The sequence below is a fragment of the Chlorocebus sabaeus genome, chromosome 1 (genome assembly GCF_047675955.1).
Source record: "Chlorocebus sabaeus isolate Y175 chromosome 1, mChlSab1.0.hap1, whole genome shotgun sequence".
Lineage (NCBI taxonomy): Eukaryota > Metazoa > Chordata > Mammalia > Primates > Cercopithecidae > Chlorocebus > Chlorocebus sabaeus.
The window spans coordinates 2,058,779-2,119,726 of NC_132904.1; the positions used below are offsets into that span (position 1 = coordinate 2,058,779).

Here is a 60,948-nt window from a genome sequence, read left to right on the forward strand (position 1 = left end):
TGGAAATGACCCCAGCATGCATCGACCACAAAAAAGACGAGCCCACTGTGGTCTGTCCATACAATGGAACATTACTGGGCCGTGAGAGGAATGACGGACAGACGCAGGCTGCAGCATGGACCGGCCTCGCCAACGCTGCGCTCGGTAGAAGAGGCCAGGCACACAATGCCACATGGTGATGGACTTTCTTTATATGAAATGTCCAGAATAGGCAAATCCAGAGAGACAAAAGTAGATGGGTGGCCGCCCAGGGTGGGGGGTGATAGAGACGGGGAGTGGCTGCTCAGTGACAGGGTTTCCGCCTGGGGGATGCTTGGGCTCTGGAGCTAGACGGAGGTGAGGGTCGCACAACACTGAGATCGTGCTGGATACACTGGGTTGTGCACTGAAAATAGCTAATTCTGTGTATGTGAGCTTCAACTCATTTAAAAAATGACAGCCCACTGAGATAGACACACAGACGGTGGGTCCCTGAGCGTGGGGAACCCAGAGAGGCTAGGGGCCGAGGCCGAGCCACAGACCCCAAGCGGGCAGCCTGGCTCACTCCCAGCTCTGTCTGGGGCTGGCCGTGGCCTTGGTGGTCTCTCTGTGCCTTGATCTCCAGGCCTGTGGCCCTGTACCTCCCACTGCGCCTTCCCAGCTCCTGTTGAGCGTGGCCACAGGAGGGGCCCTCCATGGGAGCTGCTGTGGCCACACATACACCTCTCCGAGCACCTTTGTCCAGTCCATCCAGTCTTTCCCCTAATGTCCTGAAGACCTACTGTGCGGTAGAAGCCAGCCCTACTGTGGGGACGCAGGAGTGGGCAGCCTGCCCTGGCTCCTGCTACCATGGAGTACATAGCCCCAGGGGCAACAGGCAAACCCCAGGAGACCCCCACCCGCGGCCTAGAGAGGGGCGCAGCAGGGTGTGCAGCAGGGGCCAGCTCTGTCCCAACCTCCTCCAACCTCCCGGCCAACTGGCCCGCAGGCTACGCCGGGTGCCCTCATTGGCCCCTGGGCTTTTTCTGTTTTGTAACTGGTAGTCTTTTTTTTTTTTTTTTTTTTTTTAAGAACACACTTTAAGGGTTACAGAAAATTGAGCAGAAAGCACTGAAAGTTCCCTGATGCCCTACCCCCTGCCCAGCCCTCCCCAGTGCCCGCAGTCTCGGCTGTTACTGGCCTCTTGCATTGCTGTGAGCCAGTTCAGGAACCCATCAGACATTTTTTAAAGTTGCATACTTTTTACTGGGGCAAAAAACACATCACATCAATGTACTGTCCTAAATGGACACTGTTTTTCAATGCACAGTTCAGGGGCATTAGGGACACTCACACTGGTGCGCAGCCCTCACGGCCATCCATCTCCAGAACCCTCTCATCTTCCCAAGATGAGACTCTGTCCCCATTCAATGCGAACTCCCTGCGCCTCCCCCAGCCCCTGATCCCCGCTGTTCTACTTCCCATCTCTGTGGATTTGATGACTCCAGGAGCCTCGCCTGAGTGGCAGCACACAGCGTCCGTCCTTCCGTGCCTCAGGGCCACCCCGTGGCGGCAAGGGTCCGGATCCCCCACTGCATGGGGAGATCGCACTTTGCTTATCCGTGCTGATGCTTTTTAAAAAACATTTCTGTTTATTTAATTGACAAATAAAAATGCATATATTTATCCTGCACAACGCGTTGTTTTGAAATACATCAATACTTCATTATTATGCAAAGGCTATAGTTTACATGAGGCTTGGAGCTTGGTGGTGTAAGTTCTCTGGGTTTGGACACATACTACCCTGTATCCACTGTTACAGCACCCCACAGAGGGGTTCCGCGGCCCCGAAATCCTCCATACTCCACCTGTTTTTTCCTCCCTCCTCCCTATCCCCTGGCAGCCATTGACCTTTGTCTCCATGGTTTTGCTATTTCCAGAATGTCCTAGGGGTGGAACCCTACAGGATCCTACAATCCTTTGCAGCCTGGCCCCTTCCACTTAGCATGTCGCGTTGGCGGTTTCTTCCTGTCTTTTTGTGGCCTGTAACTCATTTCTTCCATGGGCTTTTAGACAGGCTCAGTTCTCTCCCATCTTAAACACTCATCCCTTGAGTCCACAGGCTGCCCTACAGCTCGTGCCAACCTCTTTACTTCACCTTAAATGTCTCCAAAGAGAGAAGGCCTGTCCACTGCCTTTCCCTGTCACCTCGTGCCGCCTCTCTTCTAACCACAGTCCAGGTCAGTCAGTTCCCGCACCGCCAAGGGGCCCAGTGCTTTGGCCTCCAGTCCTGGAGACCTCCTCCTGCCTTCCCTGCCCCCCATCTATTTCTTCCCCTCTCTGCTGCTCCTCCCCAGGTCCTTGGGAGACGGCCTCTTCCACTGGGCCCAGAGCTGCTATAGATGGCCTCCTCTTGTCTTCCTGCCACAGTTCCCGGCTACATGCAGGCCACAGTCCATCTCCCACTGGGCCACCTCCTCTCCCCTATGCTCCAGCCCAGAAGCCAGCTGCCCTCTGTCTGTCACTCTCAGACGACAGACAGCAGCACAGGCCCAGCTGCCCCAGGCCTGAGCCCCGGGGCTCCTCACCGCCTGGGCCTCCTTGCCAGGCCAGATCTTGATGCTGGGTACCACTGTCCTGCCACCTGCCCTGCCAGCTGCTGCTCCTTCCTGCCCCACATTCTGTCCTTCAGGCACGCCATCAGGAGGGCAGCGACATCTCTGTGGTCTCCCTTTACCCGCCCCCCCACTCTGCCACTCTGCCTCTGCACATCCTCCTCTGGGGAGTCAGAGTGACCTCTGCAAACATGAGCGTCAATGGGCACTTCTCCGTGCTTAGAGGCCCCCAGGGCTGCCCGTCAGCCTTTGGTAAAGTCACAGACAGAACCCACACAGAGCCTTTGTGCTTGGCCTGGGCCGGTCCACCTGCCTCCCCAGGCTTTGGGTGGTGCCCACCCACCCCAGCCTCTTCAGGTCCACGCCTGACTAGCTGCAGGGACTTTGCACACCTGCATTTCACCCAAATTAACTCTACTGGACCCTCTCCTGCAAGGAAGGCTCTGCAGCCTCCCCAGCCAGGCCACACACCCCAGTCCTCGTTCAGGGGTACACATTTGTCCCCTTCATACACAAGCCAGGCCCCACTCTGGGCACCGGGCCACAGCTGGGAACAAAACAGACCCAGTCCCAGAACCCACAGAGCCTCCACCCTAGGGGGAAGGAAGCAGAGAACAGACGCGTCACTGAGCACACGGGAGCTCGAGGTGCTAAATTCCATGGAACAGAAGCCAGGAGCAGCCAGAGAGGGAGCACGGCCACTGGGGAGTAGGTGAGGGGGGACCGGGATGGCCACTGAGGTGTAGGTGAGAGGGGCCGGGACAGGCGCTGGGGAGTAGGTGAGGGGGAACCGGGATGGCCACTGAGGTGTAGGTGGGAGGGCCGGGATGGCGCTGGGGGGTAGGTGAGGGGGGACCGGGACAGCCCCTGGGTGGTAGGTGACGGGGTAACAGGAGCAAGTCCCAGACAAGTGAGTTTTCAGAAGCCCACGAGGCCCTCAAGAGGACAGGCCAAGTGTGTGACCAGGGCTTGGGGAGACGTGAAGGTGAGGTGGCTGTCTGCAGAAGGTGCAGGAGAGCGGCTGCCCAGGAGGCCTGCCCGGGGCCTTCAGTGTCAGAGAACTCGAAGCCTGGCTTCTACTTGCCCCTCGACCCCGGGCCTTCTCCTGCCTTGACCCACAAGCTCTGTAGGGTCCCCACTCGGCCCAGATCCCCCACTATATCCCGGGGTCCCTGCTCGGCCCAGATCCCCCACTATATCCTGGGGTCCCTGCTCAGCCCAGATCCCCCACTATATCCTGGGGTCTGTGATCGGGAATGCATAAAGTAGGCGCTCAGTCAGGGCCAGCAGACTGGATAGATGCAGCTGGATCAAGAGGTGCTCTGGACAGACCCCCAGAGGCGCTGAGGATGGGGCCTCCCTGCGGGATGCACTGGGCACATGGGATGCTCAGGGTGGTCTCACCATTGTGTCCCCTTCACAGACGAGCCCGGGATGGGCAGGTCCTCACCTGAGGAAAGTAGGCACCAACCAGGTGTAACCTGGGCCAGATGGGCAGCCCCAAGGGCAGCACCCCACCTCTCAGGCCCCACTCGCAGCCAGGCCCCAGGGAGAGCAGGGTGCCAGTGGGCGGTCAGTATTGGGCTCAGGGTCTCCTGGGGTCAGGAGGGAGCTCAGAGCTGCCTCTTCCATTCTCCTTTCTCAGCTGCCAACCACCCCCCCCTCTAAACAGAAGGGAGCCCGGCATAGACACACGTGTGGCTACCCCACCCTCACACCCTCAGCAACCCTCAGGGAGACAGGTCGTACGCTGCCTATCCTTGCAATGGACTCCCTGCGCCCATTCTCCTGGAGGGCACCAGGCACACACAGGTACACATGCAAACATGCAAGGCACACACACAGACACGCACAAACCTGCACAGCCACACACAGATAAACACAAATACACACAGCCACGCACAGCACACACAGCCACACAGTCACAAAGACACGCACAGACACACAAACACAAAGACACACACAGACACACAGACATAAAGACACACACAGACACGCACAGACACACAGACACGAAGACACACACAGACACGAAGACACACACAGACAGGCACAGACACACAGAGACTTGCACAGCTACACACAGATAAACACAAATACACACAGTCACGCACAGCACACACAGCCACACAGCCACAAAGACACAGCCACACATGGGCACACAAAGGTACACACACACACAGCCACACATGGGCACACATAGCCACACCCAGAGAAACACAAAACAGCCACACACAGTACACATAGCAACACAGACATGAACAGACAAAACACAGACACACAGAGCCACACACAGATAAACACAAATACACACCGTGCACAAACAGCAGGGATGCACAGCCACACACGGGCACACACAGGTGCACAGAGATGCATAAGCACACACAGACACACAAATCAGGGGCACGCACAGGCACGCAGAGACGTGCCCATCCTCTCACAGCCACACGCACCCACAGCCACAGACACACCCATGGGGACCCAGCAACACCCGCCCGCCCAGCACAGCTGCCTGCCCACAGGGACACCACTCCCAACGCCCAGCACCGATGTCCCGGCACCAACGCCCGGCAAACATCCTCAGCGGTGCCCACCCAGGCCGGCAGGCTCAGACAGACACCGCTGTCCCAGAGAGTGTGCCTAAAGTCACGCCTGCTGGGATAAGGAGACCTACGGGTGTGGATGCACCACCTGCTGCCCACTGCCTGCTGCAGGGGGCCAGGACCTCTGAGCCTGGCTGAGTTGGGCACCCACCTCCCATGCCCAGGGGGTGCTGCAGGACTGTGGCCAGACCAAGCCTTCCCAAGGTACCTCTTGGGGTCAGAGCAGCTTCCCAGGACAGCCCCTATGCCTGGGAGGCTCTCTGTGGGCTCCCCTTGTTCCAATGCCCTATGGACCCAGCCTTGGAACCTTCACAATCCCCTGTGCAAGGAGGACACATGGTAATGAGGAAGGTGCCTGGAGCTGCCCAGCCTGCAGCATGCTGCCAGCGCCTCCCTGGGTCCCCATCCCCTGTGCCCACTGGGTCCCTATACCAGGCTCTGCTCCTCCTGGCCCCTACACCCTCGGCTCCACCTGACTCCTACACAGGCTGTGCAACCATTCCCAGCCACAGAGATCGGCTGCAAGTTCTCACGGCTGCCCCTCCTCAGTGACTCGTTCTCAGGCAAACAGAAGGCTGTGCCCCAGCCCAGGGGCAGCCCACACCAGGAGTGACCACCCAGGAATATGAAACCCAGTCCTCTTGCCTCAAAGCCCAGCCTACCATAGTACAATGTATGCCCCAGAGCTCCCTGAGGCTGTCTGCTGCTAAGACACCCTCTTGCTTGCCTGTGTTCTCAGGCTCTTCTCTTCCTAGGAGAACATCCCTCCCCTAACAAATCCCACGCATGAGAAACCCCACTACAGATTCCGCTTCAGGGGAACAGGCCTAAGACAGTTGGTGCCAGGCATGGCACTGGGAAGCTGAACCCAGGTGTGGGCTCTGTGATCAGCTCTCTCACTGACCAGGGCAAGGAGGAACCCCTCATGGGGGTGAGCAGGGGAGGAGTGGGCAGAGCCCCTGGCAGGCTAGAGCAGAACACTGTGGGAACACACACACCTGGTGCCATGTCCCCAGCACTTGAGAACTATGAGGAAGCCTTAACCAAAGAGTGGTGGAACAGGCAGCGTTTGCTGAGAGCCACCAAGGTCCTGAAGGAAGAAAACCCCAAATTCAGATCTACAAATTCACAATTCTAGACCCAGTGTGAGAGTCCTAATGAGGTCATTGGTGTGGGCTTTTGTCTTCGTCTGTTTGTGTTGCTATAAAGGAATACCTGAGACTAGGTAATTGATAAAGAAAAGAGGTTTATTTGGCTCATGGTTCTGCAAGCTGTACAGGAAGTACGGCACCTGCATCGACTGCTGGGGAGGGCCTCAGCCTGCATCCACGCATGGCAGGAGGGCAAGAGCTGGTGTGCAGAGACCACTTGGTAAGAGAGGAACCAAGAGAGAGGGAAGGTGCTGGGCTCTTCTTAACAATCAGTGCTCATGGGAACTCAAAGTGAGAACTTAGTTATTCACCCTCCTCCAGGGAGGGTATTAATCCACTCACAAGGAATCCATCCCCATGACCCCAACAGCTCGCACCAGGCCCCCACCTCCAACAATGGGCATCAAATTTCAACATGAGGTTGGGGGACAAGCATCTGAACTATAGCATTCCTCCCCAGTCCCCCCAAATTTATGTCCTTCTCACATGCAAAATACAATCATCCCATCTCAGGAGTCCCCTAAAGTTTTAGCTTGTTCCTGCATCCATTTAAAAGTCCAAAGTGCAAAGTCTCATCTAAGACTCAAAGCAAGTTTCTTTCAGGTATGAGCCTGTAAAATCAAAATCAAGTCATTTACTTCCAAGGTACAACGGTAGAACAGACATTGGGTAAACATTCCCCTTCCAAAAATGAGAAATTGACCAAAACGAAGGCAGAACAGGCCCCACACAAGCTTGAAACCCAGTAGAACAGACATTAAATCTTAAAGCTCCCAAATCTCTTTTGACTCCATGTCCCACATTCCACACTGGAAGAAAGGGTGGGCTCCCAGGACTCTGGGCAGCCCTGTTCGCATGGCTTTGCTGGGCCCAGCCCACGTGGCTGCTCTCACAGGTTGGAGTCCAATGCCTGGGACTTTTCCAGGCTGAGATTGCACACTGCCAGTGTCTCTGTAATTCTGGGGTCCCTATGGCAGCCCCATTCCCACAGTTCCACTAGAAGAATACCTCTGAAGGGCTCTATCCCTGCAGCAGGGTTCTGCCTGGGCACCCAGGCTTTCCAATACACCCTTTGAAATCTAAATGGAAGCGGCCAAGCCTCCAGTACTTTTCTGTTCTGGATTCTTGCAGACTTAACAACACATGGAAGCCAGCAAGTCCCATGCCTCTTACTCCACAGAGCAGCTGTCCAAGCAGTATCTGAGGCCGTTTGGTCCATGGCTGGATCTGGAATGGCTGGAATGTGGGAAGCAGCAGTTCCAGTGGCACCCTGGAAGCCTCCAGCACTTTTGCATTCTGGATTCCTGCAGACTTAACAACATATGGAAGCCAGCAAGTCCCATGCCTCATGCTCTGCAGAGCGGCTGCCCAAGTGGTATCTGAGGCCTTTTGGGCCATGGCTGGATCTGGGGTGGCTGGGATGTGGGAAGCAGAATCCCAAGGTGGTCCACAGGAGTGGCACCCTGGACCTGACCCTCCAAGCCACTCTGTTCTGCTAGGCTTCTGGGCCTGTGATGGGAAGGGTGGCCTCAAAGTCCTTCGAAATGCCTTCAGGGCCCTTTCCCCATTGTTGTGACTGTTAGCACTATGCCTTCTTTCAGTCATGCTAATCCCTCTAGCAAGCAGAGTCCCAAAGGACCTTGAATTCCTCTCCTGAAAATGTTCTTTGCTTCTCTACCACAGGCCAGGCTGAAAATTGTCCAAATTTTTATGCTCTACTTCCCTTTTTATTAGAAATTCTACTTTTAGGTCATTCCTTTGCTGTCGTATTGACTGTAAGTTGTTAAAAGTAGTCATGATACTCCTGGAACACTCTGCTGCTTAGAAATTTCTTCCACGAAATACTCTGGGTCATCACTCTTAAAGTTAGCCTTCCACAAAGCCTTAAAGCATGTTCACAATGCAGTTGCAACCTTTGCTAGGGGTTAACAAGGGTGATCTTCGTTCTAGTCCCCAGTAAGTTCCTCATTTCTATCAGAGACCTCACCAGCATGGCCTCTATTGCCTACATGTCGATCAGCGTTTTAGTCACAACCACTTAACCAATCTCTAAGAAGCTTAAAACTTTCCCTCATCTTTTTGTCTTCTTCTGAGCCCTCCAAACTCATTAAACCTCTGCCCATTACTCAGTTCCAAAGCCACTTCCACATTTTCAGGTATCTTTATAGCAACACCCCACTCTCAGTACCAATTTTCTCAGTCCACTTGTGTTACTATAAAGGCATACCTGAGACTGGGTAATTTATAAATAAAAGAGGTTTATTTGGTTCATGGTTCTACAGGCTGTACAGGAAGCACGGTGCCTGCATCTGCTGCTGGTGAGGACCTCAGGCTGCTTCCACTCATGGTGGAAGGTGAGGTGGAGCCGGTGTGTGCAGAGACCATATGGCAAGAGAGCAAGCCAGAGAGATGGGAGGGAGGTGCCAGCCTCTTTTTAACAACCTGCTCTTAAGGGAACTAATAAAGTGAGACCTCATTTGCCCCTCTCTACTTGGGAGGGCATTGATCCATTCATGAGGGATCTGCTCCCAAGACCCAAACACCTCCCATTAGACCTCCACTTTCAACATTGGATCAAATTTCCACATGAGGTTTGGGGTGGACAAACATCCAAATTCTAACGGCTTTAATCCAACCTGACTGATGTCCTTGTGAGAAGAGGAGATTAGGGCTCAGACACACACAGCGGGAGGACCCTGTGAGGACACAGCCAGAAAGCAGCCATCTGCCAGCCAAGGGGAGAAGCCTCAGGAGGAACCAGCCCTGTGATACCTTGATCCTGGATTCCAGCCTCCAGGACTGAAGAGGATAAACTTCTGGTTTTTAAGTCCACCAGTCTATGGTACTTAGTTATGGCAGCCATGGAAAGTGAATTCAGGCAGCAAAGAGGAAATGGCACCAGCTGGCCTAACCCACAGGGGTCTTTGAGAAGGGTAATAAAGCATCATGCTCCTAGAGGGGACAGGTGGGCAACCAACCAAGTGACCACTTAATATACAAACAAGGGGTCAAGACTGGATGACCTGAGGCTGAGATCGTTCTCTCAAATGCATTCCTGACCCGTTGACCATTTCTAGACCTCAGCCAGTTCTCAGACCCAGACTCATCAATGGAAACAGAAGCTGGGTCCCCATGAGGCAGGACCCTGAAACAGCATACCAAATGCAATCTGTGGTATGTCCTCAGTCCTTTCCCCAAGGGACTTACAGCCACTGAATCAGATCATCACAGCTGATAACTGAGGGACACAACTATCTTTGCAGGCCTGTTGCATATGGAGTCTGCATAACACTCATAACACTGGTACTAGGGGCCTCAAGTGACATCATGGGCCCCCCATTAAAGAAGCAGCATAGGGGAGTTGGGTAATAAGTGGAGCCCAGGTCTATCTCATGGGGTGGGCTATGTTCATGAACCCTTTTGAAGATTACTCCCCCAGTTCCTACACAAATAATCAACATGGACCCATAAGCAGGCAGACCCCTTCATCAGCTCCTTGACCTTTGTGGTAAGACCTATTATGGCAGGAAAGAACAAGTAGAAGTCCCTGAACCTGCCTTCACTCCAAAGCCAGAAAATCAGTCAAAACTGATGACACTCTCCAAGGCTTTTCACCCACTTCTGGCAGAGATGAAGTAACAGGAACTAGGTTTCCCCTCTCAACCAAAATAATAAAAAAAAAAGATCGAAGAAAAAAAAAAAAGAAACACTGGTTTTCAAGAAAGGATATCGGGCAAAGAAGGACAGTGATCCCCAAGAGAAGAAAAACAAAATGAGTCCTACAATTGCCTTGTCTTGCTGCCCTGAGAGAGTTTTTGACTGCAACACAGGGAGGGAAATTGAGGCAGAGCCCAGTGAATCCAAGTTGAGGAAATGGAGTTGGGGGTTTGGGGAGACCAAGGTGGCTAGAGTTTGCAAGGCAGAGAAGAGAGTGGTACAAAGAGTGAACCCTGGAGATCTCCAGATGGTTCCCCCTGAAATATTCAGCAGGATATACTCATCACAGGCCTGGGAGGGAATGACTCCAGCCTGGAAGGACCAACTAAAAGGGGTCTGGGCTGCAGGACCCAGGACCTATGCAGAGCTGGGAGAAGAACCAGTTCCCACCAGCCAGACTGGAAAATGTCATGATTCACAGGGCATTGGGTAGGGTACCAATAAAAGGGTCTTGCCCCAGCAGTGGGGAATAATTAGCCCTGGATGTAGTAATGTTCCAGGCCTGCCTGACAAGTCATAAAAGCAAGATATGAAAGGAACAAGTTGTTCCAAAGTATCTTAACTGCATCCCAGAACAAAGCTCAGCCGTGTTCATAAGAATGCAGACGTATCCAGTATCCAACATGGTAAAATTCACAACATCTGCAGCCAATAAAAAATTGTGAGATCTGCAAGGAAGCAAGAAAATACAACCCATAATGGGGAGAAAAATCAACCCATTGGACAAACCCAGAACAGACATGAATGTTAGAATTGGCAGGCAAGGACATTAAAACAGTTACTGTAACTGCATTCCCTATGTACAAAGAGCTAAACAGAGATGTGGAGAGATGTGAAAAATATAAGAATGAACCAAATTGAGCTGTCAGTATAAACATAGCAATGTCTGAGATAAAAAATACACTGGATGAGATTGCTAAAGATATACCAATAGAAAATATTCCAAATGAAATGAAAAAACAATAATTTTTTTAAAATGGGAAGAGTATCACTGAGCTATGGGACAATTTCAAGTGGCCTATATACATGGAATTAGAGGGCCTGAAGGAAAGAATAGGGAGGGACAAAAAAATTTTGAAAAAAGAATGGGTTTTTATTTTCACCCAAAACATGTAAAGAGTTCCCATCCTTCCACAAGAAAAAGCAGAACAACCTGAAAATCACTAGCTTTCTCAGACTTATCAGAGACTTGAGATTGCAGAGCAAATCACTCTCCTGAAATCAGGGAAATGGATAAGTCCAGAGAGTTGTGGCCAAGACTGGCTTACTGGGAATAGAAGCCACAGGAGACACAAACAGACACAGATGTTTAAATGGTAATTCTGATCAATTGCTGAGACAGGCTACCCTGAGAGTAAGAGATCCTGGGGGTGTGCAGTCTTGGGGGCTCCATACTTTCATGAATTTTACCTCCAGGAACCATACCAGTTTCTCACTGTGAAGAGCCCAGAAAGAGCCCAGAAGAGCCTGGTAGGAGGCAGGTAGGGGACAAGGGTGAAGAGTAATCATGGAGAAACAGGCCTAGAGTAATTTCCACAACAAAGGACTACTCTCCTGGGGAAAGATGTTTCCAGAGCCTTATCCCACCTGGGTGAAGGGCATTTCCCCAACTCCAGCCCCTTCTAGCTCTCCTGTCACCTCCAAGTTGCAAAAGCTATGCCACTAGGAAATACTTGTGAAGGTTTCAGCCAGAGGCACAGGCTCACTATAAGACATTTAATTGGAAGATTATAGAACAATATTCTCCCTAACATACCTGACTCCTTATCAGAATAATATAAACCCTCAGAGTAGAGGGCTGTTTACCTCAGTTTCTATTACCTGATAAACAAAAAATTTACAAGGCACACCAAAGGATAAGAAAAGGCACAGCTTCAAAAGACAAAACAAGTGACAGAACCAGACTCAGATATGACACAGATGTCAGAATTGAATCACATAGATAATTGAATATAATTATGATTAACACGCTAAGAGCTCTAATGAAAAAAAAAGGACAAAATATAAGAAAAGATGGGTAATCAAGCAGAGATATGAAAATCCTAAGAAAGAATCAAAAGGAACTGCTAGAAATAAAAAAACATTTTAGTAGAAACAAAGAATGCCTTCAATGGGATTATCAATAGGCTAAGCATGGCTAAGGAAAGAATTGAGGAGCTTGAAGGCAGATCAATAGACACTTTCCAAACCGAAATGCAAAGGAAAAAAGAGGAATTGGAAAAAAGAAAAAAACAGAACAGAGCAACTAAAAACTGAGGCAAATTTTAAAAATGTAACATACTTGTAGTTAGAATACCAGAAAGAGAAGAAAAAGGGAATGGAGCAGAAGAGATGTTTGCAGTTATAATGGCTTAGAACTTGGCAAAGTTAATGACAGACATCAAACCACAGATGCAAGAAACTCAGAGAACACCAAGCGGAATTTTTTAAACATTAAAAAACCATCAACTACACATAGACTTATTATATTCAATCTGAGAAGACCTAAGACAACAAGAATTCTTGAAAGACACGAAAGGAAAAATACCACATTACCTAGAGAGAAATATGGATAAGAATTACAATGACCTCTTGTCAGAAAACTTCAAGTAAGAAGACAGTAAGGTGAAATAATTTAAGTGTTGAAAGACATATACCACCAACCTAGAATTCTATATCCAGTTATATATATGTGTGTGTATATATACACATATACGTATGTATATATGTATACATACATATATGTATGTATGTGTGTATACATATATGTATACATATATATGTATATATGTGTGTATGTATATGTACATATTTACATATAATTTTTAAATTGTATAAAAATAATTTTTAAAGTCCTGAGAGGAACCAGGGCCACAAGTATGTTCAAAGTGTTGATGATAAATGTGTCCTGCAATTCACATTAATTCTCAGAGCTCTTAGGCTATCATTAAAAAAATTTTTTTTTCAGTCAGTCTCACTCCGTTGCCCAGGTTGGAGTGCAGTGGTGTGATCATAGCTCACTGCAGCCTTGACCTCCTGGACTTTGAAATCCTCCTGCTTCAGCCTCCCAAGTAGCTAGGACTATAGGTGTGCTGCACCACATCTGACAATGTTTTTATATTTTATTTCTGTAGGGACGGGGTCTCACTATGTTACCCTGGCTAGTCTTGAACTCTGGGGATGAAGTGATCCTCCTGCCTCAGCCTCCCAAAGCACTGAGATTATGGGTGTTAGTCATTGCATCCACCCTATATCCAGTGATACTGTCCTCCAAAAGTGAAGAGAAAGTAAAGACTTTTACAGACAAACAAAAATGGAAGGAATTTATCACCAGATCTGCCCTACAAGAAATGCTGGGATTACAGGTGTGAACCACCACACCCGAATGAAATGTTAAGATTTTTTTTAGACAGAGGAAAATTATAGGTCAGAAACCTGAATCTGCATAAAGAGAAAAGGAGCATCAGAGAAGGAATAAATGAAGGTAAAAGTAAGATCTTCTCTTACGCTAAATCAATCTAATGATAACTATTTGTTTAAAATAACATTAGTAAGAATGCATTGGGTTATTACAGCATATGGGTAAGTAAAATAAATGACAAGTGTTATAAGGGATGGGAGGAGGAATCGGGACTTGATATAGTTTGGTATTTGTCCCCTCCAAATTTCATGTTGAAATGTGATCCTCAATGTTGGAAGTTGGGCCTAGTGACAGGTGTTTGGGTCATGGGAGTGGATCCCTCATCAATGTCTTGGTGCCCTCCCTGCAGCAATAAGTTATGTGAAAGCTGGTTGCTTAAAAGGGTCTAGCACTTCTCTTGAATCCTCTCTTGCCATGTGACATGCCTGCTCCCTCTTTGCCTTCTGCCATGGGTAAAACTTTCCCGAGGCCTCACCAGAAGCAGATGATGACATCATGCTTCTTATACAGCCTGCAGAACTATTAAACCTCTTTTCTTTATCCATTACCCAGTTTCAGGCATTCCTTTATAACAATGCAAAATGGACTAACACAGGACTAATCTGTTATAGGGTATCTGTGCTACTGACGAAGTGAAATGGTGTTATTTGGAGATGGGCTTAGGTTAATTTAAAATGTATATTGTAAATGCTAAGGTAATCACTGTTTATCTGTTTATCAACAGAAAAAAAACAGACAACCTCCAGAATGGGGGAGATATTCTTAAACTATGTATCTAGCAAAAGTCTAATATCCAGAATCTATAAGGAACTTAATTCCACATGCAAAAAACAAATAACCCCATTAAAAAATGGGCAAAAGTCATGAACAAACACTTCTCAAAAGAAGACATACAAATGGCCAACAAACATGAAAAAATGCTCACCATCACTAATTACCAGAGAAATGTAAATCAAAACCATAATGAGATACCATCTCACATCAGTCAGAATGGCTATTTTTAAAAAGTCAAAAAATAACAGATAATGGCAAGGCTGCAAAGAAAAGAGAACACTTATATACTGTTGATGAAAATGTAAATTAGTTCAGCCACTATGGAAAGCAGTTTGAAGATTTCTTAAATAACTGAAAACAGAACCACCATCCCAGGCAACAATCCCGTTACTGGTTGTATACCCCAAGGAAAACAAATCATTCTACCAAAAAGACACATGCATTCATATGTTCATTATAGCACTATTCACAACAGCAAAGGCATAGAATCAACTTAAGTGCCCATCAATGGTAGATTAGATAAAGAAAATGTGGTACATATACACTATGGAATACTACACAGCCATAAAAAAGAACAAAATCATGTCCTCTGCAGCATGGACCCAACTGGAGGCCATTATCCTAAGTGAATTAATAGAAAACCAAATACTGCATGTTCTCACTTATAAGTGGTAGCTAAGCATTGGGTACACATGGACATAAAGATGGGAACAACAGACACTGAGGACTACCAGAGAAGGGAGAGAAGGAGGGGGGTAAGGCCTTAAAAACTACCTATTGGATGTTATGCTCACTACATGGGTGATGAGACCATTTGAACCTCAGGTTCATGCAACATATCCATGTAACAAACCTGCACAGGCAACCCCTACATCTAAAACAAAATTGAAATTATGGTTAAAACGCACTATATAATGATAAAGGAACCAGACTTCCAAGAAGATACAACAATCCTTAATGTGTTTGTACCTAACAACAGAGCACCAATATACATGCAGCAAAAGCTGATAGACCTGCAAGGAGAAATAGACAAATTTACTGTTACAGTTGGAGACTTCAAGACCCCACTGCCAGTAACTGACAGGTCAAGAAGGCAGAAAATAGGCCGGGCGCGGTGGCTCAAGCCTGTAATCCCAGCACTTTGGGAGGCCGAGACGGGCGGATCACAAGGTCAGGAGATCAAGACCATCCTGGCCAACACGGTGAAACCCCGTCTCTACTAAAAAATACAAAATAGCCGGGCGTGGTGGCGGCGCCTGTAGTCCCAGCTACTCGGGAGGCTGAGGTCGGAGAAGGGCGTGAACCCGGGAGGCAGAGCTTGCGGTGAGCCAAGATCTGGCCACTGCACTCCAGCCTGGGCAACAGAGTGAGACTCCATCTCAAAAAAAAAAAAAAAAAAAAAAGAAGGCAGAAAATAGATAAGGATAAAGTTGACCTGAACAGCAGTTATCGTCCAACTTGTTCTAATTGACATTTTTGACCACCTCATCCAACAACAGAATAATACACATCAATCTCTAGCTCATGTAGAACATTCATCATGATAGACCACATTCTGGAATAAAACATACTTTAACTAATTGAAAAGAATAGAAATTGTATAAAGTGTTCTCAGGCCGCAGTGGAATTAAACTGGAAATAAAAAACAAAAAGCTGGCAAAAAAAAAATCCCCAAATATTTAGAAATTAAACAATACACCTCTAAATAATCCAAGTTGGAAAGAAGTCTCAAGAGAAATTTTAAAAACATTTTTAGCTAAATGAAAATGAAAATACAGTATATCAAAATCTGTAGGATTCAGCAAAGTCAATGCTGAATATAGCATTAACTGAATATTATTAGAAAGATAATCAGGAACCTAAGCTCCCACCTTAGGCCTAAAACAAGCAGAAGAAAAATTTAATAAAAATTAGAGGATAAATCAATGAAATTCAAAACAGAAACAAAATCAACAGAAATAAAAGCTGGTGCTTTGAAAATATTAATAAAATTCATAAACCTCTAGCTAGGTTAGGTAAGAAAAAAAGAGAAAAGACACAAATAACCAATATCGGAAATGAAAAAGTGTCATCACTATTGATCCCATGGACTGTAAAAGCATAATAAAGAAATTCTATAATTAACTCTATACCCACACATTTCACATGGATGAAATGGATCAACTTCTGGAAAGACACAAATTACCAAAACTTACACAAGGTGAAATAAATAATCTGGATATCCCTGTATCTATTAAAGAAATTGAATTAATAATAGTAGCCTTTCTAAAAAGAAATTACCAGGCCCAAAGGGTTTTGGCAGTGAATTCTATTAAAAACTTACGGAAGAAGTCACACCAAATTCTTCCAAAAAGTCAAGGTGACAGATTTTCTAACTCATTCTATGAGGACAGCATTACCATAATACCAAAACTCAGATAAAGATATTATGGGAAAGGAAAACTATAGACCAATAGCTCTCATGAATATAAATGCAAAGACCTAAAAATTAGCAAAGTGAATTGAATAATAAATAAAAAGAATTATGAAATACAACCAAATGGGATTTATTCTAGATATGCAAAATGGATTCAACATTTAAAAAGTGTGGACTGTAATCCACACATCAACAGACTAAAGAAAACAATATATAACCATATCAATTGAAGCAGAAAATTTATTTAGCATTTTTCTCCCTTTGGCTTCTTTCTGTTCCTTCTCTTCTTCCCCTTCCCTGTCTTCCTCTTCTCCACTACTCCTCTTCTCCTCTACTCCACTTTTCTGAAGGGGGAGGACATTAGCTCTCCAAGTATGTAAGAAGTGGCTGTAGCCACCATAGGTATATCCAGTTTCTGTGACAAGATTTTAGTGATCTTGTCCAAAGTATCTTACAAAGAACAACTGGAGTTAAAAAGAGTGAAGTCAGTAAGGTGGCAGAATAGAAGATTTCTACCGTCATCCCTCCACAAAAGCATTGATGTTTCAACTACCTATAGATGAGAGTATCTGTGTGGAAGTCCAGGAGTCCAGTGGAGAAGTTCTAGCACTGTTATAGCAAAAAATCTAATAATAAATGCATTGAAGAGGGTAAAAGAACAGTTTGACTTTATCCACATCACCCTTTTTTCAAGGCAACATAGCTCAGTGACAAAAGAAATCTATTAGGTCCATGACCTTTCCACAGGGGAAAGTGAGTGAGCACCAGGCCACCCGCCCCCAGCCATATGGCTAATTGCCCAAGAGGCCCACTTTTTCTCACCCCACTCAGAACACTGAGGTGATCAGCACAGCTAAGTGGTTGCAAGAAGCTGGGAGAAGGTAAGAAAAGCCATAGATCCTACTAATTTATCTGCAGACTTCATCATAAACATATAATGTGGGAAAGGAAGAGGAACAATGTAGTTTTTGTATGGGACTTAAGCTATTATCAGCTTAAAATAGACTGTTATATGATGTTTAATGTAAGTCTCCTGATAACCACAAATCAAAAACCTATAGTAGTTACACAAAATCAAAACATACAATTACAGAAAATCATCAAATCACAAAGAAAGACAATAAGAAAGGAAGAAAACAAAAAAGGGTGTATAAAACATCCAGAAAACAATTAGAAAAGCAGCAATAGTAAGTCTTCACCTATTAATAATTACTTTAAATGTAAATGGATCAAATTCTACAATCAAAAGACATAGAATACCCAAAGTGTGGTGCACTTCTGTAATCCCAGCTACTCAGGAGGCTAAGGCAGGAGGATTACTGAGCCCAAGATTTCAAGTCCAGTCTGGGAAACATAGTGAGATCTCATCCTTTAAATTAAAAAACAAAACAGAATGGCTGAATGTGTTTAAAAAGCATGACCCAAGTATACACTGCCTACATGAGATTAACGTCAACTTTGAGGATATACATGGACTGAAAGCGATGGGAAGAAAAATGATATTTCATACAAATGGAAACCAAAAGAGAGCAGGGATAGCTGTACTTATATCAGACAAAATAGACTTTAAATCAAAAACTAACAAGAGAAAAAGATTATTACATAATGATAAAGTGGTCAATTTACCAAGAGAATATAACAATATTAAACATATATGCACCCAACATTGAAGCACCTAAGTATATAACTAGCTAAAAGGAGAAATAGACAGCAATGCAATGATAATAGTAGAAGAACTCAATATCCCACTTTCAATGATGGATAGATCACCCAGACAGAAATATCAGTATGGAAACAAGCATAGGACTTGAACTACACTTTAGACCAATGGACCTAACAGACATACACAGAACATTCCATTCAACAGCACCAGAATATACATTCTTCTCAAGTATTCACAGAACATTCTCTAGGATAGATCATATGTTAGACCACAAAACAAACTTTAACAAATTTAAAATGACTGAAATTATATCAAGCATCTATTCCAACCATTTCCAGTTTCTAGTTTGGTATCAAATTAGAAATCAGTAACAGGGGGAGAAAATGGAAAAATCCACAAATATATGTAAATTAAACAGCACACACCTTAAAAACCAATGGGTCAAAGAAGAAATCAAAAGGGACACTAAAAATATCTCAGACACATGAAAATGGAAATACAACATATCAAAACTTATGAGATACTGCAAAAGCAGTTCTGAGAGAGAACTTTATAGTGATAAATGTCTGCATAAAGAAAAAGGAAAAACCTCAAATAAGCAGCTTAACTTTATACCTCAGAGAACTAGAAAAAGAAGGCCGGGCGCGGTGGCTCAAGCCTGTAATCCCAGCACTTTGGGAGGCCAAGTCGGGCAGATCACGAGGTCAGGAGATCGAGACCATCCTGGCTAACATGGTGAAACCCCGTCTCTACTAAGAAATACAAAAAGCTAGCCAGGCGAGGTGGCAGGCACCTGTAGTCCCAGCTACTCGGGAGCTTGAGGCAGGAGAATGGCATAAACCTGGAAGGCAGAGCTTGCAGTGAGCTGAGATCCGGCCACTGCACTCCAGCCTGGGAGACAGAGCGAGACTCCGTCTCAAAAAAATAAAAAAATAAAAAAATAAAAAAAAAAGAAAAAGAAGGGCAAACTAAGCTGAAAGTTAGCAGAAGGAAGAAAACAACAAGCAGAGCTGGGAAAGATTAATGAAACTAAGAGTTGTTTTTTTTGAAAAGATAACCAAAATTGATAAACATTTAGCCAGATGAAGAAAAAAAGAGATAAGACTAAAATAAATAAAAATGAAAAAGGAGACATTCAACAGATCCTACAGAAATACGAAGGATCATAATAGACCACTATGAGCAATTACATATTAACACACTGGATAATCTAGAAGAAACAGATGTATTCCTATAAACATACAATTAACTAAGAATGCATCATAAAAAAATAGAAAATCTGAACAGACCAAGTAAGGAGATTGAATAAGTAATCAAAATCACATATCAAAGAAAAGCCCAGAACCTCATGGCTTCACTGGTAAATTCTACCAAATATTTTGAGAGGAACTAATAGCAACTGTTCTCAAACTCTTCCAAAAAACTGAATTTTTGGAATACTCCCAAATTCATTTTATAAAGCAAGTATTACCCTGATATGAAAAACAGACAAGGACACTACAAGAAAAGAATACAAACCAATATTCCTGATGAACATAAATGCAAAAATCCTCAACAGAATACTACCAGCAAACCAAATTCAAAAGCATATTACAAGAGTCACACATCAAGATCAAATTGCATTTATCCCTCAGATGCAAAGATAATTCACTATAAGCAACTCAAAAAAGTGATACATCACATTAACAGAATAAAACATAAAAATCATATGATTATCTCAATAGATACAGAAAAATTATTTGTCAAAATTCAATACCCTTTCATGATAAAAAAAAAAAAGTATCAATAAATTTGGTATAGAAGGAATGTACCTCAACACAATAAAGGCCATATGCGACATCTCACCTCTAACAACATACCCAATAATAAAAAGTGAAAAGCTTTCTCCTTAAGATCAGGAACAACAAAAAAGATGTCCACTTTCGCCAGCTCTGTTAAACATAACACTGGAAGTGCTAGCCAGAGAAATTAGGTAAGAAAAAAAAGCAAAAACAAAAAAAAAAGCATCCAAATCAGAAAAGAAGAAGTAAAATTATCTCTGTTTGCAGATGACATGATTACATATATAGAAAACCCTAATGACTCCATGAAAAAAAGTTAAAACTAATCAATGTAGTAAATTTTTAGGATACAAAATCAATGTACAAAATTTGGTTGTATTTTGACAGTAACAATGAACTATCCAAAAAAGAAATTAAGAAAACAATTTCTTTACAATAGCATCAAAAAAGATAAAATACTAAGGAATAAATTTAATCAAGGAAGTGAAAGATAGGTACACTGAAAACTAAAACTTTGATGAAAGAAACTGATGAAAACAAATAAATGGAAGGATATCCTGTGTTCATAGATCATAGGAATTAATGTTGTCAAAATCTCCACACTACCCAAAGTGATCTACAAAGTCAATGCAAACTCTATCAAAATTCCAGTGGCATTTTGCACAGAAACAGAAAAAGCAATGATAAAATTTTTACAGAACCATGAAAGACCCCAAATGACTAAAGCAATGTCGACCAAGCAGAACCAAAGAGGAGGCATCACATTTCCTAATTCACCAGGACTCAAAGTCCTGGCTATTTCAATAAGACAAGAAAGAAAAATAAAAGGTATATAGGTTGGAAAGGAAGAAATACAACTGTTTATATTTGCAGATGCCATGACTGTACATCTAGAAAATCTCTAAGAATCAACAAAATACTCCTGGAACTAAAAAGCAACTACGGCAAGGACCCAGGATACACATTAATACACCAAAGTCGATCACTTTCCTATATACTAGCAATGAGCAACTGAAGTCTGAAATGTTAAAAAAAAAATACCATTTACAACAGAACCCCCAAAACGTAATTCTTAAGAATAAATTTAACAAAATATATATGACCCTGTGAAGGTTAACTTTGGTTGTCAACTTGAAGGATTACCCAGATAGCTGGTAAAGTATTATCTATGGGCATCCCTGTGAGGGCATTTCCAGAAGAGAATGGCGTTTGAATCCATGGACTGAATAAGGAAGATGTATCTTCACGTGATGTGGGTGGGCACTGTTTAATTGTCTGAGAGCCCAGATAGAACAGAAAGGTCAATGGTCTATTTGCTCAGTCTCTCTCTCTCTATCTATCTACCTACCTATCTTTCCTGGAGCTGAGACACGCATCTTCTACTGCCCTTGGACATCGGAATCCCTGGTTCTTCAGCCTTTGGACTCCAGGACCTGCACCAGTGTCCCCCGGGTTCTGAGGCCATCATCTGCAGACTGAGTTACACCACCAGCTTTCCTGGTCCTGAGTCCTGCACACTTGGACTGAGCCATGCTCTTGGCTTCCCTGGTTTTCTGGCTTGCAGGAAACACATCGCAGGACTTCTCGGCCTCCATAATTGCATGAGCCAATTCCCATAATAAATCCTCTCTCATATAGCTCTATCAGTTTTGATATCTACATCTATATCTATGTCTATCTGCATCCTACTGGTTTTGTCTCTCTGGGTAATCCCTACTACGTACTAGGAGTGGTTCTAGAGGGGACAGAATTTTAAGGATGAGTTCTCTAAATTGGTTTTAGAGTTACTGGAATTGGGTCTCTAGTCCGTTCAAACTTAAAAATGCTAAGGACTCTACTTCCAATAGCACCCAGAGCACCGATAGTCATGGCATAAATTGTTTATAAAGACATGCAAAATACCTGCATTAAGTACTCCTAAGCAACTACTTTTTAATTTTATTTCCTTACTTTTTTTATTGTGGCAGGGGCTCTCTCTGTCACCCAGGTGGGAGTGCAGCAGCACGATCACAGCTCACTGTAGCCTCAACCTCCTGGGCTCAAGTGATCCTTTCACTATTTTATTTTATTTTATTTTATTTTATTTTATATTTTATTTTATTTTATTTTATTTTATATTTTATTTTATTTTATTTTATTTTATATTTTATTTTATTTTATTTTATTTTATTTTATTTTATTTTATTTTATTTTATTTTATTTTATTTTATTTTATTTTATTTTTTGTAGAGATGAGGTCTCACTATGTTGCCAAGGCTGGTCTTGAACTCCTGAGCTCAAGCAATCCTCCCACCTCGGCCTCCCAAAGTGAGCAGCCACTTTTAAGAGGCAAGGAACTTAGAGGCTGTGTATATGATACTTTGGAGCATTTGCGGAAAATGAAGGAATGAATGAACTGCTGGTTACGCCTAATGTTGCTGGACAAAGTGTTGAAGGTAAAGAATGAGATCAGGTATTTGGATTCTCAGCTCAAGCACTGCATAAATGATCTAAGAGCCACTAGGTGTGTCCCTCGGGAGAACCTAGGTCCTATAGCCAGAGGGTCGAAACTGCTGCAAGTCAAAAGCAACCCCTCGTCACGCAGCTCTCGGCCTTGCTGGGTGTCTGTTGATAAAGGGAAGGCTTCGGTTGAGAAATAATTGGTAAGTTGGAATGGGGACCTGGGAGGGAGGCCTCAATGAAGCTGGGGACACTGTACCCTGAAATACTGAGTCTTCTTTTACCATGGAAAAAGTCTCTCCGCAACCAGCATAAGTGACATTCCCAGCCCCAGCGGCAGCAGCGTCCCTGCCCGGGGGGAAGCAGCCTCCCGCCCCCGGCGGCATGGCACTGGCCTTTCCACCTCCTCCAGGGCATTAAGCTGCGTTGCCTGAGGAAAGGGTAAGGACTTCCCCTAAGGCAGCTGCAAGGCAAGTCAGTGCTGATTCTCCTTGGGACCCTCCCCCACCACCTCCCTTTGCTTCTGGACCTATAACAAGACTCACAGCCCAGCAGCCCGCTGAAGGTGAGGCCCACGGTGTGACACAGGAGGAGACGGGCCACACCCTAGAAGAGCCCCTTGACCTCTCTGATTTACACAGATAGACACCTGGGGGTGTGAGTGGAAACGGACACTGGGTGTGGGCATGGGGGGAGGAACGTGGAGGTGGAGGGGCCGGGTGTGCAGACGTGACCACCAAGCAGAGGCTGCATTCCAGGCTGCAGCTCGGGGACTTGGAACAGCTCTAACTGGCTGGTCGGTTGAAACATGGATCAAAGGATGCCCGCAGTGAGCGAGCTGGAGGTACCCAAGCTCCGCTGGCTTAACATAGAGGAAGCGGTTCAAAGGCTCAGGGAGATGGGAATGTGACAATGAAAACCTCCTTACCCACCCTGGGGGAGCCCAGGACACAGGCCTTTCATGACACTGAGACATAGATTTGTGAGGGAGCCCAGTCTCCTTGCAGAGCTCTGCGATTGTTCTTCTCTGTAGGCCAGACTCACAGTGGGAACTGCAGTCAATCAACTGCGAAACTTACACGGGGATTAATTGGATCCTGGGGTAGCAGGGGCCAAAGAAAAGGTGGGTGTGGTTACCATGATGGACAGCAGAAGCAAAGCAGCAATGAGACCTGGGTTACAGGTCTGACCCATGCAGACCTACGGCGCTGGCTGTTTATCATGTTCCTAGCAGTGAAATAAACAGGAAACCTGCTCAATTCCTACTGGATACGAGCAGTAAACTTCCAGGCCAAGTGGACAAAAGTCTAAGTTCAATCATAAAAACACAGAGAGAATCATGGCCTTAGTCATTCACAGACTTGAGACAGTCTACGGACCCCGACCCCTTGAATGCTTTAAGAAAGGCGGGTACCCTTGAGAAAGAACTCCGGTACAGTCCCCAGAATTTCTCCTGGTAATCTTTTCCGCAGTCTTCCTGAAAGAGACGGTGTATTGGAGAAAATAAAATCATACGACATTTTGGGACAATTGGACACTGGCTCTGTCCTGACATTGATTCTAGGAGATGCTGGAGGGACACTGTGGCCATCCAGTTAGGGAGGGGCTTAGGGAGCCAAGGGATCAATGGAGTTTTAGCTCAGGTCTGACTCCTGGGTCCAGTGGGTCCCCGGCCCATCCTGCGGTCATTTCCCCGGCTCCAGATGCGTAAGTGGAACAGACACTCTCAGCAGCCAGCAGGGTCCCCACATGCATCCCCTGACCTGGGCTGCTATGGGGGGAAAGGCCAAGTGGAAGCCATTAGAGAGGCCTCTACCTAGAACCGTCAGTCAAAAGTCATCCCACATCCCTCGAGGGACTGCAGACATCAGCGCCACCACCAAGCACTTGACAGACGCAGGGGCGGTGATCCCCACCACAGCCCATTCCACTCGCTTGTTTGGCTGGTAGGGGAGACAGGTGGGTCCTGGAGAATGACGGGAGACTGTCCTAAGTTTGACTCCAACTGCAGCTGCTGGACCAGACGTGTTTCCATTGCTTGAGCAAATTAGCACATCTCCTGCTACCTGGTGCCCAGCTACTGATCCGGCAAATGCGTTCTCCTCCACCCCCGTCCACAAGGCCCAGCAGAAGCCAGGCCAGCAACACACCCTCGCCGCCCCACCTCAGGGGCCTCTCACCTCTCCAACCTGTGTCAGAGCTAATTCTCAGGGGTCTCGATCACCTCTTCCTTCCCCAGGATGTCACACTGGCCCATTACACTGATGACATCATGCTGATGGGACGTAAGGCACAAGAAGTAGCCACCATTCCAGACTTGTTGGTGTCAGAGGGTGGGGAATAAACCCAGCTGCAATTCAGAGCCTTCTACCTCAGGGAAACGTCCAGGGGTCCAATGGCGTGGGGCCTGCCGAGTTATCTGTTCTAAGGGGAAGGACAAGCAGTTGCATCTGCCCCTTCTTAGTCATAACTAAGAGACAATGCTGAATGGGGCCTCTTTGAATTTTTTTTTTTTTTTTGAGACGGAGTCTCGCTCTGTCGCCCAGGCTGGAGTGCAGTGGTGCAATCTCGGCTCACTGCAACCTCTGCCCCCTGGGTTCAAGCAATTCTCCTGCCTCAGCCTCCCGAGTAGCTGGGATTACAGGTACATGCCACCACAAAGAGCTCCCAGTGGCCAAAGCTGGAAGATTTGAACAAAACAAAATAAATGTAGTAATGGATTATAACCCAAATTATAAAATAAACATCCAGGAGTCCAATCTGATACAAATAAATGATTGAATAAATACATACATGGGAGACAATAGACAACTCTCTCATGCAGAAGAATTTCAAACAATTTATGTAGCTACTTCACCCTTAACAAGGTGGAGTATAACTCCCCACTCCTTAGATGTGGGCTATGCTAGTGACATCCTTCCAAAGAGGATAGTATTAAAAGGGGAGAAAAGAGTCACTTAGCAGTGGAGAAACCTGACAAACAGCACGTGTTAGGCTGTTACTGCATTGCTATAATGAAATACCTGAGGCTGAGTAATTTTTAAAGAAAAGAGGTGTAATTGGCTCATGGCTCGGCAAGTTTTACAGGAAATGGTGCTGACATCTGCTCAGCTTTCTGGGAGTCCTCAGGAAGCTTACAATCGTGGTGGAAGGTGAAGGGGGTGTGGGCACGTGACATGGGAAAAGCAGGAGCCAGAGAGACAGGGAGGGTGCCGCACGCTTTTAAACAACCAGACCTTGGAAGAATTCACTCACTGTCACAAGGACAGCACCAAGAGGACGGTGCTAAACCATTCATGAGAAATCCACCTACATGAGCCAATCACCTCCCACCAGGCCCCACTTCCAACACCGGGGATTACGTTTCAACATAAGATTTGGGTGAGGACATAGATGCAAACCATATTACAGCACCTGGGCCAGGTGATGAAGCTCGACATCAAGAGCCATAAGCCATGTTGATAATATACAGTCTCAATATGATGTGAATGGCATTACCTCTGTCATCTTACTCAAACCCATAATCCCAAATTAATCCCGAGAAATCAGACAAATCCCAACTGAGGAAAATGCTGCAGAACATCTGACTCGTATTTCTCAAAAACTGTCAAGGTCATCAAAAGAAAGCAAAGTCAGAGAAAACGTCACTACCAGGAGGAACCTAAGGAAACATGATGGCTAAATGTAATGTTGTATCCCGGATGGGAATTCTGGAACATTAGGGGAAAACTGAAGGCATCCGAAAAAAACTATAGCTTTTACTTAATCATAATGTATGCATATTGGTTCATTAAGCATGATAAATGTTCCACACTGGTGTAAGATGTCGATAATAGGACAAACCGGGTGTGGGGTTTATGGGCATTCCCTGTACTATCTTTGCAATAATTCTGTAAATCTAAAACTGTTCTAAAATTTAAAACTTTACTGAAACTGGCAAAAAAAAAAAAAAAATCCAAATTTGAGAAAAGCTATATACTCACAGATCCAAAAATTTTAATGAGCCCCAGCATAAGAATCACTATCACTAAGAAAACTATACTGGGGAAGATAATAATCAAATTCCTCAAAATCAGTATTAAAAATAAATCTTGAAAGCAGCCAGAGGGGGAAAAAGACCCATTACATACAAAGAAAGAAAGATAAGAGTGGCAGTACATTTATTACCAGAGATAAATCAAAGAATAAAAGGGTGAGTAACATCTGTAAAACAGCGAAAGCAAATAAATTGCCAACTGGAATTTCCTATTCAGCAAAAATATCTTTCCAAAATGAAAGTGAAATCGACTTTTTCAGATATACAAAAGCTCTAAGAATTAATCATCAACTGACTTGCACTATAGGAAGTGTTGACGGAACTTCTTCAGGCAGAAGGAAAGTGATATCAAATAAACATATGGATCTCGAAGCAATAAAGAGCACAGAAATGATAACTACATGGGTAGATATGTACTTTTTATCTGGTGATTTAAATATCTTTAAAAGATAATTATAGTTGTAACAATACCAAAATAATTCAAGATGTTAACAGTAGAGGAAACTGAGTGTGGCATAGACTGGGAACTCTCTGTACTAACTTTATACATTTTCTGAAAATCTAAAACTATTCTAAAATAAATTTTTTTAAAAAATATAAACTTAATAATGAATAACAATATAGTGTGAGGTTTATAATATGTAAGTAAAATGCAGGACAATAATAGCATAAAAGTGAGGAGGGAAGAAATGGAAATATACTACTGCAAACTTTTTATGCTATGTATGATGTGGTCAAATATCACTTGAAGAAAGACTAATAAGATAAATACATGTATTAGAAATCCTAAAGCAACCACTAAAATAATAAAACAAATGGCTATAGATAATAAGTCAACAAAGGAAAGAAAATGATATCATGAAAAAATACTCAATCTGAAGAAAAAAAAACAAATGAAGCAAATATAAAACAAATTACAAAATAATGGATTTAATTCCAATTATATCAACAATTACATTAAATGTAAATGATCTAAACACCTTCATTAATATACATAGATTGTTGGGTCATATAAAAAAACAAGACTCAACTATATGCTGCCTACCAAAAATACACTTTAATTATAAAGACACAGTAGGTTAAAAGTAAAAGAATTTTAAAAAGCATAAGCAAAACTAGCACCACTCAAAAGAAAGCCAGAATTGCTATGGTAATATAAGGGAAGCAGATTTAAAAGCAAAGAATATTACTGGGATCAAGAAGGTCATTTCATAATGATAAAAGAGTCAGTCCATCAAGAGGATTTAGCAATCAAAATGTTTATACACCCAGTAACAGAGCTTTAAAACAAATAAAGCAGAAAACTGACAAAATTACTGGGAGAAATAGACAAATTCACATTACAATGGGAAATTCAATATTCCTATTTCAATAATAGAACAAGTAGACAGAAAATTGGTAAGGACATAAGAGACTTGAATAAAACAATCAACTTGATTTAGCTGACACTAATAGGACACTCTACCTGATAACAACACAATACACATTCTTTTCAAGTGCACAAGGAGCATTTACTGAGACAGACCTTACTATGGGCCATAAAACAAGTCTCGGTAATTTCAAAAGGATTCAAGCAATACAAAGTATGCTCTCTGACCAAAATGAAATTGAATTACAATTCAAATTAAATTCAAAGTTAACAGAAAGAAGGAAATAATAAAAGTTAAGAAGTAAATCAAGGAAACAAAGCACAGGGAAAAATGGGAAAAAAAATCAATAAACCAAAAATGGATTCTTTTTGAGAAAATCAATCAAATTGCTGAACTTCTACCAAGATTAATCAGGAAAAAAAGGCAGAAACTGCCAATATTAGGACGTAAGAGAGATGATATCATTTACAGATTCTACAGATATCCAAACGATAATAGGGGCTATTACCAATAACTTTATTCTGATAAATTTGATATCTTAAATGAAATGAACAAATTTGATGAAAGACTGAAATTACCAAAACTCATACAAGAAAAAATAGACAACCTAAATACACTCACAAACACAAATTAAATTGGTAGTAAAAATTCTATTCACAAAGAAAACATCACAGCTTCACTGGTAAATTTTACCAAACATTTAAAGAAAAATGATACCAATTCTGGAAACATTCTTTCTAAAAATTAAAGAGGAGGGAATAGTCCTTCACCATTTCTATGAGACCAGCATGATTACCCTGATACCAAAAGTAGACAAAGACGTTACAAGAAGAGAAAACTAAGGCTAAAACCTGTCATAAAAATAGATGCAAGAATTCTAAACAAAATTTTATCAAATCAAGCCTGAAAATATATGAAGAGGATAATACCTCATGCTCAAGTGTGGTTTCAGAATACAAGATTGGTTTAACACTCAAAAATCAATCAATATAAACTTTCATATTAATGAAACTAGAAAAGGAAAAGTATATTATTATCAATATACATATGTGTACTGGTTAGGGTTCTCCAGAGAAACAGAACTGATAGAATGTGTGTGTGTGTGTGTGTGTGTGTGTGTGTGTGTGTGTGTGTGTGTGTGTAAAGAGAGACATAAAGAGAAAGTCCACAGAACCAACAGGAGGTGTGTGTGTGTGTGCACGTGTATGTGTGTGTAGAGAGAGAGACATACACACAGAGAAAGAGAGAAGGTCCAAAATCGGCAGGGTAAGTGGCAGACTGGAGCCCCAGGAAAAAGCTAGAGCCCAAATCCAAAAGCAGTCAGCTGGCAGAATTCCTTCTGGCTTAGAGAAAGTCAGTCTTCGTTTTGTTAAGGCCTTCTTCAACTGCTTAGATAAGGACTATGGTTCAAGCTTGACCAACCTGTGGCCCATGGGCCACGTGTCGCAGGACTGCTTTTAGTGCAGCCCAACACAAATTAGTAAACTTTCTTAAAACATTAGACTTTTTTGCAATTTTTTAAAATGTCATCAGTTTTCATTTGTGTTAGTATATTTTATGTGTAGCCCAAGACAATTCTTCTTTTCCCAGTGTGGCCCAGGAAAGCCAAAAGTTTGGACACCCCTGGTTTAGATGTTTGTCCCCTCCAAACTTCATACTGAAGTTTGATCTCCGATGTGAGAGGTGAGGTCTAATGGGAGGTGTTTGGGTGATGGGGCCAGATCCCTCCTGAATAGATCAATGTCCTCCCTCAGTGATGATTCAGTTCTTTACTAGTTTCCAAGAGAGCTGGTTATAAAAAGAGCCTGGCATCTCCCCTTCCTTGCTCACTCTTGCTTTCTCCCTAACCATGATGTAGATGCCCAATCTCGAACTTTTCAGCCACCAGAATCATGAGCCAAACAGATCTTTTTTCTGTATAGATATCCAGTCTCAGGTATTTCTTTATAGCAACACAAAATGAACTAAGACAAGGACCCTGCATATTGTGGAGGTTTATCTGCCCTACTCAGAGTTCACCAATTTAACGTTAATCTCATCCAAAAATTACCTTAGCTGAAGCATCCAGAATAATATTTGACCAAACATCTGGGCACCATAGTCTATCCAATTTGATATATAAAATTAACCACCACAATGCTAAGAAAAATTATCTAACAAACAATATCCAATATCCTTTCCTGATTAAAAAAAAAACTCTCAGCAAATTAGGAATAAATGGGAATTTCTTCAACCTCATAAGGAGTATCTATGAAAAACTTACAGCTAACATATTTAATGGTAAACGATTGAAAGCTTTCTTCCTGAGATGAGAAACAAGGTGAAGATATCTGCTCTACCCAGTGTAATAAGGAAAGAAAAAGAAACAAATGCATCCAGGTTGGAATGGAAGAAGAAAGAAAAACTGTCCTAATTTATACAGAAATGATTGTCTAGGTAAATGGTCAAACAGAATCTACATGCAACACACAAAGAACAATCAGAAATTGAAATTTTAATAGGGTAAAAATGCGAAATACTGAGAGAGAAATCTGAAAAAATATGTGCAAGTCTGGTGTACTGAAAACTGAAAACATGCCTGAGAAAAACAAGTCATACCCAAATAAATTAAGAAATATACTGAGTCCTGGATTGAAAGACTCAGAATTATTATCAGGATGTCAGTTTCTGACAAATTCATCTATGGATTCAATCAGCACCCCAGCAAGAGTTAAAGAAGGCCTAGGTAGTAACCACCATCCTCTCTCTCCTGATTTCCCCTCTCTGGCCTCTCTGCAGACTGGCTGAATCAGAATGGATGATTGCAGACCTCAGACTCAACCAAGTAGCGACACCAAATGGGCCGCCAGGCCAGATGTGGTATCTTCGTTTAATCTTGTACTAGATTAGATTCACTTATTCTAAGATTAAATTAACACCGCCCCTGGTACCTGGTATCAGTAGCTATCGACTGTGTGAATGAGTGCTCTTCCGTCTCATCAGGAGGGAGTGTGAGAAGCAATTTGCATTCACACGGGATGGACAACAGTATACAGTCACAGTTTTGCCCCAGGGATAGGTTAATTCTCCTGCTCTTTGTCACAGTGTAGTCCAAAGGGAAAAGGCCCTCTGGACATTCCACAGATGATCGAGTTCGTTCACTATATTGATGGCAGTATGTTAACTGGATCTGACAAGCAAGCAGGGGCAAGTACTCTGGACGCCCCAAGTAAGGCACCTGAGTCAGGCTGGAAGATAAATTCCACGAAGCTTTAGGGGCTTGCTACATCATGATCTTATTACCATTACCATGAAGTTATTGCCATAAAATCTGGCGAATCCCATGGTACAAGTGGTATCTGCAATGGAGAAAGACACCACACACAGAGCCCCTGGAAAGCTTCAAATAAGAGTCGTGGCCCAAACTCCCCGGGCTCTGGAGGAAGGCCCTGCAGAGAACGATATCATTCAGAAAGAGGTTCCTGCCCTCCTGCGGGACCCTCTAGAAAAAGAGTTTCTGGTCATGGACCAAAGTGACCATGTGGTCAGAGATACCCATCTTGAGCTAGGATCTGTTAGACCCACCAAATCAGATCAGGACAGCCCAGCAGTGTCCAGCATACATGGGAAAAGATAGAACCTGGGACTGGGAACAAGCAGAGGGCAAAAGAAAGCTATGTAATCCAGGGATCTGAACCCCCATGTCATCTACCAGTGTTGCCCTGACACCTCTTTTTCAGTCCACACCTGTGGCCTTCTGCAGAGCTCCCTCTGACCGGCCAGTGGAGAAGGAAGGGGCCTGAGCGTCACTCATTGGCGGGTTAGCTAGAAACGTTAGTGAGTCCCCAAAAGGACTGTTCTTGCACCGTAGCCCACTCAGGTGGTGATGATGGTAGCATTGGGGAAACCCTCCCAGGGGGGTGAGCTTTGAGTGCAGGACCTGGTCATGCACTCATAGGGAAAGAAGTGGACCAAATCTGTGGTTCTATTTCCAGCAGTTTTAGGCTCTGTTGCTTGACAGGGCCGTTCCCAGAGCGGGACGCTTCCACCGGAAGACACTGTTAAGACACAGCTTCCACCTGGTCACTTCGGGCTCCTGGTATCAACAATCTGGCAGAGAGAAGGAAGTTCCCATACTGGCAGGGGTAACTTGCTGGGAGCACCATGAGAAGGTATCATCAATGGGGGCAGGCAGGTGACCCACCAGGAGCATCTCTTGGTGCTGCCATGCACAGATCTTCCCGTAAGTAGCAAGCGCCACAGGGTGAGCATGATAAGGCCATGGCAGCCACGGGCTGCTCAAGGTCCCAGCCATCTGGCATGGATGGAGGAGGAAGGGATGGTGGGTATCAGTCAGGGCCCCAGGCAATGACAATGGCAATGGCAGGAGTGGGCACCGGTGTTCATCCCACTCAGCCTATTAGTATCAATTTCCCCAGGTGTTGGGGCCAACTTGATCCTGGAGAAGCTCTCCTGGAGGAAACAAACCTTCTACACAGGTGGGCGGTGCGGGGTGTGGGGGTGGGGTAAGGCGTGGTCGGTCATGGGTGCTACTGGTGTCCTCCCCAACTCCTTTTATCTGGACTGTGTGCCTATCCCCCAGCTGTTGAGTGTTGACAACTAATGGCTCAATGAAGAGCTATTTAGCTAAAGGGAAGCCCCACATCCGGGAGGTGTGTGCCCTGTGGGGGATACACAGCAAATGACTGACAAGGAGGAACAGAAGGCAGCCTCTTGCTTCCAGTCCTGGGAGACCGTGCTGAAGCCCCGCCTCCTGGCTTGTCTGTGTCTCCTGTACAAGAATTCCAGCCCAGGCTCTGTTTCTAGGGAGTGTGCCCTAAGATGCCAGTGCTTGAGCTTCGAGAGCCTGAGGGGGTAGGCTCTGGTGGGCATGGACCCTGGTGTGATGACAGCTGTGTGGTTCACATTGGACCCTGGCACCATCCTCCCACCAGGCTGGAAAAGGAGACCAGGACATGGCCCCGGCACAGCCCCCAGTCCTGGGGTGGGCAAACCGGCAGGCTGGGCTTGCTAAGTTCTTGGTGTTCTTTGTGTGGGAGTGGGTGGGGCTGGTGAGGGCGGGACTGGCCGCAGGTCCTTCAGCGGGTCCCTGCTGGACCTCCACGGCAGGGGCTGGGGGACAGGGATGAAATTAAAACAGACCCACCTCCATTCAAGCTCAGTGAGCCATGACTCAGTGATGCCCTGAGCTGCCTCCCTTTCTCCTCCCTGGGCTCCCAACCCCAGCGCCCCACCCCACTATGATCCCCCGCAAAATGCAGAGAGCCCACTAGAGGGAGGAGGCTGAGGGCTCCAGGCTGCCCTAGTCAGACAACACATCATGCTCCTTCACCTGCAGACAGACCCTGAGACCATCAGTGAAACAAGAGGCCCCCAAGAGAATCAGAAACCTGACCTCCTCCCACCCTCCACACCAGCCCGACGGACTCCCAGGCTGCCAGAAACGCCTCATACGTCAAAGTCAACCTCCCAGTCACCCTCCATTTCCAGGTGTGGGTCTGGAGTGCTGTGGCCCAGGTAGTATCAGAAGCTCGCAGGGATAGGCCTAAGAGGTGACCCCAAGAGACCGCCAGGCCAAGGAGCTGTGGAGAGGGCTGGGGAAGCTCCAGATCCCCCACCCCCTTCAAAACATGCCTGAAACACCAGCCAGCACCAGCACCACCAAGCTGAGAAAGGGCCCTGGACCGTCTCTACCACAGTCTCATGCAGCGGCTGGGTTAGTCCCCTCCCTTGGGTCCCCATCTGCCCCACTTGTACAGGAACTAAAGACGTCTGTTGTCCACCCAGGAGGACCTAGCAGGATCCCAATGTGAAGGTGTTTGCAAAACTATGGGGAAAGTGAAGGTCAGAGGTGACTCCCAGCTTCTACTTAGGATGCAGAGAGCTGGAAAGAGCCTGGCTCCCATCCTTAAACTGCAACAGCAACCAAAGGCACCAAACAACCTGAAAAGTCACAGCTTTTCTCAAAACTGCCCAAGAGCTGAGGTCACAGAGCAACCAACTCACACAAAATAAAGGGAAGGCGGGCACCTGCAGGAGGTGATGGGATGCGGGCTGTCGCGGAGACAGACGAGGCAGGACACCAGCAGGAAGAACACAGCCAAAGTGTTTAATGAGTTGGCAAAGGTCAGTGTGGGGTAAAGGGAGAGCATAAAAACCCCAGGGGCTGCGGAGGGAAGGGAAATCCACACCCACTGGCCGGTCCCCATGGATTTCACTGGATGCCCTCTTTGTGGTGTAGGCCTGGCAGAGGGGAACAACAGCCACTCTCCTGAAAGTACAAAACCTACATAGGTTATTCTCCTCAAACGAACAAAACCCTTAGATTGCTGGAGGAAAGGCAAAAAACACTGTTACACTTAGGGCACTAGTAGAAACCACTGAAACTGGGGGAATCCTAAAAGCCCTGTGCCTTGGGGAGGGATAAGCTAACATTCTGGGCCCAGAGCTACAGCTGAGTGTAAGGCAGGAGTCCCAAGAAGCCTTCACCCACAAGACCCAAGGACATAGGGTTAATCAGAAAAAACCGAACAGTCCCCTACCTCCAGCTCCTGCTGACAAGCAGCATGTAACAAGTGACCTAGGAGTGGGAGAGGCCAGAGTGTGGCCTGGGAGAAGCTGCAGAGTGTGGACGCCCTCTCCAAGGTAAGCTTACAGGCGAAGGCCGCTTGGACACTGGGAAAAGCCCTCTCTGTGGTAAACACAAAGTAGTGCTAGAGAGATTTGATGACTGAGGTGCCCCAGGGATAACCGTGACAACACAAAACTCAAACCCAGCTCAACTCCGGATGAGATTAGTCCCATGCCCCGCAGTAAAGGAATAGCAAAAAGCAGGGCACGCCACGTGGGTACATATGTAACAAACCTGCATGTTGTGCACATGTACCCTAGAACTTAAAGTATAATTATACACACACACACACACACACACACACACAAATTAGCTGGGTGTGGTGGCGCATGCCTGTAATCCCAGTTGCTTGGGAGGCTGAGGCAGGACAATTGCTTGAACCCAGAAGACGGAAGTTGTGGTAAGCTGAGATCGCGCCACTGCACTCCAGCCTGGGTGACAGAGTGAGACTGCATCTCAAAAAAAAAAAAAAAAAAAAAAAAAAAAAAGAAGATTGAATTTTTTTTCAAAAAAAAAAAAAGAAGAAGGGCATGCCCGTTTCCAAAAGCACAAAACTAATTATTTCAGTCTCTACTGTCCTCCACATGATGCCCGAATTTCAACAAATTGATGAGGCCTATTAAAAAAATAAATAGGGCAGGGTCTGTGGCTCATGCCTGCAATCCCAGCACTTTGGGAGGCCGAGGTGTGTGGATCACGAGTTCAAGAGCTTGAGACCATCCTGGCCAATATGGTGAAACCCCAAATCTACTAAAAATACAAAAATTAGCTGGAGTGTAGAGGCACAATCATAACTCGCTGTAGCCTTGACCTCCTGGGCTCTAGCGATTCTCCTGCTTCGGCCTCCCAAGTAGCTGGAACCACAGGCAGGCACCACCATGCACAGTTGATTTTTTTATTTTTATTTTTTTGTAGAAGTAGGTCTCCCTTTGTTGCCCAGGCTGGTCTCAAACTCTTGGGCTCAAGTGATCCTCTCACCTCAGTCTCCCAAAGTGCTGGGATTCCAGATGTGAGCCACTGAGACCAGCCTTTCGGTCTCATTATTTTGCTTGCTTTGTCTTGATAGTGCGTTATCTATTTATTATTTATTTATTTATTGAGATGGAGTCTCACTTGTCGCCCAGGCTGGAGTGCAACGGCGTGATCTCGGCTCACTGCCAACTCCGCCTCCTGGGTCCAAGTGATTCTCCTGCCTCAGCCTCCCAAGTAGCTGGGATTACAGGTGTCTGCTACCAGGCCCGGATTAGAGACAGAGTTTCACCATGTTGGCCGGGCTGGTCTGGAACTCCTGACCTCAGGTGATCCACCCACCTCAGCCTCCCGGAGAGCTGGGATTACAGTTGTGAGCCACCGTGCCTGGCCGATAAGTACCAGTTTTTAGACACTGAAGGTTTATCACATTTAAACTGCTGAAAACCCAAGACAAAAGCGAAAATCTTGAAAGCAACCAGAGAATACAGGTACATTCCATACAGACACAGGAAAAACAGAAATATGGTAGCAGACTTCTAAACTTCTTGTCAGAAACAAAGTTAGCCAGGGATGAAAGAAAAACAACAGCAAAACTGTTGATCCAGAATTCTATATCCAGTACAAATATCTTTTTAAAAAAAGGAGAAATAAAGTCTTTCTCAGACAAACAAAAACTGCAGAATTTGTTACTGAAAGACCTTCACCATAAGAAATGTTAAAGGAAGTTCTTCAGGCAAAAAACACGATACCCAACAGAGACTTGGATCTACACAAAGAGGCAAAGTGCACTAGAAATGGAGTAAATGAAAGTACAAATAGAATTCTTTCTTTCTTATTTTTAATTGCTCTAAAAGATAACTGACTAAAGAAAAAAATCGTGGTCATGTATTATATGTCTATAGTATAATGTAAGACAGAATGTATGACAATAATAGCACGAATGGTGGGAGGAAGGAATCGAGAATATGCACTTGCAAATTTATTATATAATGCATAGAGCAAGGTAATATCACTTGGTAGACACTGATTATTTAAAGATGTATATTATGAAAACTGAGACAACTATTAATTTAAAAAATAAGATATAAATGATATGCCAACAGTGGAAATAAAATGGAATAAAAACAGGTACTCAGTTAATCCAAAAGAAGGCAGAAAAGGGAGTAGGGGGACAACAGATGGAATAAATAGAAAAGAACTAGCAAGATGGTAAATTAAATCCAAGCATGTGGCCAGAAGCAGTGGCTCAGGCATGTAATCCCAACATTTTAGAAGGCCAAGGTGGGAGGATTGCTTAAGCCCAGGAGTTCAGAGGCTGTAATGAGCTATGATCATAGCATCGCACTCCAGCCTGGACAACAGAATGAGATCCCATCTCTAAAAAAACAAAAATACTCCACATATATAAATAAATAATTATATTAAACAATCTCAACACATCAATGCAAACAGATTATCAATTTGAATAAACAGAAGACCCAACTATACACTAACTATATGAAACCCACTTTAAACATAAAGGCATAAATAAGGTTAAAATAAAAGAATGGAACATATGTAACATAGAAACATGTCAAAATAAAGCTACAGCAGCCACATTCATCTCAGACAAAGTAGGCTTCAGAACAAGGACGATTACATGGGATAAGTGAGACCTCACATAACAAGAAAGGAGTTCCATTTTCTGAGAAAACAATCCTCAATGTGTAGGCACCTACCAACAAGGGTTGAAAATACAGAAAGCAAAAAATGATAAAATAAAAATAAAATGCAACATTCATTCATGATTTAAAAAAAAAACTATCAACAAACTAGGAATGTAAGAGAACTGAACCTAATAAAAGGCAAAGCTGAAATACAAAAAAAAAAAAAAAAAAAAAAAAGCTAACATACTAAATGGTGAAAGGCTGAGTAGTTTACCCCTAAGATTGTAAAGGAACTATGATATCCCCTCCTACACTTCTATTCCATATTTTACAGGAAGGCCTAGCCAAGATATTAAGGCAAGAGAAAGAAAGAAATGGTATACAAATTTGAAAGGCAGAAATAAAACTAATTCAATTCACAATGACATGAATGTTGTATAGAAAATTCCCCAAACAGCTAGAGAAAACTCCTCAAATGAACAGGAGAATTGAGCAAGATCTCAGTATAAAGTCAATATACAAAAGTGAGTTGTATTAATATTTCTGTTTGCTAGCAACAAGCAATTAGAATTTTACATTTTCAAAATAGATCCACTTACAGTAGTGCTCCTCAAATGAAAATCTTGGGCACAGATGTAACAAAAAAGGTATTCTGACCTAAACAAACAGAAAAATATACTATGTTCATGGATTAGATGAGTCAATATTGTTAAGATGTCAATTCTCCCCAAATTGATCTAAATATTCATATATCCCAATAATTTTCCCAGCAGAATGTTTTGTAGATGTTGACAAGTTGATTAAAAAATTCATACGGAAATTAAAATGCTCTAGGATAGTCAAAATAATTTAGGAAAATTATTGTCTGATCACAATCTGATTTCACTGATATGTTACTATATATTTACTGTTTACTACCTGATTTGGCTATAAAGCTATAACAATCAAGACATTGAGGTATTGGTGAAGGCATAGACTCAGTTCAGTGGGATTGAATAGCGAGCCCAGAAGTGGACCCATAAAAATATAGTCAAGTGAATTCTGGCCAAGATGCAAAGGGAAATCAATAGAGAAAGGGCAGTCTCTTCAACAAATGGAACTGGATCTATTGGATGTCCATATGCAAAAAATGAACCTTGGCACACATATCTCACACCTTACACAAAAATGAACTCTAAATGAATCACAGACCTTAATGCAAAATATACAACTATAACACTTCTAGAAGAAAACAGAGAAAATCTTTGTGCCCTTAGGATAGCCAGGGTCTTCAACCTCGGTACTGTTGCCATTTGAGGACGTAACTCCTGTGTGGGGGCTAGTCTGTGCACCAGGGGAAGTTTAGCAGCGGCATTCTCCAGTTGTGACAACTAACAATGTCCCCAGACACTGCCAAATGTCCTTTGGAGGCAAAACAGGCCTGAATTGAGACTCTCTGGGAAAGTTCTCAGCTGTGACATGGAAGCAGAACTCATATCAGGAAAAAAAAAGTTAATACACAGGACTTTGTTAAACGTAAAACTTTTCTTCTGTAAATGGCCATGTTAAGACAAGACAAACCACAGACTGGGAGAAAATATTTGCAATCACATTATCAGATGCAGAATTTGTATTCAGAATACACAAAGAACTCGAAAACTCAACAATAAGTAAACAAACAGCCCAATTTTAAAAATCGGCAATGGACTTGACAGACATGTCACCAAAGAAGGGAGGCAGATGGCAAAGAAGCCCCAAAAGATGTGTCACAGGGTTAGTTTCAGGGAAATGCAAACCATGAGAGACCTGTGTACTCCTGCATGCTCCTGTGTGCTCCTGTGTATTCCTGCGTGCTCCCGCGTGCTCCTGCGTGCTCCTGTGTGCTCATGCATATTCCTGCGTGCTCCCACGTGCTCCTGCGTGCTCCTGTGTATTCCTGTGTGCTCCTGCATGCTCCTGTGTATTCTTGTGTGCTCCTGCGTGCTCCTGTGTGCTCCTGCCTACTCCTGTGTGCTCCTTCGTGCTCCCGTGTACTCCTGCGTGCTCCTGTGTACTCCTGCATGCTCCTGTGTATTCTCGTGTGCTCCTGCATGCTCCTGTGTGCTCCTGCTGCGAAGGGTAAAACGAAGCAAAACAGCAAAAACACACAGGACACGACCTAGTGCCAGTCAGGATGGGGAGCAAGTGGGCCTCACGCCTTGCTACAGAGTGTACTATGGCACAGCCCCTGTGTGTGCTTGGGGGACCTGTGGGTGATGGGGGCAAAGAAGACGTGGGCAGAGATGGCAGAACAGCCTCCTGGTGCTGGACTTCCTCACTCAGCCAGGGTGGCCTGGGCCTGCACCAGTGCTGCCTGAGACGGCGAGTCTCAACCTGCTCCAGGGGCATGTGCGTTTCTGCGCATGTGTGTGTGTGTGTGTGTCCATGCATGTGTCTCTATGAATATATGGGCTGTATTTGCATGTGTCTATGTGTGCATATGTCTACGTCTATATCTGTGTGTCTGTCTGTGTACGTGCTCTGTGTCTGTGTGTCTGTCTGTGTATGTGGTCTGTGTCTGTGTGTCTGTCTGTGTCTGTGTGTCTGTCTGTGTCTGTGTCTGTCTGTGTATGTGCTCTGTGTCTGTGTGTCTGTCTGTGTCTGTGTGTCTGTCTGTGTATGTGCTCTGTCTGTGTGTCTGTGTCTGTGTGTCTGTCTGTGTGTCTGTGTGTCTGTCTGTGTACGTGCTCTGTGACTGTGTGTCTGTGTCTGTCTGTCTGTGTCTGTGTGTCTGTCTGTGTATGTGCTCTGTGTCTGTGTGTCTGTCTGTGTACATGCTCTGTGTCTGTGTGTCTGTCTGTGTACATGCTCTGTGTCTGTGTGTCTGTCTATATGCTCTGTGTCTGTGTGTCTGTCTGTGTCTGTGTGTCTATGTGCTCTGTGTCTGTGTGTCTGTCTGTGTCTGTGTGTCTATGTGCTCTGTGTCTGTGTGTCTGTCTGTGTACATGCTCTGTGACTGTGTGTCTGTGTATGTGGTCTGTGTCTGTGTGTCTGTCTGTCTATGTGCTCTGTGTCTGTGTGTCTACACGTGTATATGTGCCTGTGTCCGTATGTGTCCCAGTGTGTTACTGTGTCTGTGCGTGTGTGCATGCTTATGTGCAGTAGGGAGGGAGGGCTCAGGCCTAAGCAGAGTCCCTGGGGCTCTGGGAGCAGAGGGCAGTGAGGCTGAGGCTGGTGCAAGGGTGGTTTCAAGAGCTCAGGTGAAGTGGAGCAGAAACAGAAGCTGGAATCCAGCCCCAGCGGCAGCAGCGCCGGCCCTGCCCAGAACAGGTTCGACCTGAGCCAGCACTGCCCAGTTGCCCTGGGGCTAGAGCGGCTGAGACAGGGAGGGGAAGTCAGAGGGTGGGGGTGGGGGCCGGGCGCTGGCAGAGCTGCCTGCCCTCAACGACTGCCCCTGCCGGAGAACCCCGCCCCACCTGCTATGGTTCTGCTGGCCCAGGTTTCGCTGGGCCCACTCCCGGGGTTTTTCACCACTGGAGCCCAGGGTCCCCCCACACCCTCCCCACAGCCTTGACCCTGCTGCCACCTGCCTCCTCCAGGGCACCCTGAGGCCCATGTCAGGAGACCCGCCTCAGGCAACAGTGGCAGGGTCGCTGCTCTCTGCCCAGCCCGCAGCACGTGCCACCCTGGGCATGCTGCCCTCCTGAAGGTTCTCCTCCCTCCCGGGACGCCCCCTCCCACTCCGGAATGCCTCCCTGCCCGCCCAGCAGGGGTGTTTGGCTGAGTTCTGCAGCCCCGACACAGGTCACCTCCCACGTCTATGGGGGCTTCAGACAGTCCCGGAATCCCAGGCATCTGACAGGATGGGGTCCCAGAGACCCTCCACCCACCCACCTCCCTGACTTCTGCACAGGCAGGAATGGAGGACTGAGGCAGCCTGGGAGGGGGTGACTGTGGCGGTCGGGAAGGGTCCTCAGGTCCCCGTCCTTATCCCAAGCCCGATCCAGGCCAGCTCCACGGGCTGGGTGTGCAGAGCACTCAGATGGCCTGTGAATCCCCACAGCCACTTACTTGCCCTGCGACCTCAGAGAATGACCTGGCCTCCATCTGTTTTATTTTATTTTTTATCTCCAACTCATATTTGAAGTTCAGGGGTACCAGTGCAGGATGTGCGGGATCCTTGTCACAAGCATCCTTCTCACTACCCTGACTCACTCCAAAAGGGGGGTCAAGTGGATGAGCAGAAATGGCCCTTCCTGAATGCCTGTCCTTGTCCCACCACAAGGATGAGGATGCCTGCTCAGAGGGCACAGGGAGAAGCCAATGGTATAGGGTGCACCGCAGCAAGGACTAAGGGACAAGGATTGGGGGCCCCCACCTGCCCAGCGTGCCCTGCTGACCACAGCTCATTAACGGCAGGACAAAGCCTGCCCACGGGGCCCTCAGTGGCCACCCTGGATGCAAACACGGGTAATGGTCAGGCCCAGCCTGTCCCATCCTGCGCACAAACTCAGGGCAGACCAGAGAGCTTACGTCCACCAAGACCAGACACAAGAAAGCCCCAAGAATACCTTAATGGCGGCCAAACCCTGGAGCTGCCCCGGGCCCATCGATGGGAGCATGACCGATGAATCCTGCTATGGGCACCGTGGCCGTCCGTGTGACCACATCAAAAAATGGACGACTCACAGATACAGAGACGGGGGTCCATGCTGTGCGGTGACGTTCACCTGCAGCTCAGGGACAAACCCTACCTATGGCGACAGATGTCAGGAGGGGCAAAGGGTGAGGGAGGGAGGGGATGTCAGCTGGAGCGGGTCTCGGGGTGCCTGCTGCTGCTGCAGGAAACATTCTGCGTGGGGGTTCGGGTGGAGGTTCTGGGAGTGTCACCCGTGCACACTTGTCAGCATGCACTCCAGATTCCTGCATTTGAGGTGCCTGTGCCCCAGTGGAAAGATGACGGATGGAGCTGTTCAACCAACGCCCTGGACCGGATTCTTCAGGGTGCCTTGGAAGGCCCAGGAGGAAAGGGGACTCCAGGCTGGGCACCGGTGGTCCACAGGCTTCCAGAGGAGCCCAACTTGGCCCTTATGTCGTGGTCACTGGGAGCTAATGAGGTTGCACCCTCATGGGGGCATGTGCCCACCCAGACAGTCCCCTCCGTAGGGAGCCTTGGAGCCTCTGCCGTAGGACATGAGCCTGGGGGCCTCTGTGACAGGGCGTCCTGGCCCAGTGCTCCCAAGGCCAAGTATGAAGTCTCGTTCCCCCAGCCAGCCCTCGCCTCCAGGCTGCATGACCTCTGCTGAGCCCTCTCAATCCCACCTCTTCTTTTTGGCCATGAAGGCAGTCAGGAAATGTAGCCTGTGCTTCAGAGAGGCAGGCAGGGCTGGGGTCACCCCCGCCCCAGGCAGTGGGATGGGAGATGTGCCGGGGTCAGGTCCCTTGCTGCAAGCCTGCAACCCGTGCCTGTGTTTGCCACAGCTGGTCCCGGCCAGTCCTTCCTTCACCCTGCAGGACCCTCCCATCTGCAGGTCCCAGCTCTGTGTGGGCCTGGCCAGCCCTGGGGCCATGGCCAAGACATAAGTCCCTAAAGGACTGCCCCTTCTGAGAGCAGAGAATCCTGCTGCCCCCAGAAGACCCAGGTGTTCAGTCTGAGCCCTGACCCTAAAACCCATGGTCCTCTCCTCTGAAATCCCTCTGCCAGCCTCCAACAGCCACCTGCTGCTCTCCTGGTGCTTCTCACACCTCCAGGGAGTGGGGGTTGGGGAGCCCAGCAGAAATTGGAGCAGAGAGGACATGGAGGGCTGAGGGGTGAGGAGGCAGACTGAACCTATCCTCTCTGCCCATGCGTCTTCCCCCAGGATGCTGCCTGAGGTCTGGGGGGAGGGGTATCTCGGAAGGCTTCCTGGAGGAAGACGAGTGCCTCTCTCTCATGAGGGAGGGGCTCCAGGGAGGTCAGTGTAAACTGGTGTTGGCACAAAGGCAGCCCTGGCCGAGGGGGTGAAGGCAGTGTGAAGCGGGACTCCCTTCCCCCAAAGATGCAGAGGGATGTCGGGAGACCTGGCAGGTGGCCCTGGGCAGCTCGGTCGACCCCACCTTACCCTACCAGGCCGCAGGAAGCCCCTGCCCCCATCTGGAGCCTCTGTAGGTTTTCCTAGCTCAGCCCTAAAGGCTCAGCCCGACTAGACACAGGCCAACTAGAGAGGTCTGTCAGGGCTGAGGGGGTGGCTGCCAGGGGAAGAGCATCCCAGCCTGCAGACCCTGCTCCCCCAGGCAGAGCTGCCCGTGCGTCCCGTGCGTGTGGAGAAGAGCTTTCCCTGCTTGGGAATCCTGCTCTGCCCCCCACCAGCCCGTGGCTTTGGAAGCTCATCCAGCAGCCCTGGAGTCTGTTTCCATGCCTGTAAAATGGGCACAGCACTCACTCCAGGATGAACAGAAGCGGGGCCAGGAAAGCAGCCCCTGGCCCGGTGCCACAGCAGGGGCTGTGACGGGGACGGTTCCACAGTCGCTGGAGGTCGACAGGGACCGAAGCACACACGAGTGCCAGATGGGCCCCACGATGGGATTCCGGCTGGGGTGATGCAGGGAGCCACCTATACAGAGGACAATTGACTGCAGAAGTGCCAGGCTCATGCCCTCCACGGATGGAGAGGCCGTCACCTCTGGGGGATGCCCCAGGGCTGCATACCTGTGCATACCTGTGCAGTGGTGCTGGAGTGGCAGTGGACGACTGCCCCACACTAATGCACATGCACGTCAGTGCACACGCACACCCACACCCACACCCACACCAGAGAAAGCCGCAGGCCCTGAGGGGCTGTCCCATGCCAGCCTGCCAGCTGCCACAGCCCTCCCACAAAGCCCGGCTCTGGCCCAGGACACAGGGAGCCCAGACCCATCCAGCTTTCCCCTCAACGCCCTGGGTCCTCCCACAAATTCGTCCTGCCTCAAGCCTCAGTCTCCACTTCCAACAAATGGGTCTCAAGCTGTCTGCTCTGTCCACCCTGCATGGCGGTATGAGCAGCACAGAGCCAGCCTGGTGGGGGCTGGGGACTCTGGAAGGGGTGCTCAGGGAGGAGCCAGGCTCTGGGGCCCATAAGGCCTTGCAAGGTGGTCCAGGCGGGACTGGGGACAAGTGTTGAGTGAGCACCAAATGCTCAGAGCTCCTGAAACCTGGCGTGCCTGTGAGAGCTGTTGAGGCCCCTTTTCAAGGCCCTGCCTGCCAGCCCACAAAAGACATTCAAATGAGAGACAAATATTTGGGGCCCCAAGGTTGAGCCCAGCCCAGTCTCTCAGGCCCAGCCCAAGCTGCTCCCAGGCTCTTATTTGGGTATTAATTGCATTTCGTTTAGAGATTTGCATGCTTATCATGCGGGTGGTGGCCAGCCGCGGGGGCCCGGCCAGCCTGGACAGAATCCCAAGGCTCGTAGGCAAATGCCAGGAGGAGGGGGTGGGCAGAGGAACCAGGAGCCTCCCAAATGGCATCAGGAGAGCAAGCCTGGGCTGGGCTGTAGGCCATCAGCGTGGGCCCTGGCCCACGACCTGGCATCCACGTGGACCTGGGCAGGACAACAGGACAAGCAGAGAGAAGAAAGTGGATCCCAAAAACAGGGCGCCCAGGCCGACTTTTCCCTAACTCCAGCTCCCAGCTCCCCGCCGGGGACTGCAGCCCCTCCATGGTCAATCAGAGCAGTCCTGGGGTCCCTGTCACATGACATATGCCGCCCCCCCACTCCCCAAGGCAGCCCTGCAGCCTGTGGGCGGGCCCGTGTGCTCACCGAGGCGCTGGGAACCTTGGCGGGCAGCCTCTCGGAAGATTTTCTCAGGGACCCTCTGGTCCACCCTTTTGGCATCCCAGGGTGTCCTGGTCCCAGGAGATGCCTCATCCCAGGCCACATGGAGCCCTAGGCCTTTCCATCATCTGCCCTGTCTACTCCACCCTCTGCAAGACAGGTCCAGAGGGGCAGCGCTTGACCTGAGAAGAGGCTGTGACTGTGGAGAGGTTGGGAGTGGGGCCCTGAGGGCTGGAGTTTTAGGAAGCCCTCTTGTTCCTGCCCTTTACGGTTGAATTTTATGCCCTCCAGACTCACATGTGGCTATTTTGGGAGCCAGAGCTATTAAAGAGGTAGTTAACTTAAACTGAGGTCATCGGGGGGACCCTAATCCCATATGACCGATGTCCTTACTAAGAGGAGGTGAAGACACAGACACACACAGAGGGATGGCCACGTGAAGACATGGGGAGAAGGCGGCATCTACAAGCCAAGGAGAGAGGCCTTCGGAGCAGGGGGCTGCAGAATGGTGAGAGACTAATTTCTGCTGTGTAGGCCCCTGAGTCTGTGGTGCTTTTGCACCCAGCACAGGCCAACCCATCACGGCCTCTCCTGCTGTTAGGACTCCAAGTCCATCCTCAGGAACATTAATTAACTCTAGGAACTTTTTATCCTGATGGCGTCACCTCTTAGGCAGAACCGGGACCCGGATACAGGCCTGGTTGGGAACCCCCAACCCTTCCTGTCCTTCTCACAGGACAGCGAGTCTGGGGCTGAAGGCTGTGACTCTGCCCCTGCCTGGATCACAACAGGCAGGACAGCTGAGCAGGCACCTATCTGTCTCTCCCTCTGCTGATCTGTGGCCTTGGACAGGAGCTGCTCTGGGGGAGCTGACAGGTGACCCCCCACCAAGAGGCCCCTCCCTGCCTCTGGCCTGGGAATCCACCTCCGTGGGAGCCCCTGGGAATGGCCTGTTTCAATAGGTAAGTGGGAGCAAGGTCTTATTCTCAGCGGGGGACGTCGCCGGGGGCAAGGCCAGTCGGTGGGTGGGGAGGTTTCTGTGGCACTGGGGCCTCCTGTTGATTGATTCACCCAATTAATCACAGCCAGCAGCTGGGGAGGGGATAGGAAGGGGGTGAAAGGAACAGGAGCCCACAGCCGGGAGGCCCTGGGAGGTTGGCAGAGGCCTGCACCTGCCTGCAGCCAGCCCTCGAGCCCACTCCTCATCCCTCCTTTCGGAGGGGCCAGAGCAAGGGGTGCTAAGGGCTCAGTTCTCAACCCCTCCCCAGCTCTCAGGCAGCCCCTCCCACGATCCCCAGGCCTCTGCCCCACTTGCACCTCCCCAGGCCCCAGGGCACAGGATGCTTTCCCCAATTTTTGGGAGGCTGGGATGTCAGGAGGCCTGGGCTGACTGCTGGCTTCTGTCTCACTGGCTTGCAGACAAGACCCTCCATTTCAGTGGAAAAGCAGCAAGAATGGTGCCCCCCTTCAGGCAGACCCAAGGGAGGCATCGGTGTGAGGGGCTTCAAGCTCTGTAGTGTGGGTTTAAAGCTTGCACCTCTGGATACCTGTGGGTCTCAGGCAGACCACTGAGCCTCCCCTGCATCTGGAAGTCGGGGTGAGACCCCTCAGAGGGGGCAGGGAGGAGGAGTGGCCCCTCTTGCTGGGCAGCCCCCACCCTCCACCTGCTGCCCTGCTGTCCCAGCCTTCAGGGTCCTCCCCAGCTTCTGTGGACTCCCACATGGACCTGGGCCACCCCTGAGACCCCTGAAGAGCTCAAGGCCAGTTCAGAGCCCACAGGCTCAGGACGGCATTGGGCAGGCCTCTGGGCCCACCTGGCCCCACTTCCCATTTTTATGGGAACAAAGACTGAAGGTGTGGCCCCAAAGGAACCACCTCTCCTCCACTGCCCTCACTGCTGGGAAAAGGGTCAGCAGAGCGTGGGTCTCCCCTGTAAGCTCTCCGGACTGCGCATGCTACAGCTGAGGACATGGCGTTGAAGGGCAGGCCCCCTCCAACCCCGTCCACCTTGCCCTGTCTAGCTCTGTCCAAGGCTCTCTCCAGCTGGCTAATCACTTCTGGGCACAGCTGTGCTGCTGAGGTCTCGGGAACGACTGAAGGTCTTTGAAGGCCACTTTGGGAGGAGCAAAGGTGCATGGACACCAGGGACCCTGCTCACAGCGAGTGTCCCTGCCCCACCCCTTTCCGCATTGAGTGGGACACGTTTGCTTTCATTTGGGGGATCGCCATCTGACTATTCCGCTTGTCTTGGGGTGGGGCGGAGATTAGGTGATGTGGAGGGGCTTCTCTACATGGCACCCCTGCCCCAGCTCTGAGGGAGAGCACCAGAGCAGGTTTCACCAGCGTAGGACACGCAAGCCCCGCCATGAAAAGGGCCCCAACCTTGGTTTAATGCTCTGCTACTGCCATCTTAAAGTTCCTTTTCCACTTTTTATTTTGCTTTATTTTTTTTATTAGAGATGGGGTCTCCCAGTGTTGCCCAGGCTGGTCTTGAACTCCTGGGCTCAAGCAATCCTCCAGCCTCAGCTGGAGGATTCAAGCTTTGTACTGTGGGTTTAAACACTGGGATGACAGGTGTGAGCCACCTCGCTTGGCCTTTGGAATTCTGACTACTTTTATCTTCTAACTTGTTTTGCAGGTGCAGGCCAATGGCATACAGCAACACTAACATAAGCAAAGGAAAGCGTGCACAAGGTGCCAAATGTACGTCCACTTTCACTTGTTCCCCCACTCGAGTAGTGCATCCACGATGCCCACAGACACCAGGCCACACAGAAAAGGTGCCAGGAACCCACGGCAGTGCAAGGCAGCATGTCACACCTATGCAAAAGCAAGCCGGGAGCGCTGATGGCCACCGAGCAGCCACGTTTTCCATTTAAATCCAAACTTGCTAAGGACGCATAAGGAAGTCAGTGGTGTTCTAACGAACGTGCAGGACACGTGCAGGGAACCTGTCATGTCCTTTCTTACTTATGCGACTTCTCTGTGTTCGCCGAGCTCTCTTGCTGATGGATCTACCCACCATGCCTTTTGTCTTTGAACTTGTCCCTTCCTTCCTTCCTCAGTCATCAGCGAGCAGGAGGTGGAGGGTGCTGGTGGAACCAGCCTGCATCAAGGAGTGAAATCAAGACAACTGATTCCACTTTTGTGCAATTTCCACTGTTCTAGTGGCAATGAAATACAGACGCCTGTGCCAGGACAGAACACACATTTTGTCATTCCAGCGATTCCGTATAGAAGTTAAATGCTCTTATGCTTGCATTTAAAACTGGCATCACATAATATAAAGATGAATGACTAAATTCATGCTAGCCATTTAAATTCCTAATCTTTCTTACTCAGAATGGCATTAAATAGTGAGTATAAAATAAGAAGTATAAAATAGTAAGTCAAGAGGTTGACCATAGAAGAAAGAAAAAAAGCTTTATATTTTAGCATCTTTAACATCACATCACAATCGCCTTCTCCCTGGAATCAGTTTCTAACTTCCAGGTGGGGACTAGGCCTGGACCATGAGCTTCTGGCAGAGCCCTGCGGCCCCCACAGCAGAGCCCAGGACAGGCTGGCACCTGGGCCAGGTGAGGCTCTGTCCAGGCTCACTGATCTCAAATGCTGAACTGCTAAGGATGTCGTGTTCCCAAAGGAGCCACCAGGCTCAGCCTCACTTCCTGGAAGGTGTGAAAATTGCAAGGATGTGGAAGTGAAAGAGTCCAGGGTTTAAATCTTAATTCTCATCATTTCCAAGCAGTATGGTGTCCAAGGGAGAGAAAACAACCATGGATTCTTAGTTTCTGTTTCTGGTTGAGCCAGCAAGGTCCATTCCTCATCCCTCTTTTCTGCTTATCATTAGAGACAGAAACTAAAACCATGGCTTTAGGCTGCTGAGAGCCTAAAACAAAACGACAGCAAAAGAAGGTGAGTTGGACAAGCTTGTCTATGACGTCAGACACTTCATCTCTCGTGGGTACTGGGTGAGTGGCCGTGTGGGGTGGGGTCTTCATAATGCAGCAGTCAGCAGCCCAGTGTGCCCAGGAGACTCGCCTGTGGTCCTGGTTATCAACCACGGCTTTCCACTCTCGAAAATGTCCCCGCTGGGACAGCAAGCTGCATGGTTGCTACAAGTCCTGTCTCCTGGTGAGATGCAGTCCAGCAGCACTACATCCTCTGAGCAGCATGTGCCAAGTGGGATGAACTGGAAAAGGACTGCATTCGGGGAAATGCCTGTGTGAAAGGAAATGCACAGGAAGGAGCTGGCAACCGGGGTGGGGGGGAAGCCACTAGACCATGATGCGCTCTGCCCCAGCGAAGGCGAGGGGATAGCCTGGACCTAGATTGCTGTGAGGTCTATGGAAGATTCCACAAGCTTGCTGGGTAGTTCTCGAGGCAAACTCAGAAAGGGAGTCCCTTGTTTCCCTGGAACGGATCTGTCTTGGTATCTCTGTCACACTCTTTAGGTGGGCCTGGTGTCAACCCCATTTGCAGGTGACCCCCAACTTGATCAAAGGTCCGCTTCTGGCACCCCATACCCTGTCCTACAGGCAATACAGGGACAGGTTCCCAATAGCAACAGCCAGAATGGTGCCATCAATACCATGCACACCAGGGCTCAGCGGAACAAACATCTCCGCTTCTTCAATGCAGACACTGGGGGAAAATTGCTTACAAGATGCTTAAGAGACCTAGTAAGCAAACTTGATGTGTGGACCTGTGGTGCATCCCGATTCTATAAAGCCAACTGTACAAAACCACGAGACCCCGTGAGGACTGTGCCCTTGGCTGGGTCCCTGATGATATGAAAGAACGGTGGTTCATTTGAAGGGGTGATGTTTTTGGAGTTTCCTTTAGAGGCACACGTGAAACATTACGGGTGAAAGGATTCAAAGTCTGGGATTTGCTTCAAAGTAATGCAGGGATGGGGTGGGGGATGGATGGGGCAGGGCGGGCCTTGAAACTGGTGCTGGAGGCTTCCCAGGGCCCACCTGGGGTCCAGTGCGTCCTCCACCAGCCAGACTGTACAATGGTTGGATCCTGTGTCCACCACTAGGACCCAGGCTCCACGAGCACGGGCTTGTGTGGCACACGGATGCATCCTAAGTCCTGGCACAGAGACTGCTCAACAAAGGCCTCGGTGCTTTTGCGTATGTTTGAAATTTTCCATAATAAAATGGAAAATGGGAAAACGGGAAAACAAAAATGGCAGCACTACTTACCCTTTGCAGAGTCTTGTCCACTTCGTGCCAGTGGGTGGCAGTCCTGTCCTCTGCCTTGGCCTTCCACGGTTTCCCACCTACCCACTTCGCCTGCCCAACAGCCCCCTGCGGTTCTGGCAGCTGTGGACCTTTCCTTGAGGTCAAGGTGTGGAGCCCTGGGCAGAGCTCAGGTCCTGTGACTCAGGGACACCACCGACCCAGGTGTGGATTCTGGGAGAATGCTGTCGGAGGGCCCTCCATGGGTGGCCATGGCAATGTACCCCTCCTGTCCCTTGGCCAAGGCCAGTTCCCTGAGCCCTGCGGCCACAAGCCACAGCTGGTCTACTGACCCCAGCTGAGCCTGCTCCTCATCAGACCAGGTGACCCCTGACCCCCGCTACAGACTCGGCTTTGACCTTGGCTGCTGGCTGAGGAGCCCCCACCCGGACTGAGGCTGCAGCTGGTGAAAGAGGAGCCCTGAGCTCCTCTGGTAACAGGGGACCTGGCCAGCCTGACGTTTGAGACCCATGCAGCCCGGCAGCCTGTGTGGCCATGGTTATTCGGGAGCCACCCACTCTGGGACAAGACCAGCTGCTCCCACCTCGCAGGGCTCCCATGGCTCTGTCCCAACCACTCCTTTCTGAAGGAAGGGGTGCCTCTGCGCCCTAGGGCAACCAGGGGAGCCCCACAACCCCTCCCCCACCAGGGCACTAAAAGGGAGCTTTGGGCACAGGGAGACTTCAAAGCCTCCTAGGCCCTGAGTCAAAGGTAGAGCCGCGTGATATCCCGGTGCCAGCTCTCTGACTGCGGGGAGCCTGGCGCAGAGCTTCCAAGCCTTCCCTGTTCCTTTCAAGAGCCGCTCTCAGGATTCAGGTGAGCAGAGGCCTGCGGGGCCTCCCCAGTGTGGGCAAAACCCAAGCCAGCGAGAGGACAGCCTCCAGACACCTCTCACTGACTCCTCCCAGAGGCCCCTGAGGTGGGTCTGGTCAGTCCCATTTGCAAGTTAAGCCACTTGCCCTGGGCTGCCCAGCTGCCACAGCAGTGGAGATCTGAGCGTGGTGGCCTGCACGGGAGCCCATGCCCTCAGCCCCACAGCAGGAGCTCTCTGGTCAGACCACCTCAGCCTAGCCCCATACCCAGCACTTACCCAGCCCTCGGGATGGGTCAGCAGCCTCCAGCCTGCCGCTTCCAAGCCAGCAAGTAGCCCTGCCTGGACAATCCACCAGCCCACCACCTCCTGGAGGACGCCCCCAGCCTCACAAGGTGTCCCGATGGCTCTGCTATCAACGGCCTGGCTGGACTCCAGATCTCACCCAGACCCACCCTACAAAGGAGGCAGCAGGGTTCAGGGATTAGTGACCACAGAAGTCTGGCCGTCACCTGGGAAGTGTAGGTGACAGAAGCCACTGGTAAACAGAACTGATTTATTTATAAAGTTCACGCTCCTTTAAAGAGGTGTGCCCCACACAGGCTTCTCCCTGGCTGTCACGGGAGCCTCACGCCAGGGACCCCGCCTCTCAGGGACCACTCGTGTCCAGATCTTGGCCTACATGGAAAACTCCAGATAGTGGGGGCGGGGGTCCAAGTCATCTTTATTGTGCCCCAAGTCAAGGGCTCTTTGTACAAAAATAGGTCTCAGTTTGCCAGCAGTGTCCCTCCAGCAGCTCAAGTTAATGTGTAGAAAATAGATTCTCTGTGCCCTTAGAAAATCCTCTCCCCTCCGGAAAAATCTGCAAGTGTTGGTGCCCCCCGCCCCACTGCAGTCAAGAAGTGTGGGGAGGGGCGGCATCGGAGGAAGCCGCCAGCCCTCACAGGGCCAGCTCGAGGCCCGTTTCCACCGGGCATTGGTCAGGCTGGGCCGGACGGTCGAGGCGGGGTCGACGGTGGTGGCGCGGGGGCGGGGTCCCCGGCTCGCTGGGGGCGGAGCGCGGACCGGTCCACCTGGCGGGCTCCCCAGCGATGAGCGCGCCGGCCGCTCGCTCGGCTTCCGGGGCTGAGGCTGCAGGGGGAAGGTGGGGACCGAACGCGCGTCAACGCGGGCGCTGGCCCGGGGCAGACACCGCCCGGGCCGGCCCTGCCCCCACCTCCCCCAAGCGAAGTCGGCAGTTTCGTTTGCTCGGTTGGTTTTGGAGTCTTGAGTCCGTGGGTGCCGCGACTCGGTCTGAGACAGGGCGGGGGCGGGGCGGGCGCTCGGAACCGCGGTGAGTCAGGGCTCCGCGCCCGCCGACTCATTTCTGCCGCCCCGGCCCGGGAGCGCGATTTGCAATGCAAAGTCACCCCGCCTCCAGCACCCCAATCTGCCCCAGGATCCGCCAGCACTCGAGACCTCAACGGCCCGACGGCCGCTCCCCTCCCCTCGTCTACCCCTCCCTCGTCGGCGGCTGAGCCGCGAGGGGAAGTTTTGCAATCCCGGACAAACAAATGCCGGTCTTGCACAGGCTTGAAAAAGTTTGGGGGAAATGAAGAGTGAGCGAAATCGAAGCCATAGCTCGGGCCTGGCGCTCGGCTCCGCCGGCTCCTGGGGGCGCGACCCGCCGGGCCTGCCCCCCACACCCCACCCCGTCCCTCCACCCCGGCCCCCGACCCTCCCTCCTCACTGCTGCCCGGCTGTTACCTCATAGGTCGAGGGCGCTCAGTAGCCCCCTAACCAGCTGGAGAAGTCGAGCAGCTCGCGCTCCGCGGGACTCAGCGCGCCCTCGCAGCCGCTGTCGTCCGACGAGTAGGCGGAACGCGGGGAGCCGGGTTCCGAGCTGCCCCCGCGGCCCGGGGACGAAGAAGCGCGGGAGGACGAGGCCGCGACCGCGGTGGTCCCAGGCTGCCCGCGGGGCGCAGACGGCCGCACAGCCGGCGGCCGCAGCCCTCCCGCCAGCGCGTTGCGCACGGCGTCGTGCTCGGCCAGCAGGCGCTGCAGCGCGCGGATGTACTCCACGGCCGAGCGCAGCGTCTCCACTTTGCTCAGCTTCTTGCTGGCGCCGCCGTGCGGCACGTGCTGCCGCAGCGCCTGGAAGCCCAAGTTCACCAGCTTCACGCGGTTGCGCTCGCGCTCATTGCGCCGCGCTACGGCCGCTGCGCTGCCCCCGGTCTCTGCGGTGGCCGGTCGCCGCCGCCGGCTGCAGCGCAACAGTTCCGGGGACGTGGGTCTCCGCCGGGCAGCGCAGCTGACAGGGACGCGAGGCGCAGGGGGCGCGGACCTGGGCAGTGCGCCGCCGTCCATTGCGCCTGCATCCACCCGCCCGCTCGGGGTCCCGGCGCGCCGCAGGAAGGTGCAGGCAGAAGAGCCCGAGGCGAAAGGGAAAACGGTGGCGCCCCAAGGGGGCTTCTGGCACGGCGCCGCCAGGAGACTCCCCAGGGCACGTGTCCTAGGTCGTCTGGAGCCCGGGGACAGGAGGCCTAGTGGTGGCGGGCCGTACGCGCCAGGGAGCGTGGGACGCTCGTGTCCCGCGCGTGCGGCCGGACTCTCCCCGGTCTCCGCAGGCGCGGCGCAGGCGGCTCGTTTTTAAATGTATAGATAACCCTCCTCCGCGCCGCCGCCACCTCCTTTCTCACGCCCTCCTTCCTTGCCTCGCCCTCCCGCCACGCTTCGCCCTCCCCCTAGCGCGATCACATTCTGTAAAGCCCAAAGCCTGCGCGTGTCCCCCTAGCCCATCCCCCGGGCTCAGTCCACAGATCCCCAGTGCGCCCAACTGGCGAAACCTGCGGGTTCCCGGTGCGCCCCCTGCTCCCGGCAGGTGCTCAGTGCGCCCCCAAAGCAAGGTGAGGAGGTCCTGAGTTGAGCCTTCCCGTACCCCCACCCTAATCCCGCGCGCAGCCCCGCAAGTCCCAAGAGCTGCCAGACCTCCGCACGCGCAGCGCGCGCTGTGGGAGGGAAGGCGTGGCCCTGGCGACAACACGGCTGTCTGGGAGGCGCGCTAGACCCCCCGGGGCAGCACGCGCGGAGCAGTCCACACCCGCGCCCCGCCCTCCTGGGGCCGAGGAGGCGGGGGCCAGGGTCTCAGCCAATCGTGGGCCACCCGTTTGGCCAATAGCGCAGGGCGCGGCCCACGCCCGGCCCCATTGAGGAAGCGCGTACGCGCGGCGCGTGGCTCGCGGGGAGCATCGCTAACAAAGCTCGGTGCATGCTGGGCCCCGCCCTACTCCTCGCCCCCGCGACTGGGCTGGGCGAGCTGTCCCGAGGCGCACCTATGTCCCGAGCGCGCCCCTACCTGTGCGTTAATCTACTGGGAATGGGGGTGGACTGCGCCTTACCTGGGGCGGGGCGGGGCTTAAGGAGCGGTCGCGACTGACGCCGGGTAGGAGGTTCAGGTTCCCGGGTCTCTTTCCCCAACCCGCCCCACATTCCCCGTTCCTCCACGCGCACCCTGCCTGTGGTTTCCGTGCGCCCCGGGCCTGAGGGCTCTGGAGGGCCTGAAGGTTTGCACCCGACAGCCTTGTGCCAGGACGGTGGTCGGGTCCACGCCCTCCCCCAGCGTGGCTCCCTACATTTGCAGTATCCCCCACTTCCACCCCGTTCTGCCCTCCTGTTCTCCGTCGCGCTTCCCGTCGGTGCCTCTGGGATCTCACAGCCCTAGCTCCTCTTTCTGTGACCCAGGCTGTTTTTCTGCACCCACCTCTCCCCTGAGGGCACTGAGATTGGGCCATTAGCGGAAAGGTCTCTGGAAGCAGCACCCTTCCAGGGGAGGTGGGACGTCGAGAGCTTCTCCCTAAGAGATGCGGGGAAATGGTGGAGTATGAGAGTGCAAGCACTGCAGAAATGCGAAAAATGTAGTGTTAACGGAAGAATTTAGGTCCTACCTCACTGTCCGGGAAACGCGTGCCCTCGGGGAAGCCTTTGCCAAGCCGGTTTTTCCCGAAGGTGACCAGATGCTCCTGGGCCACTGCTTGAGACCTCAGGGAATGGAGCTTTTTGTGGACCCAGCTGCCTGGAGCTGCTTTCCTGTTCCGACTGGAGGAAGTGAGGCCCAGGACCCCTCTTGGGAGCCTGGGAGCAGATAGCAACTGTTTACTGCCAGCCTCGGGGTGCCCACCTGCTCCGATTACCCTGCAGGATGCTGCTGACTGGCCCACCTGGGCCCCTAGCACACCTGTGCCCTGAGCGCGCCTGGCCCTCCTGCCTTGGGAGGGGCCGGAAGAGTGGCGCCTACTTGGGAGCTGGTGGACTGCAGTCTCTATTTAGCAGACGAGGAAACCGACTTGGAGAGAACCCCGGATGTGTCCACTGTCACTCCGCCCAGTGGAGCGATCCAGGCAGAAATCGGGGCCCTGGGTCTGAATCCGGGTTCTCCAACCAGGGCAGAGGCGGGCTTTCCTCTACTCCCTGTCCCTGGTCTGAGACCCCATTCATCCCAGACGGTCACTTGACAAATCACAGCCTGTCATGGATTGTCCTGCCCTTCTTCCGCTGCCTCCCTCCTTCCCCTTGTCAAGGCTGCAAGATAAGAATCCAGGAACGATCCTGGAACCCTGCAAACTGGGCCTTGGAAATCCCTCCTGGACTTTGACCTCCCGGGCTGGGAGCCCCTCAGTCGTCTGTTACTGTGTAAGGAGCCACCAGGATTTTAACGGTCTGAACAACGATTTATTATTTCTCAGGATTCTGTAGCTTGACCGGTGGGCCCTCTGCTGCTCTGGGTATGGCTGCATACACCCTGGGGGTCAACAGGGACGAGGGGTACAGCGGCTAGGTTGGTCTCTGTCCTGTCTTCACCCGAGTGCCTCCACAGCTGGTAAGATCTGCGGAGCAGGACCTGTAAGGCCTCTACAGATCACCCCAAAACTTCCTGTCTAAAAACTCAAGCCTCTCAGCGCCCAGGCACAACTTCTTGCTACCCTGCCCCCAGGCACAGTCCTGCACTCAGCTGCGCCTGCTGTGCCACGGCCAGGCCAGTCCCCCACCACCGCCCACACCTCTCTCCACCTTCATCCTCTTCCCAATCTGGTCCTCCCACCACTGTGGAAACCCCGTCTGCCCCCAACGCCTAGCTTTGAAATAATAATTCCCTAGAGACCTGTGTCTCTCGCTGCATTGGCCCCTGCCTCATTCCTGGGTGCCACCGTCTGTGCAGCTTTGGCGCTGCAGCACCCCCCTTACTTCGGAAGCAGGCTGTCTCCTGGACTGGTGGGTCTCCATGCTATGTGGGCCGTCTTCTCTGGCACTCTTGGTCTCTCAGTCCATCCTGAGAAGCACAATTCAAAATAGCCACATGTCCATCAACAGATGAGTGGATAAACAAAACATGGTCTAGAATAATGGAAGGTTATTCAGCCCTAAAAAGAGACGAAGCTGTTTCTTGCCATGATGTAGGTGAACCTCGAGAACATGAGGTCGTGTGAATGAAGTCAGACACCGAGGACCACATAGCATGTGACTCTCAGTCTATGAAATGTGCAGAGTGGATAGATTCACAGAGACAGGAGATTCATGGTTACCAGGGACTGGGGAGTGAGAACAGAGGGATGAGGGTGACCGTGAAAGGGTACATAGTTTCTTTCCCAGAGCACGAGAATGTTCTAACATGGCCTGTCCTGTTGGCTTCACAGCTCTGTACAGCACACACAAAAAAAAACCATTGAAATGTACACTTTATGGAATGTGAACTGTATCTTAATAAAGCAGTTAGAAGACCTTCGAACATAAGCATGCGGCCTCATGAGGCCTTTGCCTGGGCACCCTGGCACCTCTCCCAGGCTCTACCTACCTCCAACTCTTCATCCCTGAGCTCTTGAACAGGGGTAGGCAAACTTTTTCTGCAAAGGACCACATGGTAAGTATTTTTGGCCTCGCCGGTCACATGTCTGCCACGAGTCCTCTGCCTTGGGGAGCAAATGCAGGCATGGGCAGGGAGGAAATAACAAAACATGCTTCCTGGTCACTGAAACATGAAGTCCAGGTCACCCTCACTGTTACAAAATACTCTGAATTTTCAGACTGTGGTTCAATACACATGACATAAAATGGACCTTCTTAACCATTTGTAAGTGCACGGTTCCGTGGAATTAAGTGTGTTCATGTGGCTGTGCAGTCATCACCACCATCCATCTCCAAAAGTTTCTCATTTTCCCAAACCGAAAGTCTGTCCCCATTAAACACCAGCTCCCCATGACCCTTCCCCCAGCCCCTGGCACCCACCATCCACTCTCTGTCTGTATAGATTTGACTGCTCGGGAGACCTCGTGTAAGTGGAATCCTGCAGCATCTCTTTTTTTGTGGACTGGCTGCTTACACTGATGGTGATCCCCTCGAGTTGCATCCATATTGTAGCCTGCATAAGGATTTCCTTCCTTTTTATGGGTGAATACTCTTCCACTGTGTGGGTAGACCACGATGTTGATCCGTTCCTCTGTCAGTGGATACTTGGGTGGCTTCTACCCTTGGGCTATTATCAATGATGGTACTATGGACACGGGGGTGCAAATATCTCTCTGAGACCCTGCTTTCGATTCTTTTGGGGATAGACCGAGAAGTGGAGTTGCCAGGTCATACGGCAAACCTCTGTTTCACCTTTTGAGGAACCGCCATGACGTTTTCCACAGTGGCTGCCCATGGTGCATTCCTGCTGCACACGAGGTTCTAACGTCTCCACATCCCTGCCAACACTTGGTGCTTTCTGGGTTTGTTTTGTTTTTGTTTGTTTTCGAGACGGAGTTTCGCTCTGTCTCCCAGGCTGGAGTGCAGTGGCGCAATCTTGGCTCACTGCAACCTCTGCCTCCTGAGTTCCAGCCATTCTCTAGTTTCAGCTTCCCCAGTAGCTGAGACTGCAGATACCTGCCACCATGCCCGGCCAAATTTTTATTTTTTGTAGAGATGAAGTCTGACTATGCTGCCCAGGCTGGCTGAGGTGATAATAGTTTTTTGATGATAGCTAATGGGTATGGATTTTAATTTTTTAACCACTTAAGAATTGAAGGAAAGTTCCTAGCTTTGGGGCGATACAAAAGCAGGCCAGGGACTGGACCTGGCCTGTGGGCCTCGGTCTGCTGACAGCTGCTCCAGAGGACTGGTATGTCCATGTGACACCTGGGCTGACCCTCATCATCCTGCAGCTCTTCAAACTCAATTTGTTGCAGGATGAACCCGGCCTCGTTTCCTCTAAGGAAAGATCCCTCTGCAGAGAACACCAGGTTGGCAGTGTGGGTGCTGCCTTTCCTCTCCCCTGTCCTCTGCTGTCCGTCAGCCCAGCCACTTCTCCAACCAGGTCCCCATCTTGCCCTTTGGACACTGCCCCTGCCTCTGCCCTGGTCTCCTGGGTTCTCAGTTTGCTGCTTCTGTCTGTGTATCGCCTGGAAGTAGGGGGCCTTACCCAGCATCCAGCCCAGCTAGATCACGTCTGGGCCTTCAGGGTTCAGGTCCAGCACCCTCGCATGCCATCACTCACGCCTCCTGTCCAGCTTGGATGTCATATCACCTGGAAGCCTTCCCTGATCCCAGTGGCCTCCTGGAGCTGCCTTGCCCCTGTGCTCCACAGGGAGCTGTGGCTGCCCAGATCTGCTCTGTCCAGTAGGCTAACCTGACCTGCTCCTTCGACATCTGAGGTGCTGCTCATGTGTGTTCATGACCTGGGGGAATGTTGGGGAGCCCAGGCTCAGCAAAGAGGGACAGGAGCAGGCAGCACCGGGGCTGGCGATGGCCCAGGGGAAGCTTTCGGCCTGGTTGGTCAGAGCTCCTGGTGACCAAGGGTGACTTCAAAGTCAACGTGAGCCTGACTCATATAAGATGAGCCTAGAGCATCCAAGAACAGCTCTGTGGCTGGCCAGCCGGGAGCTGCAGCCCACAGTCCTGTTGTCCCCCCAGGGAGCCGGCTCCTGCTCCTGGGATGAGCAAGGCTCATGTTGACTTTGAAGTCACCCACAGGCTGTTTGGAACTGGGGTGCAGGAGCTGGAAGTGTGGGGCACCCTGGGGAATCACAAAACCTGACTGATTGGCAGGTGGATGTGTGGCGGGAGTTGGGGAGATGCGGCAGGACACGGGGGTATCTGGGGGGCACCAATGTGGGCCGTGGACTGGGAGGTATCATCAGTAACTTCAGATTGTTTCGTAGTGACACTTAAAAAATACCTGAAGAGGGACGAGTGGAATGAACTTTAACATCATACCCAAAATATTAGCATTTCAACATGTAATCAGTATAAAAATTACTTGAGAGCTGTTTCACATTTTCTTTTCATACCAAGGTTTTTGAAATCAGGCATGTGTCTTTTTACATTCACAGCACATCTCAGTGTGGACCGGCCACATCTCAATGCTCAGTGGCACCCAGGGCTGGTGGCTTCCATCTTGGACAACACAGATCTGGACCGGGAGAATCTCAGCTCCCTTGTGATACCAGTTTTCTAGTCTCTGTATCTGGCAGTGTGACATCTTGGGGACTTGCTGATTGTGAAGGGCCACCTCTCCCAGGATAAACTAATTCCTAGAGACAGTGAAGGAGACCCTTTCGTAGGCAAACCCATCACTGCAGAGCCCAGCTCCAGCCCCCTCCTCTATCACGGTCTGATACACTCGAGGGCACTACCCCTGCCTTTGTTACCCCAAGGCAACAAGCAGCCCCTAGGCCCCAGAACTCTGAACTTATTCAACCTGACCAATCCTAAACCCATGTACCTTGCCTTGCCCATTCCTTCTACAGAAACCACAAGAAAGGTTCTTGCCCAGGTCCCCCTGTGGCTCCCCCACCTTCTGACTGACCCTGTGCCCACCTCCCTGCCTGTGGCATAGCATGCCACCTGCTTTGAGAACTGTGAGTTAATATCTTTTCTATGGCAATTGACTCTTGATCTGTTAGCTTCACCATACCTGAATAATAACACAACCTACATTTTAGAAAGCCATTGCCTGGTGAAACGGACCAGAAAGTTGGGGCCCAGAGAGGAGAAGCCACGTGCTCGAGGCTGGCAGGTGAGTGAGAGGCAGAGACTCGGGACCCCATCACGGGGCTCCCTCAGTTCAGCCTCCTTAACATCCGTCTCCGTACACCACCGTGGAGACTTGGGGTTGAGAAGGGGATTCTGTGGCTGCACTCTAAGGGCTGGCCAATTCCAGGCAGGAGGTGGCACTCCCAGCTGGCTGGAAGAGAAGAGGCTGCTTGTCTGTCAAGCTCATGCCTTTCCCCCATGAAACTGAAAGCTGTCCGGATATGAGACCATGGAGAAGACAGGTCCCATCCTCTGGGCCATGTTTCCTAACCACAGTACAATAAGGCCAGAAAGAAAACCTCGAAGTCCCAGCTCTAACGTGACAAATGCATGAAGAAAAGAATCGTCTTCTAAATAGCTCTTAGGTTAAAGAAGAATCAAAACAGTGATGATGGGCCTTTCGAAAATCAACAGCCAAAACAACTTTATAACCTCAAACAAATTCCTTCAAAACAAGAAACTCTGAACACAAGCGAACAAAGCATTCGACTCTAGGACATCAGGAAAAGAAAACCCAAAATACATGTAAAAGACGTAATAAGGGCGAATTAATGATGATGAGGAGATAAATTAACACGGCAGAAAAGTGAACTGTTGCTGAGTTGATATAATGAAAAACTGCTATTTTTAAAAAGACCAACAAAATAAGCACATTTAAACAAGAAAGAAGACACACGTTTAAAATAACAGAAAGGTGAAAGGTGACTTAAGTACAAATATGGAAAAGATTAAAAACTAAGGATGTTCATTTGTGACCACGATGGAGACACAGGAACTGAATTTACTTCTCTTCCCCCATCCCTTCCAAAACAACAATAACAACAAAAATAATCAAATTCAAGAAACAACAGTTTTCAAGACACGGGACATATGGCAACGAAGGACAGTCGTCCTCAAGAGATGGCAAACAGGTGAAGGGGGCCCTA

At 49.2% G+C, this 60,948-nt stretch overlaps 1 protein-coding gene and 1 pseudogene across 1 annotated transcript; both read right to left on the bottom strand.

Moving 5' to 3' along the window:
* Window positions 1-51,510: 51,510 nt before the first annotated feature.
* On the bottom strand, window positions 51,511-53,360 carry ASCL2 (achaete-scute family bHLH transcription factor 2). Its single transcript, XM_008005140.3, has 2 exons — window positions 52,727-53,360; window positions 51,511-52,111 (listed from the first exon to the last, which is right to left on the bottom strand). Exon 1 carries the CDS (start codon window positions 53,324-53,326, stop codon window positions 52,745-52,747), a length of 582 nt encoding a protein of 193 aa, XP_008003331.1. The 5' UTR covers window positions 53,327-53,360; the 3' UTR covers window positions 51,511-52,111; window positions 52,727-52,744.
* A 142-nt stretch (window positions 53,361-53,502) lies between these two features.
* LOC119624246 (uncharacterized) lies at window positions 53,503-54,593 on the bottom strand (annotated as a pseudogene).
* Window positions 54,594-60,948: the final 6,355 nt, after the last annotated feature.

Excerpts from the sequence above, each read along its gene's own strand:
- ASCL2 (XM_008005140.3), bottom strand. The coding sequence starts at position 53,326 with ATGGACGGCGGCGCACTGCCCAGGTCCGCGCCCCCTGCGCCTCGCGTC.